Source organism: Vigna angularis, chromosome 1 (assembly GCF_016808095.1).
Source record: "Vigna angularis cultivar LongXiaoDou No.4 chromosome 1, ASM1680809v1, whole genome shotgun sequence".
In the NCBI taxonomy this organism is placed as follows: Eukaryota; Viridiplantae; Streptophyta; class Magnoliopsida; order Fabales; family Fabaceae; genus Vigna; species Vigna angularis.
The window spans coordinates 46000254-46072342 of record NC_068970.1 but is presented as its reverse complement, the minus strand read 5'-3'; the positions used below and the strand labels follow the sequence as shown (position 1 = coordinate 46072342).

At 33.3% G+C, this 72089-nt stretch overlaps 5 protein-coding genes and 1 pseudogene across 6 annotated transcripts in view; 3 read left to right on the top strand and 3 right to left on the bottom strand.

Moving 5' to 3' along the window:
• Positions 1-8214: 8214 nt before the first annotated feature.
• On the bottom strand, positions 8215-11138 carry LOC108319351 (probable methyltransferase At1g29790). The gene is made up of 2 exons (XM_017550460.2): positions 9590-11138; positions 8215-8493 (listed from the first exon to the last, which is right to left on the bottom strand). Exon 1 carries the CDS (start codon positions 10737-10739, stop codon positions 9612-9614), a length of 1128 nt encoding a protein of 375 aa, XP_017405949.1. The 5' UTR covers positions 10740-11138; the 3' UTR covers positions 8215-8493; positions 9590-9611.
• Positions 11139-15570: 4432 nt separating this feature from the next.
• LOC108319418 (26S proteasome non-ATPase regulatory subunit 8 homolog A) lies at positions 15571-19379 on the bottom strand. Its single transcript, XM_017550551.2, has 6 exons — positions 19162-19379; positions 18466-18544; positions 17598-17700; positions 17097-17360; positions 16632-16743; positions 15571-15875 (listed from the first exon to the last, which is right to left on the bottom strand). Exons 1-6 carry the CDS (start codon positions 19264-19266, stop codon positions 15735-15737), a joined length of 804 nt encoding a protein of 267 aa, XP_017406040.1. The 5' UTR covers positions 19267-19379; the 3' UTR covers positions 15571-15734.
• A 4985-nt stretch (positions 19380-24364) lies between these two features.
• On the bottom strand, positions 24365-25070 carry LOC108319361 (ethylene-responsive transcription factor 5-like; annotated as a pseudogene).
• A 2952-nt stretch (positions 25071-28022) lies between these two features.
• On the top strand, positions 28023-30643 carry LOC108319379 (uncharacterized). Its single transcript, XM_017550491.2, has 7 exons — positions 28023-28177; positions 28366-28431; positions 28525-28574; positions 28721-28785; positions 29480-29571; positions 30212-30283; positions 30365-30643. The coding sequence occupies exons 1-7, from the start codon at positions 28175-28177 to the stop codon at positions 30401-30403; spliced, it is 387 nt and encodes a 128-aa protein (XP_017405980.1). The 5' UTR covers positions 28023-28174; the 3' UTR covers positions 30404-30643.
• A 24781-nt stretch (positions 30644-55424) lies between these two features.
• LOC108319363 (uncharacterized) lies at positions 55425-57064 on the top strand. Its single transcript, XM_017550470.2, has 4 exons — positions 55425-55550; positions 55595-56276; positions 56493-56683; positions 56798-57064. Exons 1-4 carry the CDS (start codon positions 55425-55427, stop codon positions 57062-57064), a joined length of 1266 nt encoding a protein of 421 aa, XP_017405959.2.
• A 6662-nt stretch (positions 57065-63726) lies between these two features.
• The window catches only part of LOC108319349 (two-pore potassium channel 3), a 13054-nt gene continuing 4691 nt past the window's right edge, over positions 63727-72089 (top strand). Inside the window, exons 1-2 of one of the 2 annotated variants that reach the window (XM_052867465.1) lie at positions 63727-65216; positions 66136-66246. In XM_052867465.1, coding sequence (XP_052723425.1) covers positions 64087-65216; positions 66136-66246 — 1241 coding nt within the window. In that variant the 5' untranslated portion in view covers positions 63727-64086. The remainder of the gene's footprint in view (positions 65217-66135; positions 66247-72089) is intronic. The other variant, XM_017550458.2, reaches the window with a different exon arrangement.

Below are 72089 nucleotides of genomic sequence, written 5' to 3'. Positions count from 1 at the left end.
ACCTGTTAACGAGTCATAGTAATTAGAAATAGAAGAGGAAGACATAGGGACATACCTAGAACAAGGAAGAAAACAAGCTTTGAAGCTTGGACGAGGAAGAGTGTGAAAGAAACTAGGGTAATAACTTAGAGTAGGAAAGAAATATAAGAGGAGATGAAGGGATTGAACGTTTGAAATGGGGTTTGTGAGAAAGCAAAACACTCTACACAATGGTGGCAAAGTAATTCCAAACGATTATTTTTGTAATTAAAATTAAAATTTCAAATCAGAAGACGCCACGTGCCAATAAAGGTATCGAAAAGGATGCTTGCCAAAAGTTCTAAGGCAATAATCACAACTATAACACCCGTTAACGAGTCATAGTAATTAAATCTACAAAAAAGTTTGATCTTGTGCCTAATTAAATAATTGTCATAGTTAACAACATGCTAAAAAGGGGTCGATCTTATGTCCAATAAATTGTTAGACCAACTATGAACTTGGTCAAGAACTAAGCATACCGTATAAACTTGTTTGTTAAATAACATCGTTCATTATGAGTTCATGACTCCTCATGAGAGCATAAATGACCTTTCTAGGAGGATTACCAGAAGCATGACAGGAAGGGAGACCTCTAATCCCTTTTTTTTACTTTATTTACCATTAGTTTATGTTGACTTTGTTTGTGTTAACCATTACTTATATGTTTGTTTTGTAGGCTTTGCTAGTAGCACCTTGGAGGAGAGTGGCACACATTTGGAGAGGAGAAGAGGCTTGGGCTTTACTAGTACATATCCTTTTTATACCAATTAAAAAAGGTTTTCTATATCGAGCTGGTATAGAAACAAGGAGTATAGAAAGCATCGAACTTCCTACATCGATTCTGGAACCGATATAGAAAGTTCTTCTTTTTATATCGGTTAAGGACAAAACCAGTATAAAAAAAACTACAATCTTATAAAATTAATTGTAGTGTGCCGATCAAGCCCATGTTTATAAAGTTAATTTTTAAGAAAATAAAACTCAAGAATTTGCCTCGCAGACGCTATGTAAAGGGTAATAAAAAGAATTGAAAGTGCTTATGCAACATGTATATTGCATCTAGCACTGAAGTGAAATCATCAATATTTAGATTTACAAATCTAATTGAAGTTATAAACTTGATTATAATAAAATTAAATTCAAACTCAATTTAAGTAGAAACTCAATTTCAATGGAACGGCAAGTGATGCAATTTGATTCTAAATCCAAATAAAATTAAAATTGTAAATCCAAGATGATTCCAAATTTCAAATTTAAGTCTCAGGTTCAATTACAAATCTAATTTCAACCTGTAATTTGAAATTCAATGTGTATATAGCTTATTAAGCCTAATTACAAAGTAAACATTCAAAAATCAGGGTAATCAAACAATATATCAGTGCACAAAGTAATCAAACAACATATTACTCCAATGTACCAGACCATGCATAAAAAGTTCACAAAGTATAATAGTGTAAGAAAAATGAGTCAATATTTTATTATCAAGGCATAATAATATGACAAAAAATACATGTTAAACCACACTAACTATGACTCCATAAACTTTTGAAATGTTTAACACCTTGACATAATAATATAATTGTCTTAAGACTTCTCTTCAAATATTTTAAGTTGAAAAATAAATCATACTGACGAAAAAACAATTATCCCAAAGAAAGGCGTATATGCAGGTGATCCATTTAAGCAATTATTAATGGATCATACTGAAGTTTGGTGATCCTAGGCTCTAAGTTCTAGGAATGAACCTAGAGTTGCATTTAATAAAACTCATAGGACTTGATCATTTACAGCTTCATATTTAATAGAGATCCATTACAAGAGAGGAACAAAGTGGTGAAGTCGAACTTCAACATGTGTTTAATCATTTGAAAGTCACTTCTTTTAATCCAAACAACTTTTATCATGCTTTTTACTCTATTTTTATGAATCAAATATGTTTTGAACACGTTACAATCATTTCACGATGTTATCAACAATCAAATTAGTTAAAATATTGTGTTTTCTGCCAAATCCCTGTGGATAAGACAATTGTTATACTACAAACTACCCAGTATACTTGTTAGTATGTTTCGTTATTACTTGGCTATCAACAATTAGCTACTTGGGGCTTTGATAGAAAAGTTGTGTGGCCGCTAGCGAAACATTCGGTGGTGACCAGTGTCATAGTGGTGACCCTGGCTGAGTGGGTTACACGTAGTGGAGTTGGGTGTTCCTCCCTTTGTGTCTCTCACGAGGAAAGAGAATTGAAGAGTTTACCTTTGTGAAGGAAGAACATCATTTGCGAGTTTGGATTTATTTTTTTTGAAGAATAGGGACTTATGGTTTGGGTCTGACTCATTCCTACTATCGCATCACTTTTTATACCGATTTTATTGACTAACCAATATAGAAAATCTTTTCCAATTTTACAAAAAGTTCTACCGCATCCTTTTCTATACTGGTTTAAAATCTAACTAGTATAGAAATGTACTTTTCTATACTAGTTCTAGCTCCAAACGGTTAGAAAATGTTGCATTATTTATAAAATTATCACCACATCTTTTTTTTTATACCTAGTAGATTATAATTGATATAACACTAAGCTATAAAATGTGTTTTTTGCACTAGTGTTTGGCCCACATGGATGAGGCATCTCCTCTGAAGCTTGGAGAGTAAAGGTTTACCTTTCTAGAAGGTAAAGGGCGCTTCAGAGCCTTGGGGAGCAAGGATGATCATGCCTTCCATACCTAGGTGTCTTCTTTAGATGACTTAGTTTCTAAAAGCCTTCTTATTGTTTTTGTCTTTTGTTTTTGCTAAAAGGTCCATTCCATCACCTATAAAAGACGACATCTTTCTCATGTAAAAGAGTTGAATATTTTGAGTTTATACACTTATATTTGACCACCCTATGTGAGTTGGGCTCTTTTTGTAGTGTCTCTTTCTCTTAGTCTTGTTTTGAGCTTGGTCTCAAGTGGCAGCATCCCCACCTCTTTTGGGTTGGTGAGACTTTGTTTCCCAAGTGGAATGATTCCACCTCTACCACCTTCCCCTTTTAGTCTTTCATCTTTTGTTTAATTTTCTTTCATGTTCATGTTTATTTGTGCATCTTTATGGTTCGACTATTATCATTTCTACATGCTTATATTTTCATTTTTGTTTAATTGAACCTTTTTCTTTTCTTGTGAATTCTTGGAAGTGAACCTTCACATCTAGATAGCCATTTGGTTATTTTAATATCCAATGGAGATCTTCTTTAGGTTTTCTTCACCTTAAACAATGTAATTCTTAGAAATAAAATGGGTCTTCATAATAATTTACAATTAGTTATTAAACTTCCAACTCATGAAACTTATGCACCTACTTAATCTATTATTATAATTAATTATGTATGTTAGTATAGTCAAATAAGCCTAATAGCTAAGGATCCAAATATGTGATCCAATTGATATATTAACCATCATGAAATAAGGGAAAGATATAATGTTTATGTGATATATGATTATGATAGAAACAAAACTCGTTGAAAATATTTATCTATTTGATATTCATAGGTCTTAAAAGGCTATGAAGATGCAACTACTTAATAGAAATACAATTCATTTTATTATCATTTTTATTCAAAAATATTTATTAAAATTCTCTTATTAACTTAAATGTGGATGATTTTTTATAGGTGCAACTTTTTGTCTTTGTAATTGACGATCACATGTCAACAATTCGATCAGTCCAGCTCAAAAACTACTCAACCAAATTTGATAAAAATATATATATTTCAATAAATCTTACTAGATCTTCGTAACTAGTATTTTGTTTATATTATATATTCGGAATAAGAAAATTCTTTTCTAACTCTATCATTTTCTTCTGCATTCTCGTAAATACTAAAGTCTCCACTTGACCTTTGAGTTTAATTTTTTTTTTTTAAATATTGCAATTCATAAAATCTTTCAAATTATGTCATACAGGACACATAGAAAAATTTATACCAGACTAACCCTATCTAGTTTAGAAGTCAATTTTGACTTTTATATTATATAATTTATAAGTTAATTTTGTATTTTAAATTTCAGAATTTAAAAATTATTTTTTAGTGAAAAAATTTATAAATTACATAGTTCAAAAGTCGTCTTTTACAAATAACTTCTAGATTTTGAATTGCTCAATTTAAAAATATTTTTTCCATAAAAAACTTCCAAATTATATAATTTATAAGATATTTTTGAATTACACAATTTAAAAACCATTTTTTACATTAAAAAATAACACTTTTAAACTATGCAATCCAAAAATATTTTTTGAATTCTAGGAAAAGGTAAAACGAAAGTTTTTAAACTCTGTTTTAAATACTTATATAATTAAATATGTTTTAAATATTTATTTATAAATATATATGTAAAAAGAAAGAAATTAAAAGAAGTGGCAGATTCTATGGTGAGATGAATTACAATTTTTAGTTCGCTTTTTGTAACATAACCTGTCTCGTTTTTAATAAATTAAAACTACATTGAACTAAAGGATGTCAGCTTGACTTGTTTCTCTTCCTAATTGTAAAATAAAATTTGGATATTCTTCCATGAGTCTACAACATAACATATGAAGAGAGTGACAATAACAGCAAGATAGTTTCTTCATGCATTTCCATAAATTTCTTCTTGTACTCTATTATAAGGAAGAAATCCCATATTTCCCTTGTAATTTGAAAATAAAAAATAATTTGAAATTATACATTCCAGAAACTTTTTAGATTGTATATTTGAAAAAGTAAAAGATAACTTATAAACTATACATCTTAAAATTTATTTTGTATCTTCTAAATGCACATTGGAAGTCAAGATGGTAAACCCAGAGAAAATAACAAAAAACAAAACGAATTGTTCAGTTTAAAAATGGCAAAATAGAAAAAGATTTGAGGGTGCGGGGAAAACTTACGGAGGTGCAGGAAGAAATTTCCTAACAGCAAAGGGATGGCATGCAAGAAGGAGGGGTTTTGCTCCCTCCACCACCACACCTTTCTCCCTCCACCTCTCTTTTACTATTTTATCCCTCAGTAAAATTTTATTTTTAAGGTTATTATTTTTTAATTTTACCCATTCACAACCTATTTCATTAATAACCTATTCTAGTCTCGTACATGAGTAAAATACTTTTCTTTCGTCGTTGTGAGATACTACAAGTTGCAAAGGTTGGTGGTGGTGAAAAGAATTACCAAGCAGTCTCCCTCTCGTGGTGCAATGCGTGGAGTGGTGCAGTGTGTGGAGTGTTTCCTCGTATTCGAATAAACCTTGAAATAAAACCCTAAAAAAAAAAACGTAACCTTTAAAGGGAGGTCAACATCCTTCAACGGATGTCAACATCCTTCAACGGATGTCAACATCCTTCAACGGATGTCAACATCCTTCAACGGATGTCAACATCCTTCAACGGATGTCAACATCCTTCAACGGATGTTGACATCCATTGAAGATGTCACCTCCCGTTTAAAGGTTACGTTTTTTATTTTAGAGTTTGTTTTATTAGGGGACATCTCCGTTGATGTATACTTCCTCACGTTGGTTGATGCTCTAGACATTCCTCGATGTTCCTCCACACCACGGCGGCGACACTCCTTCACACCACGACGGCAATGGAAGCTTTCAAACCAAAAAAAAAAAACTGGGAAGAAAAAGGAATTGAAGTGCGGGAGGTGGGGAGGTGAAACGAAAATGGAGAAAGGGGAAGAGAGTTCCGTGGGTGGGTGCTGGGAAAGTAAAATTAGGGTTTCAAATTATTTAAAATAGGGTAAAAGTAAAAATCTTTTTAACTAAGGATATAATTGTATTTAAAATAGTGTGAGGAGGTGGAAGAAGTATAGGGTGGTGGTGGAGGGAGCAACACCCAAGAAGGAGTGACACTTAGGATGAGAAAAAGTTGAACTGGATAAAGATTCTCTTTGGAGTGTTACTCCCTCCCCACCACACATTGTTCCCTATATCCCTTATTCCCCTTTTTCCCCTTTAAATGATGGTGGTTAAAAAATTTACTTTTCACCAATTTCATTTAATTAATTATGAAGTGAATTAATTATAATTACGTAAATAATTATAAAACAATTAATTTAAAAACTATCTAAAAATTAATTTACAAAACAATAAATTAATAAAGTAAAAAGTAAAAAATAAAAAAAATCATTGAATGGCTTCAACGGATATGGAAAATCCATTTAGACTTCAAAATATATACCCAGCACAACACATGTTCACATAATACATATCAGCGCAACGAAGACAATATACATTCAAATCAATTTATATATCATGCTATCTATTATGCAACAGAACTACCAACCTGGCACAAGAAAGAAAACATCAAACTCTACGGATGGAGAACAAATAGTAACACAAACCAAGCACCACATGAACTCAATAAGAAAATGAAGAACAAACAACAATAAGATGGAGCAAAACAGAAATGGGGAATGAGGGATGGAGCTTGACGGGAATGGGGAATGGGAGAACGAGGAAGAGAAAAATAAGAGAAGAAGAGAGAAAGTAAGAGTGTGGGGTGGGGGTAAGATGTGGGAGAACGAGGAAGAGAAAAATAAGAGAGATAGAGAGAAAGTAAGAGTATGAGGGTGAGGTTGGGGGTGGGGTGTGGGAGAAAGAGGAAGAGAAGAATAAAAGAGAAAGAGAGAAAGTAAGAGTGTAAGGGTGGGGTTGGGTTGTGCGGCTGAATGAAGTTTGAGAGGTAAAAAATTGAGATTTTAAGAAAAAGTTAATGGTAAAAGTAATAAAGAGTATTTTTGAAATTAAAAAAGAAACAAAGAGGTGTAGGAAAATAAGGATCTTAAGAAAAAGTTAAAAAAGATTAATGATACAAGTAATAAAGGGTATTTTTAAAATTAAAAAATAGACAAATGTAAAGAGTGTGTGTGGTGATAAAGGGAGTAACACTCTTATGTTCATTGCTTATAAAAAAAAGTCCAATTTATTATCTATTAGATATATGTATAAAAAACACCTATAAATTTTTAAAATTTATTAATATTAATCAATACCTAAAGATATTTAAAAAGAGAATTTTATAAATTTTTAAAATAAAATATAAACAAAATCTAAATAAAATTATAAAAATATAAAATATAATATAAATTAAAATTTGATTTTAATTAAATTTAACTTAATAAAATATAAATTTATTTTGATTTTAAATAAAATACTGGTTGTGGATATGAGTAATATAATACTGACACCAAACTTATTTATAAAAAAATATTATTATATGTAGATAATAGATATTTATAAATACTAACTATTCGGTACATATATCCATGGATAGGAAAATGTTTGCCATCTCTTAATAGGGCAGTTTGATCTTATACACACCCACAGGGAGCTTGTGAAAAAGAGGGTGGTGCAAAATGAAATAGTTTTCTCTTAAATAACCATATGATAATTTTATAACCTCTCGTAGTGGTCTTTTTTCTATGCTAGACGTTTAGAAGGGCAGCTTCTTCCTGCACCACTATATATTTTTTCCTGCATTCCTATATAAAAGAAATTTCTCTTTTTGTTCTTTTACATTGTACAATTTAGAAGCCAAAAAATAATTTATAAAAGCCATTTCTTTACTTTAAAAAAGACTTCAGATTACATGTTTGCTTCCAGATTTCATAATTTGAAAACTTCCAAATTGAACAAATTAAAAGCAAATGACTTCATAAGTATACAATCTGTAAACTCTTTTTTACTTACCCTTTCCAACAACTTCTGGAAGTCATTTTTGGTTTCAAATTGTGTAATTCAAAGAAAAAATATAATTCAAAAATAAAAAATAACTTCTATAGTGTATAATTCAGAAAACTTTCGGATCATATGATTCAAAAGTCATTTTTAATTTCCAATCAATATAATCTGGAAAACACAAAAATGAGAAAATTTGTTTATAAATACGGAAGTACATGAAGAAATATATAGAGATATATGAAGCAACTGCCGTTTAGGTGAATTAAATATTGAAAGCTGACTAAATATTGAAAGCTGACTTGAAGGTCTAGCCTGGCCAAGCTGAGTAAAATAAGATTAGGGGCTTCATATTAATAAGTTACAGAAGTGGAAATGACATGAAACTTATTTATTTTTCATGTTGAATTCATATTCACACAAGTTTTCCAACAATGATAAATGAATTATCAAATGAATGCGGACGATCGATAATGATAAATGGCAAGCCAAGAAGAAAGAAAATGGCGTTTCTTATATTTATTTCAAAACAATTAATTAGGCATAATAATTTAATAAAATATAAGTAAAAAAACGATCACAAAAACTATTTCCTCAACCAGGTTCCCCAAGTCCCCACGGATATACACCTGTCATCGACTTCTTCTATCTTTGTTTCAACGGGTTATGATCCATCACTGGGCATGAAAATTGCTTCATTACGTGCCCCGTAAACACCTATCAGCAAGGAAATCCGGATAAACCGACCTGTTTATCATCCTTACAGCATATCAAACTGCAATGTGCAAAACAGAGCCAGAATAATCAGATCAGAGACAGAAATATGAAGTTGCAGAGTAATTATATATCGTCAAAGTAACATATTAACCAAGAGAATTGAGAAGCATTTATAAAAGAAAAAGAGATAAATGGTGTCCTAAATTTACAGGATTCATTTAGATCAAGCACTGGCACACCCTACTAACTAACATTTAAATCACGTTATGTTTGTTTTACAGAACACTATCCGGCAATGTTTCAGGCAATCGTTAAGATGTCCAAGAACAACCAGAAATGTAGCCGAAGTACTCTTTGTAATTTATAAACTTGAGCAATCATCTTCTCTTGAGCAAGCTTTTAAGGTCTAATTCTAATCCACAAACAATAGTTGGCATCGAAAGCGGCCCCCCTCTTTTTGACAACCAGTACATCAAATTTAAACTGACATTAATAATCACACAATGAACTTCAGATTAAATTAGGAGCCAAAATACACTCTTACGTTATTTAAACAGAGACTTAACCAATAGAAAAATGCACTCATCTAGGTGTAAACTGAAACATCAAACCTTTTTTTTAAGGAATAACTCCAAAACACCGCCATTATTTTATTGGTTAATTCATTGATTTAATTTTCATAGGTCAATTTAAAGAAGTTTACATTATCAATCAACAACAACCGATCCTATACATAACTTCTGAAGTAATTACTATAAAAATCAATAATTGCACTATATATGGAAACTTATACATGACATTAAAAAAACATCATATTTACATTATTATAAATAAATACAAGAGAATTTACACAGTTATACCATAAAAAAATATTGCAATGTGTGATTACATACTTACCATAACTTTTTATTGGTTATTGACTTTTAAAATTAATGTCTTCAAATAAAAGCTGGCTTCATAATTAAATTACTACGAAGCAACTTGTAAAATTGGCTTCTACCTAGAGGTAAGGGCAAGTTTCAATAAAATAGATAGAGCAAGAACAACAATGATATTAACTTGTACAGTATCTATCTTGGGTTTATGATCAATTAGCACCGTTCTAGTTAGATTCTTAACTAAATGATTATAGAGTTAATTTGCAAATTCTCTACCTTTATTTGGGTCTAACGAGCGTCATCTGGACACAGGCTTCTGCAGCAATGCTGTCAAGAAAACTTCACCATTCTTGACGCCACTAGCATCGGTCTTATTCCCCGTCGCCCACTTCACCTTCTTGTAGCCCAATTTCCCAATCAATGGCGCATACAACTTCTCAAGATCCACCCGTTTGCTGAAAAAGTGATCCACCCAAAGGTATCCTCCACCCCTCAGCACTCTATCAGCATCAAACAGCAGAAACTCCAACACCGTCACCGGGATCCACCGGTTCACGGCGCGCCCGCACCGCACCAGATCCACCACTCCATCGAACAGCGGCAGCCGCTGCTGAAGCGGCACGTGCAGCGGCACCAGTCCCCGCAGCGCCACGGCCTCGCTGTTCGGGGCCGCCACGTTCATCGTCGTGGTCACCACCGTCACGTTTCGCAGTTTCATTGCGGCGGCAAATGATCCGGTGCCGCCGCCGACATCGAGGCCGAGCCGGAGAAACGACTTCGCCGCCTTGGCGATCTGGAACAGTTGGTTAATCGGGAGATCCAAGTCGCTCTTGTAAGAATTGAACTTGGAAACGTCGCGTGAGGGTTCGAAGCCGAGGTTAGGGTTTTGCCTGTTGAGGCAATCAAAGGATTTGCAGGTGTAGTGATCCCAAACGACAGCGTTGTCGGGGAGGGAGGAGGGGAAGGGATTTTGCGGGAGGGAATTGGGGGGAATGGGTTTCTGTGGCGTTTGGGAGAAGCAACGGCGGCGGGGGAGTGGGTGGCATCCGCGGAGGATTAGGGATTCGGCGAGGTCGGAATCGGAAGGGCAGAGAGAGAAGGGAGTGTAAGTCATGTATTTATGGAGGAGTTCAGGGTGGTTGTGGCATGATGAAGCAATTGGGGAGAGGTGTGAGTAGAGGAGTAGATCTGAGGGGATGGTTGATTTTTTGGAGGGGTTAGAATTCTGGAGGCGCGTGAGGTGGTTGATGGTGGCGCGTATAGTGTGGAGCTGGTGAAGGAGTTGGTCTGGGACAGGTGGTGGTGGTTTGGGGGATTTGGGGGATTGGAGGGTGGAGGAGAGGTGGTAGAGGGAGATAATGTTGGTGGCCACCATGGCTATAAGGAGGAGCAAGTTCAGGGTCATGGTGGTGAAGGTGAACCCCATTTTCCTCACTCACACTCACTTTCTCACTCTCACTCTCACTCTCACTCTCACTCACAGTGTTTGTGATTATCTCTCTCTTTGCCTTTTTGTTTTGGTTTGGAGTAAATTAGTGTTGGAGAGCTATAACTGCTGTTTCTGAGATTCAACAGTGGGGTTTGGAGGTTGACTATTTTGGACTTGATTTACCTAGGAGTGTGGGAAGTGGAATAAGACTAACATAGTGTATAGGAGAATTGATGCATACCAAATTCAAACCTTTGGGTAGGATGGTAGGGCACTGATTGGGATCTGTATTCTTTGTAGGACCAGGAATCTATATTTACTGTTTATGTAAATCTAGGATGCAGAATCTATTATATTTCTGCTTCTGTTATGCAAAATGAACCAAAATTTGGTTTATGCTAAGTAAGTGGTTTTCTCTTATTTCAATATTGGTAGAGTTAAATGTGAAGTGGATGTGATGTTAAGTTTATGCGAGGGGTTTCAATGACTTGAATAGAAAGGACTTTGGATGTGGATCTGATCTAATGTGTGGTCTTGTCATATTTCAAGAATTGCTTATCTGCTAACAATTTCAGCACATTTATGCATAACATGTGTTACCCACATTTTTTAATTGTTTCTGTTAGGGTTGAGAAAAAGACCGACCCGTCCCAAACCATTGCACCGTCTGGGTTCGGTATACAAATTCAAGTTATTTGAATAAAAATATTTGGATTAAAGCGGGCTTTAACAGTTTAATACAAAGTTTAAATTATAGACCCGTAGATATCTCACCTGTGATTTCAGTATAAAATTATAAGTTTTATTGACAATTCTAATTCTGAAATATTCAAGAAAAACACTGGGTGAACGGTGTTTTTTAAAATTTTTTCGCAACAGTAGCTTCTAATGATTTGTAAAGATATTATATATGAACTGTAAAATGTTTTAGGCTAGTTTTTAACGAGATAAGTGAATAAAAGCGTTATTAGATAGGAAAATAATAAATCACATTTATTAGTTCATTCAATTTGAGTTAGTCCAGTTTTATTTTAAAAATTCTTAAAAAGTTTTACTAATTTTTTTTTAAGATTACATAAGTTTTATCTCTGTAAGATCTCACCGAGTATTCTCACAACTATTGGTTACAACGAGTATTAGCATCATTCATGCTTTCTAGTTAATATGACTTGACCGAGTTTAGTCACTCCTGGATCTAACCCTAGACAACTGTCTAGACGTTCAATTCAACCTAAGCTGAACAACCAAGTATTTGAGTTCTTTTCAGAACTTATAGAAAACCACAAATGAATTTTCTACCAGGTACAAAAATGATTAACTCTCAACAAGAGGTTGTGTATTCTAATACAATATAATTTGTGACACTTGAAAGTGTTTCTCTTTTTCACTTGGATTTTCCTCTTAAAGAATATTGAGCTTCAGGCGATGAATGAGCACTACAAGCTTTTCTTTTTATTTTCTTCACTTTGTTATTCTTATGTTCTTTTTCTTGCATTTACAACAATATTCTATTTAACCTTTCTTCTACATATAGATAACCATTAGACAAAAAATTGACTTCTAAAGAGCTGGTAGCCTTTAGATGTGAAGTTTAACTTTAGTCTACTTTGTAGGGTCCAAAGTCTTTTCTTATAAGCTTAAGCAAAACTTGAGCTTGTACGATGTGACAGAGCAAATGGCTTCAAGAAAACACTCCCAAAATGTTCTTATTTTCTCACAATATCTTTTTCTTGGGTGTCGTGACCTTGTTCATGTCTTTTTTCTTTGTTGATCTATATGAATACCAAGAACAAAGTATACAAGCATCAAAGTACTTTTTTGTACATACATTAAATATTTTGAACAATGATAAGTGTTAAACAGTGTAGTGTGTTCAAGACATTTTATCATTTGTCATTTTATTCATACATGCATTGTTTGGTAAGCCAAATGTATATTAATCAGATAGTATAAACTTAAGATGTTTCCTCAAAGGCTATAACATTTAGCGGTCACTTATCAGATGATGTTTCCTCTAGAAAAATTTTCTTGATATAAGATTGTATTTACATGAAAATTTCTTTTAACCTAGTGTTATATAAGAGATAGACTTTTGTTTTCATAATAAGCTAGTTTGTTTTACTATATAGTCTATGAAATGATTCAATAAGAGATATTATCTTTTAGACATTATTTGTGATTTTTTGAATCATTTAATCAATTTTGTCTAAAAAACATTATTTTGGGTGTACCTCCACCTAAGGCCTCATCGACAATCAATAGTTATTGGTGCAACCATTAGGAAGCTTATGAAATGTTTTTATGGTCCCTTCCAAGTTACCAGGAAGATTGGTGAAGCTACATATGAAGTAGACCTGCCACCTTCTACCAAAAGTCACAATGCCTTCCATGTGAGTCTCCTCTGTTCTCACAAGGGGTCATTAACATCATCTCCTTTGTCCCTCTCACCTAATATATAGGATCACCAACCAATTTTGGAACCAACTGCAATTGTGGATTAGGAGAAAGATATTGATTTTCCTACATCCAAAATTCAAGTACTGATCCAATGAAAGGGCTTGTCACTGGAAGCAGCAAGTTGGAATCTTTGTCTTAGGTTCAACAACAATTTCACCTTGAGAATAAGGTGCTTCTTGATCAGGGAGGGGATGTAAGAACTGCAAGACCCATATTACTTGATTCACCTATAGGCCCAATGACCACTTCACCCACTACAGGTCAAAACCAAGCAATTGCATCAGATAAATACTATGAAGAGAACACCAAAAGGATTACATGCCAACCACGTTTACCTTGAGAACTTTGTAGTCACGTCTTTCCATAAAAAAGGAAAAATTATTAGGAAGAAATGATTGATAAATGCAAGGTTGTTACCAAGTGCATGTATAACATTGTATTATAGTGAAGAAGAGAGATACAATAAAAAAAAGTATTTTCTCTCTGAACTCATTCTTTTTGTTTTGATGTTCTTCTTTTGTTCTATCATTATTGTTACGATCAGTTTCTTTCATTATCCATTCACATATATCCGTATTTGATATTATTCAAAACTGAATAACTCGGTGCTTGAAATAATCAGTTATAAATTAAAAATAATAAATTCAGATTGTGCTGAATTAATTGTGTTGAACCCAAATTCAATCTAAATCAATTGTTGCTCAGGCTAATTTCTATAGATAGTTTGTATCTTTCTCCTTGTTACTAATAACTAAAAAAAGTGTTAATTTGAATTTGGTGACCGAGTTGTGGGGCTCACATATGAGACACATTTGTTAACTTGTCACGTTTTGGGGAGTGGGAATTGGAGTATATAACACGCTCTATTTAGGTCGGTATTATCCGCTTTCAATAAATTTTATTTCCTTTTCATATCTTTTTATAAAGCTAACTTTTGACGAAAAAGGAAGAAACTAATCTTCATACATGAAAACGAGTGAATGTTTCTTTTTGTCAAGGGTAAATAGTTGTGGAGCTATCAAAAAAGTCATCACATACTTATTTCAACAACCATGCTGCTTTTAACACTATTTTTCAATCAAAATTAAACAGTTATCTTCCTATTGTACACGTTAAACGTTAACACCAATTATTGAGATGAATGATTTTAATTAAAATATAATACCTTTAAAATGTTTTTGGCAGAACAAAAGCAAAAAACTTATAACACTTAAATTCTATGCATATTTTAGGGGAAAAAACAAACGTTGGCTCGATTTGCTAAAAACTTATAACACTTTAATTCAAACTTTACACTTCAGAGTTATAAAACACAGGGTATGAACCCAAATAGAAAATTGATTCCATAAGTAAAAAGACATGAAACTTTGGTACCAGTTTTCAGAGTGTAAGAATATGGTGAGAAACACTTATGAAAAAAAGTTCTTCGATAATTGAAAGTAGGATCAGGATTTATTTATGATTGACTAGAAAAGAAAATGGTAGTAGTTGAAATTAGACGTAAAAGTTGTGATATAAAATTATAAAATAATATATAGCAACAAAATAGACAGCAAAGAAAATAACAATTACGTCATAATCCAGGTTCATAAAAAAATAAAATAATAATTACTCAGTTAAAAAATATAAAATTTGTTAATACTCAATAAACTACAAAAATTTTATAAGAAATTTTAAATTTGTCAAAACATCAAAATTTAACTTTAATCTTAATGTAAAACAATTTAATCTGTATTTATGATGAAATATTACTTTATAATGACAATATGTAAGAAAATGTTTAAAACAAATATAAAGAAAACACATCCCAGTTTTGAAGACTTCTAGAAAAAATTACACACTTTCAAATACTAAAAACTTTCATTCGTACATAAATTAAAAAATATACAATCTCTTAAAGAATAAATAAACCATTCAGAAAAAGATTAAAAAACATACACTTTCAAAGAAAAAAAAACTATTTTGGCACAAATCAAACTTGAATAATGTAATGCAAAAGTACCTGTTGAAAGCAAATATTTTTATCGTCGTGACTGTACACAAAAACAACACTCCATAAGGGTTCACAAATTACGATAGAAATAAATAAGTCAGATCTCAATATTTTCTCCTAACTACTATCACATACAATTTGCTGATTTGATTTGTTTAGAAAAAGAAAACCCAACAGCCGAGCACATCATTCTAAAAAGGAAACCCAACACCCAAGTCACCAAATGCATGACTTGGAAATTTTATATCCCCATATTCTGGGTATGAACCTTTCTATGGCTTTAAAATTTAGACTACAGAATCATGAATCATATAATCATCAAAATAAAAAAATAAAAAGTACGTATGAAACATTTTTTTCTGTTTCCAGAGCACGATGTAAAAAAATAAAAGTAACCATAAATGATCAAAATACAGTGGTGAACAATTTTTTAGTTCCGCATTGAATGAGAATTAAACAATTTCAGATGACAATATTAGCAGGCAGCTATTATCCAGGCACCTAGAAATTTTGAAACACAAAAGCCGCCTTCGCATATCTTTTCAGACAATCCTCTCCAACTCCCTAGCATAACTAAGTGTCTGGTTGATGAGCTGCAGAGAGGGAATTTCTTTGCACGGAGCAGATTCTTTTGCCTTTTGGAAAAAGACACTACCATTCTTTATATCCCACTCAGGATGTTCCTTCAATAAATAGATAATAACTTCAGAACATGAGAGAAAACAAATGTAATTATTGAAAGAGATATCAATATTTTCCATGTCCGTTTGAAACATGAAAATAGAATTTATAATTATAATTCCAATTCCTATTCTAACAACTGGAATACTTGAGATCATGATTTATAGATTTGGTCTGTACAAATAATTAGAGTGTAGAATTATAAGTTTTAACTTCAATTTCCTTTTGTTAGAGGGTGAGTTATGTCATGTTTGAATAAAAAATATTAATTTGAAAGTGAAAATGGAGAAAATAGTCACCGGTCATGGTAACAGAGGGACAATAAGTGGTGGCACTGGTCACAGTGGTGGGGAAAGGGTGATGACAACAATAGTGATGGTGGTCTTGGTGATGACAAAAATAATGGTGGTGGTCTTGGTGGTTGAATATAGGTGGTGACAATAGGAACACTGACAGTGGATAGTAGTAATCGTGGAAGCTAAAGCGGAAATAAATAACAGGTATGTTAAAGGGGAGTGAAGTGTGGAAATTGTGATTCAGAGGTAGAGGTTAGGAATTGTTAAAGTGTGATTATTATTAATATTACAATTCCATGGAATTGTCTTTTCAATTCTGAAAGGACTTCGAAACATAACCATCATTAAAAATCAAAGGTTGAATTCCGAATGTCAAGTCCAATCTCATGCCCAATTCCAATATCAACACCTCCCTCCCCCGGCAAAGAAACACAAAAATTAAGGGGACATAAGATGGTTCACCTCTTTTATATATTCCAGGAGTTCCTGATCTAATGAGAACAATAACATTTGCTTTGCATCCTTAATTGAAAGATAGTCATATGCCTTCTCGCTACAGCCTGCTATTTCATCTCTGAATGTTTGAAGATAGGTAAAAACTAATTAGAAAATCAATATAGATGCACCATCAGAAAAGAATAGAACCACTAGAGAGGCAGGTGTTTGAGCTTTAAGTTTACAGTAAAGGTCGTGCTTCCATCAAATTGCCATTGCAGGAAGCAAATAAAATATTATATAGAATTACAAGAATAAAAATTACTCAAGTTAATGATAATTCTAGAGATCAGTTTGGAAGAGAAAATTCCAAAACAGTGTAAACTATAAGCCCAAAATAAATCAAGTAGGGGTTCCAGTTTCCTCTTGTTTATCACTTGAGTTCAACCATCCCCTATGCAATCAAAATAAAACAATAATAGCAAATATTACCTGACAGTCTTTGCCAAGAGATCCATGAAATAAACGTATGTATCATGCGGTACAGTCTGTCTAGCACTCAAGACACGATTATATGCTCCTTCCATAAAAGATTGTTCCAACTCCACGGCATGCTTAATGCAAGGATTCTCTAGTGCAGCAGAAGAAAGTAATTCCAACTCAGTATGGAATTCAGCAATCCTATTCTGCACAAGTAGTCTCAACAGGTTGAGACCGAGTATTGGGTACTCCTGAGGTGATGGTGGAAGCCGATTGCTGCCACACAAGAAAAGCCCCCATGAAATACAAGAATCCAACAAGGAAGAGTGAAAGAAGAATTGCAAATAACATCATATTTTAATATTGATACTACTTTAATACTTCTTGGCATACACTATACAAGTTTATAAGTGAACAATCAGAAGATGTCCATTCTTTGCTTTCGTTGCAGATTTATCTGTTCCAGAGTAGAAATGGATATTTTGTGTAAAGAGAGGGACAAGCAGAAGTTACCAGGCATCTGTATAATAAGGTTTCAACTGGAAGAAATCCCTCTCAAAGGCATCTTGATCCTCAGTTTTCACACTAAGGACAACAGCATGCTCGTATATATCCCCTAGAAGTTCAAAAAACCAACAGAAAAAGGAAATCTTAGATATAGAACTTTTAACTTTTTTCCTTTTCATTTTTGAAATATTTATTGTCTTATTCATGTTGATATGATTCAGTCATTGAGATATTGTTTATTAATTTCCTTGATTATCAATATGGTTCTAGAAGTGCAAAAACCAACAGAAAAAAGAAATATTAAATATAGAACTTCTAACATTTTTTTCTTTTACATTTTTGAAATATTTATTATCTTAACCATGCTGATATGATTCAGTCATTCAGCTATTGTTTTAGTAATTTGTTTCATTCAATCAATAAGGCTCTAGCTCATTATTCTGCTGCCTCCAAGCATCTAACATTTTCTAAATTTAGATGAAGAAAAAATTATTATACTCTTTTCATTCTCTTCTAGTGCAGAGTAAACCACATTAACCATTCCTCATATGGTAAAACAAAGGTTAACTTCTCTCAACAACCAGATAGCAATATTATCTTCTAACAACAAACACTATTTTTAAGTTTCAGCTTTACTTACTGCCTACAAGATAGAGGGTATAGAAGAGAAATTCCATTTTCAATCACAAATAGCTTACAGGAAAGCCAGTGCATATTGATATCCTTTATGAATCAGCAAATTTAAGATTTGCGAACAGGTTTCGCTTTACTACTTAAATAATTAGTCTAAGCCTAAGCAATGGCTATAGGCCTATGAACACAAAAAAGATGGGGGTAGGGGAACGCTGTAATAGATTGGAGCGAAGAGTGTTACTTGCTATTGTTAACTCATGAACAGCATTAGGTGTATCTGCAAACAATGGTGGAAGGCTTCTGAACCCTGTCAGTAACACCTACAAATAAACAGCGAGGCAACAATTAAATAAATAACAACAGCTGCAAATAAGCACCAAAAAGAAGGAAGCTAAGACCTTTCAAACCTCCATCTTATATAGATTATAAATAGACATGAGCTATGAATTCAAGCTGTTTGTAGCATTAATCATAAAAGTCTTTGCCCGATAAATACTAAGAGATCATATTTCCAAGCAAAACCACCCCTTTGAGCTTGAGTGGGGAACTAGTAAATCAATCAACACATTTTATCCTCCACAGTACACTCCCTCTCTCTGATGAGTCAAATCCAAAGGTGAAAACCCAATTTATCTGCCCGGTGCATATTGTTTCCAAGAGATAACTAAGAAAACTTCTTAAATCTACAATAGCGTTGGTTTCGGTGTAATCTATCTTACCCAGAATACTTATTGCTATAATGATCTCAACAGAAGCAACATACCCCATCCGACAACTTTCTCACTTCCACAAGGCCAAGTTCAAAATAAAAATAAATTGAAGAAAAGCAAACAATGCAACAGAATCGATCTTCAAAGAGAAGAAAGAAAGTAAATGATGAGCAAATTTTGGAACTCAGAGCAATAATTAAACTAGGGTTAGGTTGGGTGGGAAATACCTTTAGTTGAGAAAGGAGATTGGAACAGTTGTCGTAGTCGTTCCTGAGAAACGAAGCCTTAAAGCGATCGAAGAGCTGAGAAACCTCGGTTAGCTTGGGATCCATGTCTTCTCAATTTGGATGTGCAGTGCTTTTCACAACTTCGAAAAAGAATACCTTGAGTGCTCCCAACGAAAACCTTAGTAGACAAGAATCACAGGGATACTGAACGCTTCGCGACTTTCATATTTCTATGAAATTGGCCTCGGGCTTTAAAATATAGGCCCAACCCATGTTTTATCAGTGTTGACTCCCTTTATTCATCGGGTGTTGCTCCCTCCACCCCCACATATCTCTTCCTCCACCTCCCCAATTTTCTAAAATGCCAATTATATCCTTCTAAAATGACAATTATATCCTTTTAATATTTTAATTTATTTAAAATTTCTGATTTATTTCCCTCTGCACCTCTTCCTCTCTTCCATTTCCGTTTACCTTTCTCTCTTTCGTCAAGCTTCTTCTCCACCGTTTATCATTTTCTCTTCCGTCAAGCCTCATCAACGTTTAAAACTAATCATATATAACATTTAAAATTATAAATTTAAATATAAATTACTGTGAATAAAATAAACAAATAAAATAAAAACGAAACGTAAAACGAACGCTGCCTCTGGACGGATGACATCCTTCAACGGATGTCAACATCCGTTTAAGGCAAAACGGATGTCGACATCCGTTTAAGGTAAAACGGATGTTGAGATCCGTTTTTCCTTTAAATGAATGTGTGTTGATTTTTCTTAAACGGAGTTCAACTTCCGTGGAAGAAACAGATGTTACAAAGAGGGTCACGGATGTTAACATATGTCCAACTAGTACTCAATTGTTTTGTTTGCTAACGAAGAAACGAAATAGAAAATTAGAGTTATTCAAACTCAAACCCTAACATTACAAAAAAGAAGCAATGTATCGACTTTTCTCTTGCATTCGCCATGACCAAGGATCTTCCTTTGAATCTCTCCTTGCATCAAAACCTGCATATCCATTCTATGAAAGTAGCTTAAGGTAGCATAAGATGATGGAAAAGTAGGGAACAGTGTGGGTGTATAACCTAGTTAGTGCAGACTGGGTAGAAGAATATGGAATCAAGGAAGTCAATGCTTTTATGGAAGCTTTTTGAATTAATTGAACTTCAATAGTTGGTCTGATGTTGTAAACGGAAAAGAAAAAAAAAGAGTTCGGAAGAAAATAGAAGTAGTGGTGGTGCATTAGAAGGCGTTGATGACTTGTTCGAAAGATCAAACAGTTGGCATGCATGATGAGAGGCATGGACTTGGGTGTGCTCATCAAGCCACAAAGCCACTGCCAACATCAACAACATTATTTAATAGGAAAGTGGCAGTGTTAAGCCAGTGTCAAGGGTTGCCATTTTAACACCCCTACCAGTCATTCTTTCTATACTATTATACTATTATTTCCTCAATCTTAATTAATTTTTTAATTAATCTTTTATTTAATCTTCCTTCTCTATCATTAAAGGTGGCGGTGGAGGAAGGATGGAGTTGGATGAGACATGCACGGTCGTGATGGTAGACGTTCATTGGCTGTGAGAGCTTAGGTGGAACGGAACTCCTTTCTAGCGTGGAGGTGCAGATGTTTAGGAAGATTTAGGATTTTAAAAAAGATAAATAAAATTAAATGATAAAAGTTAAATTAAGGTTGGTATTTTTGGAATAAAAATAATAATGAAAAGATGTAGGGAGTATTTGGGATGGTGGAGGAAACAATTTTAAAAATAAAATTTTAATGAGGGGCAAAATAGTAAAGGAAAGGTGGAGGAAGGGGCAAAATGGTAAAGGGGAGGTGGAGGAAGAGATGTGTGGGGGTGGAGGGAGCAACACCCTTATTCATCATGTGAAAAAAAGGGGCCAAAAAATACATAAAACATCCACGGGTGTTACTCCCTCCACCACCACATTTTCTCCTTCCACCTCTCCAATTCTATTATATATTTTCTGAATTACAAAACTAACCTTTTATAATTACAGAAATAACCTTTATACTTTTTAATTTTAATTATTTACTTTAACCCTAAAATCTATATTTTTACCCCTTCTCACCCACCTCCCAACCTTCTCAGATTCTCACCCAAACACCATCATTCTCATCTTCCATTTCTTCTCCATACAAGTTTTCTTCCTAGCGGTGGGCGGTGTGCGATGGTGCGGCGGTGCGGTGGCACCTTTCCTCCCCTCTCTTTTCCGAACGCGTAGAGACTCCTCTCCTCTATATTTTGAAATCACGGATCCAGCCACCGCTCCGTCTATTCATTCACCGCCGGCAACCACCATTGCAATACCCTCTACCGAAGACGCGTCGCCAAAACCGACGCTGACAGAGCCCACCATCTTTTACCCAAGACATCCAAAACGGAGCCAACACTGATTCCCCTCCTCCGGCGAGCCACCGCGAGACATTGCCCCCTCTCGTTACTTGTTTTTTTATTAATTGATTACCCTGTACTGTTGGAATATTTGAGATAGGAGCGGAAGAGCAGAGGATTTAGGATGGAGTTGAATGGTAGAATGGAAGAACGTGGACCTGGGTTGTGATCCGTGTGATGAATATGGAAGATGGAAGCTGTTGGAAATTGGGTGAAAATGTTGATGTATTGTGTTTATTGTGTTGGAATTGCAGGTGATGAAAGGATGTCGTTGGGTGATGAAAATGGAAGAAGAAGGTCACGCGTGATTGGGTTTCTCTGTTTGAGGGTTGAGCGGGTGTCGTGTGATTGTCCCTGTTCCTGGGTAAAATGCTTATGGAGTGATAATGGAGGGTGAAGCACAAAGGTGAAGTAGTGCCCCTGTGTGTATGTGATTTGATGGAGTCACTAAGTGTATTTGAAAGTACCATGGGCGTGGGGAGGAAGAATTTTGGAGAAGAAGACGATAGTGATAATGGAATAGTGATGGAGCTCCAGTGACGCTTGAATGTGAAGATTCGACGATGAAACCATTTGAGTGCTAGAGACAAGAAACAAAGTTTGTTAGGGGAGAGAAAATCACACGTGGTATTTTGTAAGTGGAGAGGAAAAACGGTAGGTATGAAAAGTAACGTAGAGGAGGTCAAAAAATGAAAACGGATGTCCACATCCGTTTTCCCTTAAACAGATGTTGATATCCGTTGACGGATGCTTACATCCGTTTAAAGATTATACGGTTTATATTTTACAGTTTTTTTAATATTAATTTTGAAGATATTTAAATAATATAATTTATATTTTTTGATATATTATTTTTGAATAATAGATATGGAGGAAAGATGAAAGATGAGAAATGGATGTCATGGAGTTTGGGTGAGAATCTGAGAGGGTTGGGAGGTGGGTGAGAAGGGGTAGAAAGATAGATTTTAGGGTTAAAATAAATAATTAGGATTAAAAAGTAAAAAGGTTATTTTTGTAATTATAAAAGGTTAGTTTTGTAATTTAAAAAATATGTAATAAAATTGGGGAGGTGGAGGGAGAAAATGTGGTGGTGGAGGGAGTAACACCCAACATCCACAGCATGCAATCAGATCGGCTACTGCTTCCTATATGCCCAAAATTACTAATTGCACCCCCTTTCACAGTATTAAGAAAACCCTCCAATAACTTTCACCATTGTATCACAATTACTACCATGAGGGATGATAAACAAATCTGCGGATGGTTATTCACGGATAAAATCCGTGACAGATATTATTATCTGTAAATATTTATTACTCGTAGACAACAAGTAACAGGTATTTTAATATTCTTCTAAACGGGTCGAGTATGGATAATATATTATCCGATCTGCGGATATTTATTGTTAGCAAAAAGTAATAATAATAAATTAATTTATATATATTTTAATTAAATTTAATTAAAAATAAAATAAAATTATATTTTATTATATTAAATTTAATTAAAGTTAAATTATAATTTATATTTAATTTATATTATATTATATATTTTTATTTAAATTTTATTTTTAAAGGTATAAAATATTTCTTTTGATATATGCAGATACTCAGATTTAAAATACTCACAGATATTTTCTAAGCGGGTATCCGCACAGATAGCGAACGAGTTGCGGATCGAATTTTTTTTGCAGATCAGATTGTGGGTAGACGTATCCGACGTGTTGTCATCTTTAATTACCACTCTCACACTTTTAGTACTTTCACAAAAAGAAAACAAGAAGAAGAAAGTTGTAGAAAAAAAGAGAAAAGAAAAAGGTTGAATGAGAAAGTTTTTTTTTTTAAATGTAATTTATATATTCCTCTTTCCAAAAGTATTCTATGTAAGAATATTTCAGAAAATTCATTTTGGAAGATATTTTATGAGTTTCGAAAAGTTTTTATTCCAAAAATCTCCTTCTGAAAAATTTATTCTGAAATTCATTTCACACATTCTAAAAATGCTGTTCTGATTCTGAAAATTTTAGTCCTCTAATTTCATTTCAAAAATGAAATTTTTGTTTGAAAAATTAAAAAAAAACTTACTCGAAAAGTTTTCAATATATGTAATCTGGAAGTCATTTTTCTTGAAGATAAAATGTTCATATCGATGTTGGGAGTGTGCGAAGAAATTCGGAAAGAACAGGAAGTAAAAGTAGATTCACTTCGATCATAAGAACATATTAAATTTTATTTTTAATTAATTGTATTTATAATATAGTTCTTCAAGAAATATAAAATTTGGAATTTTTTGTTATGTATAAATGTTGAATATATTTCGTGAAGATTTTTTCCAACTTTTCATGTATGATCCAAGTTACAACTTCATACCTTCACAACTCCACACTAATATGTTTCAAGTATTCGTTTCTCCCGAGACCAAAAAATGTTGGGTTGGTTAAAGACACTGTGACGTAAGTTAGTCGTACATCATATAATAAATGTGTAATAATGACGAATTAATTAATTATCTTATAAATAATATTATTTATAATAAATAGGTTAAAAGGTATTTTTTATTTAGATTTCCGTTTTTTTAAATTTCAAATTGAGTCTTAAATACTGCTAATTTGAATCAATTGGGCCCCTACCGTTAAATTAGTTTAACGGGATTAAGTTTTTGCTGAGGTAGGAGGTTAGACGTGTCAATTTGTTAAACGTGACATTCTTTACGTTGTGTACATGGAATATATAATTAAAAGAAATTTCTAAAAAGTGAAACCCAAATTATGGTTCATCATCTTCAACCTTACCTTTGATCATCTTCAACCTTAGGCATTAACGACATCTCCCGAAAACAGTTCACCTCCTGTTCTGTTGTTTTCTCCTTCTTCACCACTGGCTTTACTTCCTCTACCCCCTCCTCCTGGCGTTGCCGCTTCCTTTCGCCTTCGGCCTTGACGGTGGCGTCCATCGCGCCTACTTCTAGCGGGAAGTTGAGGATGGCCTTTGAGCCACAGAGCCTGAAGGCAGCACGGTCGTTGGCCTTGGCGGCCTCGATGGCAGTGTCGAAGGTTCCAAGCCACACTCTCGACCAGCGCTTGTTCGAGTCGCGGATCTCAGCGGCGAACTTTCCCCAAGGCCGCTGGCAGACTCCTGTGTAGTGCTTCTTCTCCAACTGGTTCTCCGATTTCCCAAATTGATCCACTCGGCCTTCTTGGGGAGAGAGATTTGTAGAGAAAGTTTCCAATTTAATTGAGGTTTCTTGTGAAGCGATGTGAGGCTCTAGGAGCATACCTAAAAAACTGGTTGCCAGAAATCCACTGTTTGACAAAAAAGGCACTCTAACTCAGGGGAAATCCACTGTTACTGCTGCGAGGGTATTCACAGGAATGGACCGCGGAGAATGTCTTACATTAGTGGCTTCTGGTGAGGTGACTTTCAATTTTTGGATGATGGTTATTACTACGACTATTGATTGTTTTTCTATATGTTTCTGCTAAGTTAACTTCCATGGACGGTATTTGGAGGGTTCAAGTTTTATTATTAACTGGACATTATTGTTGTGTAATGTGCAGGAATTACAGATGCTGGAATGGAAGCTATTGTTGAATTTAGGGTCTGGGTGATGGACAGGGAAAAGGAATTCTGGGTGGTGCTTGATTGTAATGGAAGATGACTTTTTTTTTTTTTTAAATTTTAATTAAAATGTTAAAATGTTTTTAAATTCCACGTATAGCTCTATGAATGCCAATTTAAAAAAATTGACACGTCAACCTTCTACCTCAGCAAAAACTTAACCCCCGTTAAGCCAATTTAACGACAGAGAGTCAATTAATTCAAATTATCACTATTTAAGACTCAATTGAAGATTTTAAAAAAACGGAGATCAAACTGAAAAAAATCTAATAAATAAGGACAACTAAAAGGGTTTAACCTAATAAATATTAAGCTTATAAGCCTTTACTTAATTGGGTATGATATGTAAAGATAAATTATAAAGAATAATTTGTCTAATGTTTGTAAAATGATTTAACTTTTAATATTATCCATACTTGAAAGATAACAAGATTAACATAATCTCAATTGTAACTAAATCGATATGATATCGACTACAATGAGGTTGACACGATATTATTCCTTACCTTGTATAGTGTGATGATTAAGAATACATTCCACCTCTTATGCTTATTAATCCCAAAACACTTGGCTATCATGGCCTAATATATCACTAGATGATTATACTGTTATTATGTGAATTTCGATATGATATAAATGTATATAATAGAAATGTTATTCAAGTAAAACTGTTGATTCAATTATTAAGAAAAACATATTCATAATAACTATTTTTTATAATAACTTATTTTAAAAAGATTGCCTTACATTATATATTAAAAATTTGTTTTTTGATATTTTAATAGTATCCCTCGTATCTTATAACATGATTGATAACTTAATTTTTTTTAAGAAATTTAAGGAATGTGTTTTTCATTTTCAATTAATTCACGTGTGTAACATTATTAATTTATTTATTATTTTATTTTTTATGAATTACTTAAAATTAATTACTTATAATATATAATATTTATTATTGTTTCAGTTGTAGAGGCGAGGTTAACAATCTTCCAAATTTCGTCTGTCTAACTTCTTGCACTAGGTACCATTCGTTCTACGCTCCATTTGATCGTATTGGGAGTTTACTTGCAAAAGGCATTCTGATGTCGAAGTCAACAAAGATTCAGTAATCTTAGCAATAAATTCGTATTCAATGTAACTAACATACCGCAATACTTGAAACTTATATTTATAGATTTCGAAATGAGTTTTGGATAGCACCGGCCTAATTACGACCCAACGTGCTTTGGCTTAAATTAACCATCATCAATCCTAATAATTGTTTAATGTTGACCACTCGTTCATGTTGCCTGACCGACTGGTTCACTAGATGTTCATGACTGATTGGATCGTCCGATCCTAAGCTAACCGGATGGTCATATAGTACAATTACTATTTAGTAGAGAATCATATTATGATAAATAAAATAGAATAAACTTGAATTTATTTTGCAATGGATGTATTTTATCAAAATTTAGAACCAAAAATGATGACGAGGGAGTTTAGATAAAGCCTAGCACAGGACCTTAGATAAACCTTTTGTGAAACTTATCACAAAATCAACTTAGATGGACCTAAGTAATTTTAAACACACCAAAACATAGTAATACTTATAACTTTGAGTTTCAATTGATTAAATCGTGGTTTTAATTGATTAAGGTGTGTTTCCTTACAAGCCCAACAAATCTAAAAACATGCTAACACGTTTTAATCCATTGAAAGACAACCCAAAAGTACACATAGCTCCAAACTATATTAAATGGTTTTCTAACTTGTCTAGTGATTAAATTGAGGTAAAGAACTTTCAAGAAGATGGAAAATAGCCTAAAAGCCATCCAATAAACAGGATAAACACTTACTTGAAATAAAGTCTCCATGATCTTTTAATCTTCAAGTAACTTTGACTCAAATAAGGTGTTTGTATTGTATGATTGTCCGACCAACCCTGATCAGACGATCCATACAGTCAGATGTTAACTTGGTGATCGAATGGCTATACCATATGGACCGAATGGTCACCCTTAGACAACAATTAGGCTTGATAAAGATTAGTTTACTATAAAACATGATTAACATCAATTGGGCCACAATTAGGTTGTTAGTAATCCAAAACCCACTTCGAAATCTATAAATACATATTTAAGCTATAAAGGTAGACAACTGTTAATTTTCTTTGAATGCTTAGGTTTCTACAATTTTTTTCAAACTCCTTGGAAGTAAACTCTCTTGCTGTATTTATGTGTAAGAAAAGAATGTTTTCTCCAACTCCCTTTTGTTTACATGAGTTTTGAAACTTTTAAATAAGGAAAAAGTTTCCGAGTTCTCACTTAAAAGAGTATAGCTAAGTCTTATGGGATAGATTATCAATAAAACTTAGGATATACCTCTTATTACTGCTTGAAGTTGGTTGAATAAGCCCATATATATCAAACTATTTTAAACTACTATTTTTTTTCTTTTATCATAATAATTAATTTAATTTCTATAATTATCATTTTATGATATCTATAATATTATTATATAAAGAATTTTTTCCACATTTTTAATGTTATTCTCTAAATATTCATTTTTCTTAACTTTAATAATCTTTCTATTTAACTCTTTTTTAAATTTAATTATTTTTTAAAATTAAATAAATAAAATCATCTACAAAATAAATAAAAACTATCTATTATTAAATTATAAAAATTATTTATATTTATTTTTATTATTATAATAATATTATTATTGTCTGTTATTATAAAAATAGTGAATATACTGAGCATGTGTTCCCACTAACGTCTTTAAATCAAATTTTTATTATTTACAAATAACTATAAATAAAATTATATTAGAATTTAAATGTTTTATTTGTGAAAGTTTATAGCGTAGAGCTTTGTTGGAATAAGAGAACAAACTGATTTGATCGGCCACACACAACCGCTTATTGCTAACGCGACCTCCTCTTCCTCCTACTGCATCATCAGAGACTCACTAGGGTTTCTTCTGCACACCCAACCAAATGGTACTCCCAATTCTCATTCCATTGTTAACCTCTTATCTACTTTCTTATGCCTCTGCGCTTATATGTTCTTCCAACGAAAACACTCAATGGAATCGCTCCTAAAACTGCCTGTTACCAACACTTTTCGGTTCGGCAAATTTTAATTATTATTACTTACTAGTTAATTAATTAATTGTTTTCTGCTTCAGGCTGATCCTGAGTTGGAGGCAATCAGACAGAGAAGGATGCAGGAGCTTATGGGTCGCCGAGGCGTGGTTAGAGATAATTGCTTTTTACTCTATTATTTATTTTTTCATCCTAAAGGTTGATAATTTTCTTGCAATTATTTTATTTTTGCTGATTTGTAGGGAAATCAACAGAACCCTGAACAGGAGAAGGCTCAGGATGATGCAAAGAGGTGTTAGTTTATGAATGTAGATTTTTTGTGTTGTAATAAGCTGATTATTTTGCCTCACAAACTTGGTCATCTTTTATTTATGTTTATTATTCTTGCCCTTGGAGTAAAATCACTTATTGATATGTATGGATAAACAATTAATTTAGGGAGGCTGAGGAACGAAGACAGATGATGCTTAGTCAGTTATTGTCTGCTGAAGCGCGAGAAAGGCGTAAGCAATTTTTTCTGTCTTAGTGAACATATGCATACGAATGATTCTCTTTATTTCCTTTACTACTTTGTTGAATGGTTGTGTTAAAAAAAAATACATGGATGTGTTTTGTGCTGTACTGTTGGTAGAAAATAAAAGTGAATATTTTGTGGTTTGTGATGGTATATGTCAAAATTTAAATTCTTCTATTAGTCGTGCATGCATCTATGAATGTAGAGACCCATTTTGGGGAGGTTTTATTGATGTTATATATTGTAGTTGTGTTGCTTTCCTAAATTCTACCTGCAAATTATTTATCAAAACGCTCACTTTTGAAAGAAGATATTAGTATATTTGGGTAACTCGTAGATTTTTGTGCCTAAATAAGTTTCAATCCGAGATACGTACGAAGTGTTGGAAATCTTATGAAGTATTTCAATACTGACTTTTGGAATGTGCCGTATCATTTTGTGGATATTGAAGTTTAGTAGGTACTTTTGCTTTGTAAAATAAATAGTGAATAATGTAGTCTGGAATTGGAGAAATTGTGTTGTATAGGTGTAATAGGAATTATTTGTTTAATTGGCCTTTTGATTTTTGTTTGGACTTCATTAGTCATCATCTTGGTATTAGATTAAGGTTTTTAGTCAATTAATTGGGCAGACATGATTAGATTTCATGCATTATTTCAAATTTCTTCTGTCTTTGTATGCAGTCGCTCGAATTGCTTTGGTGAAACCTGAGAAAGCAAGGGGTGTCGAAGATGTTATACTTAGAGCTGCTCAAATGGGTCAGATAACTGAAAAAGTATGTTGGATCTTGTTTTCTGCTAAGTCTTTTGCTTATCACCAATTGTAGGCCATATTCTTATTTTAAACTTTATGTACTTTATGGTATGATATATTTTTGTTTGATCAGTGAAGTTGTAGTTGCATCATTTATTTCTTTGGCCAACTGATAATAGGTCCTCAGTCTATAATTGCATTTTATGCAATTAAGTGACAACTGCTAATTATGTTTAGCGTTCTTATCTTCCATGTGTTACTTAGATGGAATATTAGTGTTGCTTCTTGGGGTAATCACTTCTCTAGGTATAAGTGTATAAAGAGATTCCCGATGCATGAGGCTCCCATTTAGTGGCTTTTGGTGAGGATGGATGCGTGCCCCTGCACATGAAAAAGTTGTTTCCAAGATTTGAACACCGTGACCTCCAGGTCACTAGGCAACAACTTTATCGTTGTGCCAAGGCTTATATTAAGAAGTGGATTTAAGCCTAGACTCTATAAAACCGGTTTGTGATGTGAGGTTTGCACTCACTTATATATTATAATTTAGTCTTATCTCTAGTCTATATGAGACTTTCAACTGCTTACTTGTCAGATATAACATAACTTTATCAAGTATCTGTTTATCTACCATGCCTCTAACACACTCATGGCATATTTAGGTCTCTGAGGAAAGGCTCATATCACTGCTGGAGCAAATAAACACTCAAACTGCAAGGCAGACTAAAGTTACAGTAAGTTTTGTAGAATATTTGTTACATTTTCTATTATCATTTTCTGAAGTATATACCATGCTAATTTTTTTGTCATTTCAGATACAGAGGCGTCGAAGTGTTCTCGAGGATGATGATTAACTGTCACTGTTTGTTCGAACGGTGTGGCTCGAGTATCGATTTCATGATTTATTATGTATTTTAGCCACAATGTATTGTAAAAGAGGATTGCTAAATTTATCCGTTTCAGTTTGAAATTTTGGTTGCCTTATCAGGCCTCCTAATTAAACTATTAATACTTTGGCTCATTCATTTGTAAAACAATTTCTGGCATGTGGATGGCATCTCACAAATTACATGTTGTTCCACGGTTTTTTTTTCTGTTTAGTTTTTATTTTCCTTTCACAAATGGCAGAGGATCATTGTGATTGTTTTAAGGCTCTAACTGCGTTAAACTGGTCTTTATAATTCCAGCTTTGGTGATTCGGTAGTTTTTATATAGCTAGTTTAAAGATTTGTAAGATTTGACTCTAATGAAGTGAGGGAAGTGCTAAGGTAATAATAATCATGGATTAGAAAATTAACAATTAAGATTGTAATTAACTATAGAAGTTATCATGTGGTTTTATCATAATCTCAATTTTGACATTTTAGTTTATAACTACTAGTGTATTGCACTTAGTTAAACATTTTTCTGACTTTAGGAACAGCCAATATGATCCCAAAACATGATAGTTTATGCATGAAATGGAGAGTATAAATTTACCTGTATACTCCTAGGACTTATGGCGGGAACAGTGTGTTCGAGCTTCTATTACTAATGTCACCCAAGCAATAGCTTAATATAATTACGAACTTTTATTAGATAACTAAATGACTTCAATGTTACTTTCGTCTTTTATTTTCTTTCAATTTTTTCAATATTCTCTTTTTCTTTACGCTTTGAATCAAGTTTTAATGGTCTTTTTTACTAATATTGTTAAAATTATGAACAATATAGTAAACAGGGTGACTCGTTAATCTTCTTTTTCTTCAGAGTTTTCCTTCCTTCACCAAATGTCACCGTTCTCCTCCCTCTACCACCTCTCACTTCTTATAATCCACCCACCACCTTCATTTCCAAACATGCCCAATTCACTCAACCCACTGCATCGCCATGAACTCAGAAGCCTTTCTGCATCACCAAGAGTTACCCACACATGAATTAATATTGGCACAAATGTCCAGATTAATGGTACAAATGTCCATATCCCTTGATGCAGTTGTTGAGTAAATAAGTTTGATCTGTGAGTTACTAATGGGTGAATGAAGGAGGAAGGTAGAAAGGTGGAGTTCAGGATGATTCTCGGTCACCAAGGCTCTCAATCGATGAAGCTATACACTATCATAGGCATCTTTCTTGGCATGGCGGCGCTGCCACGACTCTTTGATGCCTTTTACCTATTTTTTTCCCTCAACCCAACCTCCCTCTAAATACCAAAAACGCACAAAATATACTCATCTCCATTTCAACTAATGAAAATTTTCAAACGTAATAATTTCATTAAAGTAATCATAATTCTGTTTTAATTTTTAAAATAATAAGTGGGAGGAACATCACACATTAGATCATGGGGGTTTTGTCATTAAGAAAAGGGGAAGGTAGCCTATTTATTAGATATACAATATGATTGACAATATAAGATCAATCAACATTAGGAACATTTGATTGAAAAGAAGGCTACGTGTGTTATGTTAAGTATATGATGATGTTTGTGCTCCACAACAAAATTATGTTGAGGAGTTTCAACATAACTCTTTTGATGATCAATGTTATGAGAATCATACAGATTAGGACAATTAAATTTAGGTCCATTATCATATCTAATAGTTTTAACAATCTTATTAAACTAATTTTTAATCCTGACAATAAAATTATGCAGCAAATCCCTAATTTGGCTTTTATAGTACATTAAAAAGGCCTAGGTATGTCTACTGTAATAATGAACTAGAGTAAGGAAGTATTTATGACGATGAACAGAAGGAGTGGAAATATGACCCCATATATCACAATGAATTATTTCAAAACATTCAGTGAACATAGAAGTACTTATAGGAAATGACAATTTATGTTGTTTAGCATAGTGGCATGTATCACAAACAGTATCAGAAGTCATTTGTACATAAGGAAAATTTTTACATATTTGTTCTATAGTTTTGTGTCTTGGATGGCCTAATTTATAGTGCCACAAATTTACATCAACACGTTCATAAGAAAATATAGACTTATGAATGAAATCTTGATAAAAAATGAGAAAAATCTGTAAGTAATAGAGACACTTACAGACACTTGCAAACACTAACACACCCAATTGTCTTCAATGTAGAGTTCTCCCTTATCAAACACATCTTAGAAGAAAATGTTAGAATGCAGTTTAAGTCTTTAGCCAGACTTTGGACACACATTAGGTTAAAGGAAAAATCAAGAATATATAAGACATTAAAGATAATGAATTCCTTAGAAAATTGAATAGTTCCTACATGTTCAGCAATGATAGTAGAATTATTTGGAAATTTGACAGATATGGGTTTGATTTTATAAAAAGTGGCAAAGTGCTTTTTCACCCGCTACTCGCACAGATACCCGTTTAAAAAATACTCGCGGGTACTCATACTGCCATTCCTTTTGTACTATGGTGGATAACCATGCTTAGAATAACATTCATCCACAGTGTGATTCATTTTGTGGTAGTAGGAGCATTGTTTTCCATAGTTGGGATTTCTCTTCCTTGCCCAAGTGACCTAGCACCACGTCCCTAGTTCCTCCAGGTCTGGTCTGGTTTTCGGTGGTTGTTCTTATCAACATTATTCACCAGAATTTTGGTTTCAGCACTCTAGTTGGTGGTCTCATTGTCTTGTCTTGTCTTTCGTGTCTCTCTTGTTGCATGTTGAGGGAGAAGACATAATTGATGTTGGAAGGGGCTCCATTAAGAGGATTTGTGTTTCACAAGTTTGTAGGTATCATTCAGCCCCTTTAGAAAACAAATAACATGCTCCATCTCTCTGTATTTGAAAAAGGTCTTTGACAGATCACAATTACAAGGGATGTTACAAGTACAACATGGTATAGGTCTAAGAGATTCTAATTCTTCCTAAACAATCTTCAAATATATAAAGAACTTATTTACATTTCTTTCTCCTTGTTTGATTGAGTGAATATCTTGAAGTAAGTCAGAAATCTTGAAATAATCACCTTTTGAGAATCTTTCCTTCAATTCATCCTATAATTCTTTGACATCTTCAACATATATTATACTTTGTGAAGAAAATGTCTTTATAATCCAATAAAGGAACATCATATTGCATCTTTCCCAAGCATTAAATAGAGCATCACCGCTTTGAGGTTTCTTGATTGATCCATCAATAAACTTGATTTTGTTTTTGGAAAGGATGACTCTTCTCATGTTTGTGCTCTAAGAAAATTAATTTGTCTCATTTAGGACTTGAGAGATAAGGGTGAGGCCTGGATTTTTCCCAGGATGTAGATAAAAATGGCTGGCAGGATTGGTTGACTGATCCATGTGATCCATCATACCAAGAATGAAACAAGAATTATGATTGAAGGAACTTTGGCACAATGGAAGAAAGCATAGCAGACATTAACCCTGCTCGGATACCATTTTAGAAATGGTGTGCAAAGAAAAGAGAAAGGCTCGAGTGTCGCAGAAGAAGAGAGCTTAACCATGGAGAAATCAAGCATCAAGAAGAAGCTACCAAAACCGGGTAAGAAGAACTTAGAAATCTACTATATTGTGTATTAATTCTCCATATTGGAGAACAAAAAACCCTATATATATATATATAAAAGGTTCTTGAGAGAAAAAACTGAAAATTGAGAACTCTAACTAACCCTAACTAACAAGATTAGTTAATTGATTATTGTATTTAAACATTAATCTAATCAATTCTAACATTTGCAATATATGTTAAAAGGAAAAAAATTATCATTAGTCAATTACATGTTTTTTCCCCTCGAGTGCTATTATAATTTGTTACAATTAAATTATTGTTTTTTCATGAATCACATAAATTATATTATTCTTTTCATGTTGACATTACCTCGGATGTAAAATAAGTAACGAAAAGCTTCTATAAGAAATTGATGATATATATATATATATATATATATATATATATATATATATATATATATATATATATATATATATATATATATATATATATATATAGTTTTTTAATAACTATGAAAATCATTAATTCAATCTGTTAAGTCTTCTAGATATTTTATTATACTGAAAAGTGTTTATTTGAATAACTATTTGTAAGATTGATTTTGAACGTAATCTATATATATTTTTATTTTGAGTATTTTTTTTTAAATCAATGCAAAACTAATTTTTATAACTTTTAATGCAACAAAAACATTGTGATAAAATTAATTTTAACTAACTATAGCTAAACATCTATATTTTACAAAGTCACCTTAGAGTTATTAAAATGAATTATTAGATTTAATTATTTGATCAATCCTATATTGATGAGTTTAACGGATATGGCTATTATTTTTTTAAAATTGTAGTGTTTTAATTTTATTTTTCTTCCATCTGTTTTTCTTTTAACACGAAAACTAAGCCCTGTTTGTTTATAGATGTTTACTGTAACAGGAGATGGAAATGCGAGTAAGTTTTACGTTTGTATGAAACGATTTGCGAGAAATTGAGACGAGGGATTTACATGGTGACTGATGGTAGTGGTTTTGTGGTTCGTTGTCATCGTATCGATGTTGTCGTTCTTGGTGTAGTGTGTTTTTGGCGAGTTGTGATGGTTCTCCTTGCGTTATGCTCATGAGTTCAATATTTGCTATAGGATATTATGTAATTTCTTAAGCAAATCAATAATATGTTTTAATATTTTGAATACATAAACATTCTCACATTAAACCAACTTAATTTCATTTCATGCAATAATTTTATCATTATCTACTTTATATTTATTGTAATATTTTTTATTTATTTTGAGCATCACATAAAAAAATGTTATCAATTTTCATGGTACATGTTCATTTAAATTATTTTCATCAATACATTTGTTTAATAAATTACTCCTATTTATTGTATATTCACTTTAAACAACCATATTCCAATTTAAAATAATTTCATCAGATCAAACTATTACTTGATTTGATTTAAACTAATCACCAATATTTTATATAATCTTAATTTCTAAAAATCATACTTTAATTTAATATATTTTTATTAATATTAGTTTTTCTCATTTAAAATAATCACTCACATTTCATTGTATTATATTTTACACTAATTACAATTTAATTTAAATACTTTTATATACAAAAGTAAAATGATAACCTGCTCTTTCTATCAATTAAAACATTTTTTAATTTATCAAATTCATTCTATCACTCACTATCTTTCATAAATTTTTCTATTATTTTATTTCATTTCTCGATTTTTTTAAATTTAAACAACCTAATTTTCTCCTTTGTTTTTCTTAAATTTATTAAAATCCACTACCCCAAGTATAACCATAAAAAGAAATTATCATATGAGTATGAATATAACGATTGGGATATATGTTAATATATATAAAATATAACTATAAATGACAATTCTAAATATCATATTAAAAATAAACACTAAATAATAATTTTAAATACATCTAAATAAAATATAAATAATGTTAATAGTCTATCCAATTAATTCCTTTTAAAACTTAAATTTAAAATAGACAAATTTAATTTAAAATACAATAATTAAAATTAAAGTTTTGAATGAAAAATCTAAACATATTTATCTATATCCGAGTATCTTCTTTATTTTCATTTATAATAAAAAAAGGTTAACTACTATTGGGAATCCAAGTATGAGTTTCACATTGAATAGAAATGAGAATAGAAATGAGAAGGTAGAACACCTTATAAAGATGAAAGACTCATTAACTCATTGTTTTAAGATTTTTGGTAAAAAATGGTGTCAATCGCTTATATGGTTTGACTCATCTTATTTGGTATTGTGTCTCCCAGGTCAACCTCCTCCTCGATAGACCCAACAACTACGTTATTTGTTAACTAATAAATAATTAAATTAATTTTATATAGTAATACTAATGCCATTTGTTAGTTCAAAATCATACCATTAATTTTGAATTGAGTTAAAATGAGTGCTTTAAATTTCTTGAAAAGAGTAACAATATTTGATTAACATAATAAAACTAAGATTATATTGATATAGGCAAAATCAATTTTCATGATTCTCAATTACCATATACATATTCTAGAATTATTTAAATTATTTTTACCCAACAAGTATGGTCAATAATTGACCTAAATAGGTGTTAATTTTTATTTAATTTTTTAAGCATAGTTTTTTTTGTGTGTTGAGGTTGAGCTCTCTGCAAACTGATTTTTCGTACTCAATATTTAAATGAGATGTATACGTATAACAAACAGTTAGCGTCATATCATAACAGACAACTTCACTTGCATCATTAAATTATGTATATGTTTTGTAGTTTCACAACTTTTCTATAATACAAAAAATATTCTTTATTATTTTAGTATCCCAATCATGCATTAATTATATTCTATAATTTATTAGCTTTGTATTACAATGTTTTCCGTGTAGGGTCAAATAACTTTAAATACTTTTATAATATATTTTTCAAAGTGAGTTTGGGTAATTGTATCTTCGTTCTGTTTTCATTTTCACTCCAATTGGCCGAGTAACTGTCAAATGTATTTCGATATTTAAGTCAGTAAATAGTCTGTACGGATCAGAATAATAATTTTAAATACACAGTAAATGCGATCACCTACCTCTTACCTTTGATATTTATTTATAGTTTTTGAGATGAGCTTGAGATTAGTGCAACCTTAATTTCGACCTAACCTCAGCCCATTACACCTAATCAATACTTACCTTTAACTTTGCTCTAAGAAGAACTGGTTACCAAGTTAGACCGTCCGACCTTGCTCACGTCCGTTCGGGCTAGTCTATCGAGATTTTGTTATGCTCCTAGTGTCTTATGTCTTTAGGCCGTTCAACCACTCCCTATCTTCCAGGACCGTCAGGACATACGATACACACGCCCCCAAGCCCTAGAAACTGTAGTTGGCGTTGGGATTTGTCATGAGTGCCTCCAATAGTGTCGTCCGATGTAATCTGGCAGGGCCGTCCTGCGCGTTTTGAATGGGGAATTTGGCGGGAGGTGGTAAGTCGCGTAATCAAGACTGTTGATCGTGGCTAACTTCAACGGCTGCAATGGGTTGGCAGGTTTTCAAAATTTTCTATAAATAGGATGGTGGGTGCCCATTCATTTTCACTATTCTCCTTCTTCTTGCTCTACCTGCTGTCCAACTTTTTTTTCGCATTCTTTTTTCTAAGGTAATAATAATGAGCATTGTGCATCTTTTTTTGTCTGAGGAGTCATCGAGTAGAGGCGGCGGGGACTCGGCGGGTAGGGGCGGTCGGCCTTCATCTCCAACCTCAGTGTCATCTTCTTACCTCGAGACAACTGAGCGGGAGAGTAGCTTAGAGCCTCAGTCCCCCCTAATTTATGGCGAGAGGGCTATCAATGGGATAGCCATCGACCTTCATGTTGAGGGGGGGGGGGGTTGATATTGATGACGATGGGGGAGATTGTTGTTGGTGGTTATCCAACCATTGGTGGCTATGGATGGGCTGCTCACAAGGTCGGCCTTCATACATCATGTTTTATCCTAAACAAGGATATGGAATGGTGGGTCGACCGGTCGTGCGTTGTGTAGTGTGTTGAGGATGCACGTTTGATTAGGCTTACCATGTGTAAAAAGAATGAACGAGTCTACCATGGGAAGAGATCAAGTACCGAAGATTTCTTCTTCGTATGTACTTACCTTTATTCCCAAATGTTTGTTTGAGTACCTTACATCGCTTTCCAATCAGTCGTCCTACGCGAACTCAACATCGGCCCCACCCAGCTTCACCCGAACGGGTGGGCTTGCATGCAGGCCCCACCCAGCTTCACCCGAAGATTTCTTCTTTTCAGGAATTATGTTCGTCCCTCTTGGGAAGACCAAATTCTTCGCCTCAAAGAAGAAGACTATAGGTGCCACTTCCTTCAAAGGTCGTGACCCCCGGTCGGCCTCTTCCATCCAGACGACCCAAACCCTGAAGAGTCGTCCGAACATTCTCCAAGTAACGCCACAGGTTGAAGCTCCACAACTTACTCCGGTGGTGAACCTTGAGCAGTCTGTTGAGGCGGTCACTACCGTGGATGTTCGTCCTTCGGAGAAGAAGAAGATGTCCCACAAGGAAGGGAAGGGATCTTCTTCCAAAAGGAGCAGGCGCGAAGGGAGCGCCCCTCGACCTTTGTCAGGAGGCATATTCGGGCCTGAGTTTCATGTTAGCCATAAGACTAATTTTCACATGAACTCGGCTGAGCGTTCGATTCGTCCAAAAAGGAATTACGAACACTGCTTTAGAGCTGTCGTCTGGGGCGGCTATGCTCAACTGGTAGTTGCGCGAGTTTCCCGATAGGAGGAGCACGAAGGAGGTGCAGGCGGAGCTAACTGAGGAGAGGAAGTTTTTTGCGGAGCTCTGCGTTCAGCTGGAACCGTTGACTGCCACCCACAAAGGGTGTGAAAAATAACAGTTTGACCTTCAACAAAGGTTGGACGAGGCGAGGTGGGAGTGTAAGGAGGCCTTAGAGAAGGCCCGACTTACCCAAATAAAGGGTGACCGGGCGGTTGAAGAGTACAAGAAGTTGAAGGGCAGGATGGATGAGCAAGCTGAGAAGGAACATGAGTTGCTCACCTAACGAGCCGAACTGGCCATTTAGAACAAGGCCCTCATCGCCAAGTTGTTGAAGGCGGGCGAGGAAATCAAGGCTTTGAATGCCTCCTTCGTGACCGAGCACGAGAAGGGTTTCAACAAGGCTCTCTGCTAGGCGATATTCCTTCTGGGAGTTGACCCATTGGCGGAGGGCTTTGACATTATGAAAGAAGTCCATGAGGGGAATTTGATTCCCCTCAGCAAAATGCCTAACAATTTTGGGTTGGACGAGCTAGACGGTGAGGGAGCAGATGCTCCGAAGGAAGTGTCTGTAAGATCCTTGAAAATATTTGTTAGTTACTAAAAAAAAAAAAAAAAAAAAATTAGTGAATAGTAAATTGTGAATAGTAAAAAGTGAATAGTAAAAAAAAAAAAATTTATTTTTGGAAAGGATAAGTGTTACACGTAGCTTTGAGATCAGAATTCACCAATTTGCAAATAAAAAATTATTTTTGCAATAGTAAAATGAATAAAAAAATGAATAGTAAAAATGAATAGTAAAAATGAATAGTAAATTTTTTTACTATAAATAGTCAAGGGGGGGAGGCTGGAAATTTACACCAAAATTCTAGAGAAATTGTGAGAGAAGAGAGTTGGAGTAAATTCTAGTTGAAGAGGGGAAATTCTGGAAGTTTCTGGAGAACGGTTTGAGAAGAGGAAACTAAGTCTGGAATAGAGGTAAAGGGAGCTAACTTTGAGTATTTCCCTTTGTATTATCTTGAGTCTTGAATATGCTATATTTTGCTTTTGTCTGATCTTAAATCTTGAATATGGAGTATTTTGTTTCTGTATGATCTTGAATTTAAATGAGAGTATGCTTTTGTGTTGATATCCAAGTGTGATAGTTGTAAAATGTGATGTTGATTATGTTATGCCATTTGTATGTTATTAGTTGTTTATTTTTGTATTTTGGAAGGATTAGAAATTGTCTAACCGGCTCTGCCAGATTCAATTTCTTGTTTCCCCAAACATGTTAATGTTCGTGTTATTTAATTATATTGTATTTTTGGATGGATTAGAAGTTGTCTAACCGGCTCTGCCAGATTCAACTTCTTGTTTCCCCAGACATGTTAATGTTCGTGTTATTTAATTATATTGTATTTTTGGATGGATTAGAAGTTGTCTAACCGGCTCTGCCAGATTCAACTTCTTGTTTCCCCAGACATGTTAATGTTAGTGTTATTTAATTATATTGTATTTTTGGATGGATTAGAAGTTGTCTAACCGGCTCTGCCAGATTCAACTTCTTGTTTCCCCAGAAATTTTATTGTCTTATCTATTTTTTTATTGCATCTTTGTGGAAGGATGAGAAGTTGTCTAACCGGCTCTGCCAGATTCAACTTCTTGTTTCCCCTGAATTTTTATATTAATATTATTTTGATGGTAAGGGCAACTAATTATTTTTGTATGAATTTATAAATATACGAATGTTGAACTGATGTTCTCTTGCGAAACTGTTTTATGACTTTTATTATATTGGGTGTTATAACTGAAACTGTTAAATTGTACATGTTGAGATGCGATGAATTTATTGAATGAGTTTGTTGGCTGAAATTGATCTTGTTGGAAGGTCTGGAGTAAGGGTTCTGTAATTGCTTATATATGAGTATTAAATAGATATACAGATACTGTTTGAGGTTGTTGTGAGAGGAAGTAAAAATATTAAAATTAGGCATTTTAGATTTAGAGCATAAAACAACAAGGTAGATAAATTAAATAAATAAATTGATTAATTATTGAGGGCCTCCGTTTGTTGGTAGGATAAAGGAACCTTAAAAACCTGAGTTGGCACATCCCTGATCATAGAGCAGCCCTGGCCTGGTCCAGTCAGTTGTGACTAGTCATATGTGCTGGCGTCGAAGGTGAGTTTGATGCGTTCAGACATCTGTGTCCTCTCCGGTGACCAATTGGAGTAAAGAAAAATTTCTACTAGGATGAAAATAAAATAAAACAAGTTGATTGTAGATGCATAATATTATCATGGTAAAAATTTCATATATATTTTATTTATTATTACATTGAGCCCAGACTTTAATATGTAGTTCCTACGATATGTTGATATATTTTGGTTGATCCATGATCTTTGTTTGGCGAAAATATGTTGAGTCATACTCGTTATGGGCAAAATGAGTTTATAATATGAAGCATAATATATGGTAATATGTTTAATTTATTGATACCAAAACGGGTTATTATGAATTCTTGATTAAAGAATGAACATGATTGAGTTAGGTGGATAAGAGGGTATGAATTGTTGGTTTTATGAAATGTTGGAGTGGATATGAGAAATCATTACTTATGAAATGATGTTTACTACCGGGAGTAGTATGTTCGAGTTATACCATGAGAGTTTGGTATGAGCAAAGTAACACCTGAGGTTTATGAAAGCAGGCAGAAAGTAGTCTGACCATAAGGCTTTGACATAAACATATGATTCGTAAGTTATATAGAAGCAGGCAGAGAGGGGTCTGACCATAAGGCTTCAGAAAGTAAGACATAGTATATAAGTGAGGCTTAAGGAAGCAGGCAGAGAGCGGTCTGACCATAAGGCTTCATGAGTAAGCATGGTACACTTGTAAGATTTATGGAAATGGGAAAGATGACTTTGATAATGACGAATTAATGACATCAGAATAATGATATTTTATCAATTGCAGAAATACGTGATTAAAATATTTTTATTACAAGTTTAATGATTTTATGATAAGGTTGGCTTACCCTTATTTGTTTGTACTATGATCATATAACTCATGTTATATGTGATTAGATAATGTTGCAGATGCGGTTGAACAAGCTTAGAGATGAGAGAGATGCGGGGAAAAAAAACTTTCAGGGATTTTTGTAAAAAGAATAAATTTGTATTGGGAAGATTATGTTGTGTAAAACTTATAAGTTGAAATTTCAATGGTGAAGACTATATTGTTTAAAGTTTGTAAGTTTGGCATTGTACTTTGGATTAAATGAAATAAAGTTTGATTGTTTATAAGAGATATCAAATTAATTTAGTCTCTACTATCAGTAATACCCCTTAAAATAGTAGGGTGTTACAGTGTCGGTAGATGTTGAAGGCGACCAAGGGGCCGAGCAGCAAACATTGGTTTTGTAAAGTGTTTGCTTCACCGGCCCGTCAACACCATTGATGTATACCCCGAGCTCACATTAATACAACAATTTTCTTTCATTTTTCCCAAATTTGCTTTCGCTGTGTTTTATATTTTGCCAAGTTACAAGCGAGCGTTTCGATCATCCGACACTTTATCGTTTAAAAGTAATTTTTCGTAAGCTCTTTTCGAATTTATTAGCCGGCGGCACATCGTTCGCCACCTTTCTTCTCCCCTAACCTTCACTTCAGCTCTGCCATGATTTTCTTATTCACGACCTCCGCGTGACCGTTTGTTTGGGGGTGTTTCACCGAGCTAGTGACATGCTTGATTCCAAGGCTCTTGTAGAACTCAACTAGCTTCTTATCGATGAACTGTCTTCTGTTATCAGTGATGACCGTCTGGGGAAGTCCGAAACGACATATTAGCTTCCACATAAACTTTTGTACCTGTTGAGCCATGATCGTTGCTAGGGCTTCAACTTCTACCCATTTTGTTAAGTAATCTATGACGACTAACAAGAACCTCTTCTATGTCCGCCTATCGGGAAAGGTCCGACAATATCCATCCTCCACTGGACGAATGGCCAAGGTGACACTATACTGTGCAAGACGGCTAGTGGAGCCACTTGTGCAAGTTTTTAACCCTCCATACTTTATAACATACTTTATAATATCATGTGGTAACTGATCCCTCAAACATGTGCAAGTTTATATTATTTCAAACTCATACTTGAACATTTAAAAGCACTCATACGTAGGGTTGGCAAAAAACCTTTGCCCGCGGGTATTTGCGAGTAAAATACGCTGCGGGTAGTTGATACCCGCGGATAGTGGATAACGGGTAATTTAATATCCGCTTATTAATGAGTCAGGTTCGGGTATCATAATATCCATACTCGTGGGTACCCGTTACCCGTAAATAAATTAAAATTACCGTATTATCCTTAGGTTTATTATTAGGTTTATTATTAGGTTTAAGTTTGTGAACTTTATATTTTATCTTCTTGTGCGGGTGCGTGAACCAGAGGAACGCAGATCTACGAAATCCCACACGTACACGGTAATCTAACTTATTTTCTAACTATCTCTTTTCTAATTCCATAATTTCTTTTTGTTCTCTAGTTTCCCTGTATAGTGTTTGAGTGGATAGATGTGATTATTTCACGAGTAGTGTTTGAATCCAAGAAGTGATTAAACCCTTTTCTCTGTTTTTTTCATCTTCTAGATTATACTTTCATGGGTGATGGCATCCGATAGCAGGAATTGAAGAACCCAAGGCAAGAATTAAAGAACACCTTATAAAGGATTATTTGGAAAGAATTAAGAAGGATGAGTGAGATAACCTCATTTAACCACAAAACATTTACACGCCTCTTACAGCAATAATTTTTTTTTGTTTTTGCCTACCTTCAGTATTCATTAATTACTAGTTTCCCTACATAAAATATATTATGCATATTTGTTAAAACCAGTAAAGCAAAAAACATGAATTTTTTGCATTTGCTATACATTTTACATCAAAATTGGGGAATATTCTGTCTTTTAAAACATAAGTTCTTGCTGCAATAGTTTTATTTTATCATAGATCATTTTCTTAAAAGTTTGATAAAAAAAATAACTCACAAAAGAGAAGAAAACAAACAATTCAGGCAATAATTATATGCAATAAATATTTTACTACATATCATTCTCTATTAATTTTCTTTGATTCCACAACAACTGAAAGCTGTTAGCACTGCCTCACATGATCTCAATTAACTTTCTTTGATTCCAAGATGGTTCACGAACCTATATATGGTTTATGCACATGTGGGAGGGGTTTAAATTGATGGGTGAGAATTTTTTCAAGTTTAACTTGAATTTTTTCTGTTTTATTATTAGGATGTCTAACATTTTATTTGTTTCAAAGAATTAAAGTGTTCAACACGGAGATATTGGAAAGAAAACATAGATATTAGAGTGTTATTTTTATACAATTTTGTTTTTAAATTAATTGTACTTGGATATATATTTTAGATACTATTAATTTGAGTTTATATTTAAAATTTTATTTATTTATTTATCCATTAAATTCTACTTGGATGTCTGTTTTAAAAATTATTTATTTTTTTACAATTTTATTTTTAATTCTTATTTAAAAACTTATGAAATGTATTTTTAAATTATTTGTGATTGAAAACAGGTATCCAACAGGTACTTGCAGGTTGAAAAAATCTGCGAATTTTTTTGTGTGGGTATCCAACGGGTGTGGAATGGGTAACGAGTACAGTTTTATCCGACGGGTCGGGTTGCAGGTAAGCACTATTCGTGCCGGACCCGACCCATTGTTATCCCTACCCATACCCATATCACACAACTTACATGATATAATTAAGAGCCACTTGAAACATGATCAGTGGTTTTCTTGTATTCTAAAAAGAATTATCAATAATAGAGTTGGATTACAATGGAGCGGGTATACTTCTTAGAAGTGATTTCTGTAACACCCTAATATTTTAAAGGGTATTACTGATAGTAGAGACTAAATTAATTTGATATCTCATATAAACAATCAAACTTTATTTCAATTACTCCAAAGTACAATACCAAACTTACACACTTTAACAATATAGTCTTCACCATTGAAATTTCAACTTATAAGTTTTACACAACATAATCTTCCCAATACAAATTTATTCTTTTTACAAAAATCCCTGAAAGTTTTTTCCCCACATCTCTCTCATCTCTAAGCTTTTTCAACCGCATCTGCAACATTATCTAATCACATATAACATGAGTTATATGATCATAGTACAAACAAATAAGGGTAAGCCAACCATATCATAAAATCATTAAACTTGTAATAAAAATATTATAATCATGTATTTCTGCAATTGATAAAATATCATTATTCCGATGTCATTAATTCATCATTATCAAAATCATCTTTTCCATTTCCATAAATCTTACAAGTGTACCATGCTTACTCATGAAGCCTTATGGTCAGACCGCTCTCTGCCTGCTTCCTTAAGCCTCACTTATATAATATGTCTTACTTTCTGAAGCCTTATGGTCAGACCCCTCTCTGCCTGCTTCTATATAACTTACGAATCATATGTTTATGTCAAAGCCTTATGGTCAGACCACTTTCTGCCTGCTTTCATAAACCTCAGGTGTTACGTTGCTCATACCAAACTCTCATGGTATAACTCGAACATACTACTCCCGGTAGTAAACATCATTTCATAAGTAATGATTTCTCATATCCACTCCAACATTTCATAAAACCAACAATTCATACCCTCTTATCCACCTGACTCAATCATGTTCATTCTTTAATCATGAATTCATAATAACCCGTTTTGGTATCAATAAATTAAACATATTGCCATATATCATGCTTCATATTATAAACTCATTTTGCCCATAACGAGTATAACTCAACATATTTTCACCAAACAAAGATCATGGATCAACCAAAATATATCAACATATCGTAGGAACTACATATTAAAGTCTGGGCTCAATGTAATGATAAATAAAATATATATGAAATTTTTACCATGATAATATTATGCATCTACAATCAACTTGTTTTATTTTATTTTCATCCTAGTAGAGATTTTTCTTTACCCCAATTGGTCACCGGAGAGGACCCAGATGTCTGAACGCATCAAACTCACCTTCGACGCCAGCACATATGACTAGTCACAACTGACTGGACCAGGCCAGGGCTGCTCTATGATCAGGGATGTGCCAACTCAGGTTTTTAAGGTTCCTCTATCCTACCAACAAAGGGAGGCCCTCAATAATTAATCAATTTATTTATTTAATTTATCTACCTTGTTGTCTTATGCTCTAAATCTAAAATGCCTAATTTTAATATTTTTACTTCCTCTCACAACAACCTCAAACAGTATCTGTATATCTATTTAATACTCATATATAAGCTATTACAGAACCCTTACTCCAGACCTTCCAACAAGATCAATTTCAGCCAACAAACTCATTCAATAAATTCATCACATCACAACATGTACAATTTAACAGTTTCAGTTATAACACCCAATATAATAAAAGTCATAAAACAGTTTCGCAAGAGAACACCAGTTCAACATTCGTATATTTATAAATTCATACAAAAATAATTAGTTGCCCTTACCATCAAAATAATATTAATATAAAAATTCAGGGGAAACAAGAAGTTGAATCTGGCAGAGCCGGTTAGACAACTTCTCATCCTTCCACAAAGATGCAATAAAAAGAATAGATAAAACAATAAAATTTCTGGGGAAACAAGAAGTTGAATCTGGCAGAGCCGGTTAGACAACTTCACATCCTTCCAAAAATACAATATAAAGATATAAAAAAACAACAACAAAAGCTTTGGGGAAACAAGAAGTTGAATCTGGCAGAGCCGGTTAGATAACTTCTCGTCCTTCCAAAAATACAATATAAAGATATAAGAAACAACCGAAGTTTTGGGGAAACAAGAAGTTGAATCTGGCAGAGCCGGTTAGACAACTTCTCGTCCTTCCAAAAATACCATATAAAGATATAAGAAACAACCAAAGCTTTGGGGAAACAAGAAGTTGAATCTGGCAGAGCCTGTTAGACAACTTCTCGTCCTTCCAAAAATACAAAAGAAACAAATAAATGTTCTCATTCAAAATTCAAGACCATACAGCAACAAAATACTACATATTCAAGATTTAGGATTAGAGAAAAGCAAAGTATAAGAGTGGCTTCCCTTACCTCTATTACAGACTTAATCTCCTCGCTCTCTGAAAACTTCCAGAATATCCCCTTTGCAATTAGAAATTCTTCCAACTCTCTTCTCTCAACATTTTTCTAAGTTCTTTGGTGTAAATTTTCAGCCTTCCCCCTTGGCTATTTATAGTAAAAAAATTTACTATTCATTTTTACTATTCATTTGTACTATTCATTTTTTTATTCATTTTACTATTACAAAAATAATTTTTTATTTGCAAATTGGTGAATTCTGATCTCAAAGCTACGTGTAACACTTATCCTTTCCAAAAATAATTTTTTTTTTACTATTCACTTTTTACTATTCACAATTTACTATTCACTATTTCTTTTTTTATTAATAATTTTTTTTTTAATTTTTTTTATCTAGTATCTAACTTACAAATATTTTCAAGGATCTTACAATTTCCAATTTACTAAATTTTTTAGAGCCAAAAATCAATATTTCAAAATGAAAGTAAACTTTAATATTTTCCAAAACTACTTAAAAATTGACTTGGAAAATATTTGTCATGATTAATTTCACAAACGGCATTTAAACATACTAATGACAGAAGGACTACTTAAGCTAGGAAAAAGGAAGTATGTCCATGATTAACAACCTAAAACAACAATGAGTATAATAGAACCAATTAATGGAGAATTTTTGGCTACTCCTACCTAACTAAATTTGATCTCAATAAAACTTTCCAAAGGGAAAGGGCATAATACTAATCGATAATAGAAGCATATCTCGACTTTTGTTGTTTACACAACCAAACAATTAGAAGAACTTGAAGAGAAAAAGATTGAGTTTGGCTTCAACTTACGAAGACCCAATTTTACCTTTTATCATCTCGGACCAACTCCATTTCTTCAAGACGTCGACTTTGGTTGAAAGGAGAGCAAGTAGTTAATTCACTTCCTCGATAGTGGGTTTCATGTTGGAGCACATAACCGAAGGCTGAAAGGAGAGCAAGTAGTTAATTCCGGTGTGCGTTACTCCGGTGTCGAGCAACTTTTAACGTTGTCACGCCAATTGGGTTGATATTGTCACATAATGAATAAGTGTAAATCTCATTCATTTTTTGCCAAGAGGACAATTATGTCGTTAGCGTTTTTAACGCCATAAGTAAAAAGGACTAATGTGAACCGTTTTTGCAAAATATAGGAAGTTTGTGAACTTTTGGAAAAAAATGAGGACAACTTTGAACACATCCTACAAACCAAGGGACCAAAATAGGTATTAAACCTTGAAATATCTTAAATTTCAATTTCTTTCTTTGGATAAAGTAATTCAATTTTTCTTTTGAAGACAAAATTCTATTTAATTTTTTTATAACTCATCTCTACCCTTTAATCTGAGTTGACATAGTTTGACCTTTAGTCTGAATCAACAGGGTTCGACCTTTGACTTATGTTGATTCATCTTAACCATCAATTCGACTGACTCGTCATGACCTTCAACCCGGTTCCACTCATTTCGACCTCGCCTGAACTCACTTGGCTCGACCTTTGACATGGGTCCACTCGGCTCGACTTGACCACTAGACATGACCTTTAGCCTGGGTCGAGTCGACATGATCTTTATCTTGACCTTCCACACAACTTTCAACACGAGCTAACTCGGCTCGATATTTAGTTTACATTTGACTCAGCTCGATCTTTGGTCTAAAAAAAACTTAGCACGACCTTCAACTTAGGCCGACTTGCCACAAACAAACTCAACACGAGCTAACTCGACACATCCTTTGGCTCAAACTGACTTAACTTAAACTGAAGGTTGATATAAGCCAGCTTTTTTTTTTATTTATGGACCTTTTTCATCTTGACCAATGAGAAAACGTGTGAAGTTTCAATTTCTTTCTTTTTTTAGTGAATTTCAAATACTATTATTTTAGTTGTTTGATATATCTTCTTACAATTCCTCAAGTTCATTTTTCTTTTTAATTTTTTCGTCTAAACAAATTATTTTACTTTAAAAACTTTTAAATTCTTCAAATAAATAAATTACTCTCTTAAATTACCTGTTTCAAACACTAACATATATATATATATATATATATATATATATATATATATATATATATATATATATATATATATATATATATATATATATATATATATATATATATATATATATATATATATATATATATATATATATAATATTTAAAAGTATATAGTTTTCTAATTTGAGATGGGGTATTATAAGACACAAGCAGATAACATGTAAGCACGATGAAGGTGCATCAAACCCAATTTTGAAGAAAAAAAAGCTAGACCAAATCTATACCAACATCCCTAGGAGTTGACGGACAATACCTCAATCTAAGTCTTCTTTATCCAATGCAACTCATAAATGTGAAATGCAAAGGTGATTTTTTTTTTCTGCATGAAATTGTTTTCTTAACTGTATTTTGATTGTGTAAAAACATGGTTTTACAAGTTTTAGACAAGAAGGTTTTAAAATTAGTGAACGTGTTTTAATTTAAATTTTAGGTTTATAATAGAGACAAACAATTTCATTCTTCGTTTCTATAACACTAAATTTCTCTGACTTTTCTTTACCTTTTTAGTAGGAGTTTTCCTTTTCTTTTCGAACTCTGCAAGATAAAAGCTAGCTTTGATTGATCAAACAAACTTCAATTGGGTAAGTTTTATTTTACTTTGTTTTTCTCTTTTCTCTCCTCTTTTTGAGTTGCACGTGAAGTTGAGGAGTAGATATTCAAACTCCTTACTTGCATGTGGGGTATGAGTTGATAATATGTGTTTCTGTGAGTCTGAGGTTATTTGTTTGTTATATTCATGTGAATTGTAGTTGGCTATTTGGCTTTGATTGAATGGTAGATGTCTAAAGTTGAAAAAAATGTTATATTTTAATGTCTATCCATTTTAAAATGTTATATTTGAGTGAAATTTTGAACTTGTTTTATAAAGTCTTAATAATATTGGAGTTAAATTTCCATTTTCTATACAATGTTTAAAGCTGGAAACAAATGGGTGAAAACCTATTCGATTTTAAATAAAATGGATAAGAAAATGGGTTGAAATGTGAGACATTGAATTTTGGAACATTTGAATTGTTTTTAGTGTATTGATATATGTATATATCACTCAAACTATACTAAATTGGTGAAAATTTTAATTTTGTATCAAAGTGTATTTGCTCAAGCATCCAAATATTATTCAATCAATGATATTTAAATAAAGTGACATTTGGTAATTTGAGCGAGGAAGATACATAATTAATTATCTCTTTTATGGGAATATAATAATTCGAGCAATGAAATCACTATATTAAGTTTTTCTTCTTGGAGTATAATGCTTAAGCCTTGGAGATAATTGCTTAAGCAATTTCTCTTCATTTGAATGAGGAAGAGACAGTGTAAATTTTCTCTTAAAAAATATAACTCTAGTAAATTATGATTGAGATGAAATTAATTGATATGGTTGTGTGAAGGTAATTGACATAGGTAGTAATTTAGCCTCGTTTGAGTATGGTGTTATTAAGATATGGAAGCATTACGAGAATGAAATACTAAGGATTAACTATTACTTTTTTAGTGTTTTTCTTCTTGTGATCCTTTAAAACACACTCATGTTAGTATATTAATAAAGCTTTTAATATGTTTTAAAAACATAAAAGTTTTTTAAAACATTACCGAACTCACAGAAAATTCAAATTCTTATGTACATATATTTATATTTAATTAATAGTTTATATATGCTGGTGTATTGGTGATTTACTTACTAAATTTATTTCAATTGTAAGTTAATTTATAGTTGTATTTTTAAAATTTATTTTGATTGTAATTTGAATTATGATGTCATATTTCAATAGAAAATGCGAACAAAATTTGGCGTTAAATACATTTTATAATAATTCAAATTTTATTATAATCGAAACTTTAAACGTATGATTTTTAATTTATGCTCCAATTTTAAACTGATATACTTTATCAAAGCTTTTACATTAAACATAAATGAATCTACTTGGTTAAAATCACACATCTATTACATATTAAGTAATGGACTTTACAAAATTAACACTAAGAGGCTTTGTCAACAACAATGCAATATACAAATTTAGACAATAATTATTTTTAAGCTTAAATATTATTTTTGTTCTAATTTTTGTTGATTTTTGTTTAATGTAAAATTAATGTTTTTACATGTTCAATGTAGTTTTTGTTTTGATAAATTTTGTTCAGTTTAATAAATTTTTGTAACATAGTCTAATTTGTTTACAAAATATAAACAATGTGTTATGTGTCCGTTCACGTATTTTTAATTTATTTTAAATTTCTATAATTTAAAAAATTATATATATGTCAAATCAATATTGTGTTACGTAACAACATTACTGTACGTGACATAAAGATAACATGATAAAAGTAATTTGGACGTCGAAAAATAATAAAGACAAAAAAGAACTAGAATCAAGAAAAACTTAAACAAGACAGGTCGAAAGAACTAAGAAAAAGAAAGATCTTAATTTCAGTACTTTTTAACTATAACACTAGTATTTTTTATAATCAAATATCAAGATTTAACTTTTCTAATAAAACATCCATAAAATATTGTAATAAAAGTAAATGTATTAAAAATTTTATAACTACAGTTAAAAATGACATGCTTAAGCAAATTTGAGGCATTCATTCATGACTCCTAAATCAGGTCCAGTTTTAATGCGGATAATCGCGTTAGAAAAAAGAATAGAAGATAAACTCTTAATAACAGCTGTCAAAGAAGTGTTTAAAAATAAAAAATAATCTAAAGCCGCGTTTAAGTACGTTGACAATGTCGCATTCGTTCACTTTGTGTTGTTAATCATACATGAAAGCATGGCCATTGGGCCCTCGGAAGCTAATAGATTAAGTGTAATCCAAAATGAAGATAAGAAAATGATTCAAAAGTAGCTTTTTTTTCACGTGAATCCAAACACGCAATCACTCTTTTCCGCTTTTGTTGTAATCAGACAGAAATGTTTCCATTTCATTTTCACACCACTTCGTTCAATTCAATTCCCAACGACACCTTTTAACATCGTAATAGCTGACTTTATCAGATAAACAGCTATTTACCTCTCAGTCCTATATTATAATTTCCTTATACTAAAAATAATAATTATTAAATAACAACCAATTTTAAAAATAAAAAATAAATAATTATTATAATAAATTTATAAATTAAAAATTATTAGTATCTAAAATAGTCTTTCCATAATTTAATTTGAAACTATTTTCTTTGTAACTAAATTCTTAGGAGTTAATGCTATAAATCAATTTATACTTTATTTCAAAAATCAATTATAATTTTTTATTTATAATAAAAATTGTTTTATACATCAATAATTTTTAGTTTATAAATTAATATTTAAATTAGTCACTAATGATTCATTATTTTTAATATCTAAAATTTATTGTTATTTAATGATTTTTTTATAATATTTATATATTTCTATGCACACTTTTTATATTCATAGATAAATATCTATTTATTTATAAAGTTAGATTAAATACTTGTAAATGATCTCTTTTATAAATGAGATTTGCTAACTTGCGTACGTTCTTTTTTTTAGTTGGTATATTTTAGCAATGTGTATCGATTTTAATAGACAAAAATACCCTTGTATATTATGGATTCTAAGTTTTAAAGTCAAGGGTATTTGAATAATTTTCATCCTCAAAACTAAAAAAAAAAAACAAGAAACCCCCAAACTCTTACTCACCTCCCTTATTCCTCTCAACCCTTTATCTTTCATCTCTCTCACTTCAACATTTTCTTTATCATCCTTACGATAGCCCCAACTGAGAAAAATCAGAAACACTTGCTGTTAAACAATTTCTTACAAAAAATGATTTTATAATATGTTTTCATTTTATAATTTTTGTCTTATCTAATTTTCACAAGCATAATGACATTCAAATGAATTGGTAATTGGCCTGAAAAAAAATCAGAAACACTCATTGTTAAACAATTTCTTACAAAAAATGATTCTGTAATGAGTTTTCATTTTATAACTTTTGTCTTATCTAATTTTATCTAACTTTCACAAGCATAATGACATTCGAAGAATTGATAATTGGCTTGGAGGGTTTTTGTAGAGATGATGATTCAACATTTGTAGATGATGAAATTAGAGAGGTTAGTGAAGATGATGAAATTGAAGAGATCTTGAATGAATCTTTGCTTGAAGGCGAATATGCCAATGACTCAACTTTCTACAAAGGCAAATTGTTTAGCAACGAGTGTTTTTGATTTTTTCAGTTAGGGTTACAGTAGGGATGACAGAGAAAATGTTAGAGGGAAAGAGATGAAAGAGAAATGGTTGAGAGGAAAGAGGGAGGTCAGTAAGGGTTTGAGGGTTTCTTGTTTTTTTTTTTAGTTTTGAGACTAAAAATTATTCAAATACCCTTGACCTTAAAACTTAGAATCCATAATATATGAGGATATTTTTGTCTACTAAAACCTCATACACATTGCTAAAATGTACCAACTGAAAAAAGAGCGTACGCAAGTTAGCAAACCTCTTTATAAATAATTCAATAAAGATTGATAAAATAACATAATCATTTTATTAAATCTCATTAAAATATAATAAGAAAATTTAATATTTATCTGAACGTATATAAAATTCATACAATTTATTTGTTTTAACTTTGAAATTTATTTGTTTTAAATTTGAATTTTGGATATTATTATTTTACAACCAATTTGTTAAAATTATAATCCAAATAACATTATAGTTTTTATAAAGATGGATTAAATTTATGTGGATACAATACTTTGTATTATAATTGAACTAGTGTATTTTGCTAGTGTGATTGCTCTATTTAGAGATGATGGGATAATGGGATCCTACACAGTTGGGCACCTCAAATGAAGAAGAATAGCATAAACCATGACAAGGCAAGAGTTTGAGTTGATTCTTTTATCTTGAAAGAAGGAGTTCAAGTGGCGACTCTACACTTATCTTATAAGAGTCCAAGTGGCATGGATCAAATGCACTTCTTGTACTTTGGTGAAGAAAATTCAAGTTTTCCTTTTGAGTTCTTTTAAGAGACTTCAACCACAAAAGTGTCTTTTACCTTTAATTGTAGTCACAGATCATTTCCACCAATTATAATCGTACATATCACTAGTACAAAAACAGTGTATAACGTCACGCGTTTAACGTCTAATCACTGAATAGCCAATGTTAAAAGTGATTGGTGGCATTTCTGTAAATAAATGCAATTATTAAACGTCGTTTAGAATTTTAATTCGACGTAAAAAGGATATAAAACGTTGAATGCCCCAGTGTTAGACGCCAAAAGGTTAGTGAATTCAATAAAAATTTGAGTGGGAGATTGAAAATTCATTCACTTTATCTTAGCGCGCGATACCCCCTTCTCTTCTCAAACTTTTCTCGAACGAAGTTTGATGACCATCACATGTAATCTTTCTTTCATTTGATACAAATGCATTTTATTTATGATTTTCGTTTGTTTTAATCGATTATTTTGGTGCTTTTGTTCTTCATAGGCACATTCTGCTTTCTCTATCATCGGTGACGACACTTTATTCCAACAAACCCACATTTTGAAGGTTAGTTTTCGTTTTCGTTTTGAAGAACTTATTTGTTGAACTTGTTTGTTGTTGGTTATTGTTGTTTGTTGTTGATACTACATTCATAGTTCTTGCTTTATAAAATACTAAAAACTGAAATTTGTTGTTTTTCTGCTTTTCAGGTTGTAAAAAAGGATCACAATTAATTAAAAAAAAGAAAAAAAAATTGATTAACGTCGTATATTAATAAAATTCGACGTTAAGTTAACGTTGTATATTTACAAAATTCGACGTCAATTTAACGTCTCCTAATATGAGGTCGTTCGCGAATTAGCCATTAAAAGCCCAAAATATTCGATGTTGTACGCGATTTTTGTACTAGTGTATGTCTATTACTTGTTATATCAACTTGTATCAAGAGATCATCATCAACCCTTAGATAATCCAATTCATCACCCCTATCTCTTAGATTTTCAAAGATCATCTCTACACTTTATACCTGAATCTATCTCTGGTTCTACTTCACATTTTTAAGTAAACAATTTGACTACTTTAAATTCTCACAATAAAAAATATTGTGTATAATCCAAAAACTCTGTTAAGTTAGTTGTTTCTGTTATACTTTTGTACAAGCCTATATAAGGCAACACTGCTTCTAATGAGAATTACTCAGTTCTCTTATTTTACACTCTCACTGCTATTCTTAATTCTGCATATCTCATTCCCTTTCTACCACTCTAAAACTCTCACATCATCATCCTGCTGTTTGTCATCCTTTCTCACGCTATCAGTGATATCAGAGCAAGGTTCGATCACCTAGTGTAGCATTGAAAAATCAAGAACTCATTAACTAAAGATGGGTTCATGTTGAGAAGTGATGGCGGGGATAATCTAGAGCAGCTTGCTGGTGTTCGATGGTAAGAATTATGATGATTGGTGTGTGAAGATGGATGCCATCCTGGGATTCCAAGAAGTTGATGAAGTTGTAAAGAAAGGTTTTAAAGAACCCGCGAAGGAGGACTCGGAAGAAGCGAAGAAAACCTATAAAGAAAAACTGAAACTGGATTGCAAGGCATGCATGCTACTGCACCAGTGTGTTTTTCGACAATTTTTCAGAAAGTGTCAAAAGCAGTAACAACCAAGGAAGCTTGGGACATATTACAAGATGGATATGGGAATTCAGGAAAGGTGAAGAAGGTTAGACTACAATCGCTGCAGAGGCAATACGAGCTCTTGAGAATGGGAGAGCAAGAAACCATTGAAGAATATGTTGGCAGAATTCAAGTCGTTGTTAATGCAATGCGGGCGTGTGATAAGGTGGTAAAAGATAAGAAGATCGTTGAGAAAATCTTGAGAATGCTGACACCCAAGTACAATCACATTGTTGTGGCGATAGAAGAAAGCAAAGATTTGGAAATGATGAGAGTGGAAGAGTTACAAAACTCTCTTGAAGCACATGAACAGCGCCTGATCGAGAGAAGGACAGCAGAAAAGAGTGCAATACAAAGTACGAATCAAGCACTACAAGCTAAGAGCAGTCAAAATTTCAAGAATCATGGTATTGAGAGAGGTAGAGGAAGATCACGTGGTGGTAGAACTGGAGGTAGAATGATTAATTCTACTCAGCAACTCAAAGACGAAAGTGGCAACGAACAAAGAGAAGGAAATATTAGAGGTGGAAGAAAGTCCAGAGGAAGAGGTAGAAAGAATTACGATGAGAGAAATATACAGTTATTTACATGCAATAAATACGGACACTACTCATCTGAATGTTGGCATAATGAGACTGCTAAGAAAGGTAAGAATGATGAGGCAAATCTAGCGAAGGAAGATTGCAAATCGGATTCAGACCATGTGTTACTGATGAGCGTTGTAAGGCATGATAAAAACAGAGAAAGCTAGAGACCTCTACAGGCGGTATGTGTTCAAAAGACAAAAGAGGTGACAGACAGATTTCAGATAAAGACAAGGTAGGCAGATTACGTGTCGCTTACTGGAAAAACATGCCATGCAGATGATGAAATCTCGTGGTACCTGGACACGGGCTGCTCCAACCACATGACAAGCAAAAGGGATTGGTTACTCGACTTGGATATGAGCATAAAAAACACAGTACGTTTCGCGGATAACAGCATTATAAAGGCTGAAGGTTCTGGGAAGGTGGTGATTATGCGTAAGGATGGAAGAGTTGCGTACATGCACAATGTGTTGTACGTCCCAACTATGAAAAGAAACCTCTTGAGTCTTGGACAACTTCTGGAGAAGGGGTACACTATGATGATGTAGCAAAAACATATTGAAGTGTTTGATGAAAAACAGCGGCTGGTGCTCAAGGCCCCCCTTTCTCGAAACCGAACTTTCAAGGTAAATTTAAATGCAACAGAGGTTCAGTGTTTGGCTGCAACAGGTGCTGGAGAAGAAGAGTGGCTATGGCATTATCGCCATGGGCATTTAAATTTCAGTTGTTTAAGTCAATTGAAGGATAAAGATTTGGTGAAAGGCGTTCCCACGATTGTTACACCGAACAAGATCTGCAAAGCATGTGCTGTAGGGAAACAACCCAAAAAGAATTCAGGAAAGCTGTGAATAAAAGGGCTAAGCAGCCTCTATAAGTGGTCTGTTCTGATGTGTGTGGACCGATTGATGTGCAAACACTTGGAGGTAACAAATATTTCCTTCTCTTTGTCAATGAATACACTAGAAAAATGTGGGTTTACTTGCTTAAAGAAAAGAAGGAAGTTTACTCATATTTCCTTAAATTTTGTGCCATGGTGGAGAGACAAATGGCACTAAAGATCAAGACATTCAAAACAGACGGCGGTGGAGAATTCCACTCGAGGGAGATGAATGAATTCTGTCAGGACAAGGGAATTGTTCACGAAGTGATAACTCCATATACACCTCAGCACAATGGTCTCGTTGAGAGGAGAAACAGAACTTTGTTGGATATGACGAGATGCATGATCAAAGGGAAGAATCTGCCACGTTTCCTATGGGGAGAAGCTGTCTCCACTGCAACTTATCTACTCAACAGGAGTCCAACAAGAGCTTTGGAAGGCACAACACCAAAAGAAGCTTGGACAGGATTCAAACCATCGGCAAGTCACCTGAGGGTCTTCGGATCAGTTTGCTACAAGCACGTGCCAAATGAAAAGAGGAAGAAATTGGATGATAAAAGTGAAGTTTTGATTCTGGTTGGCTACCATTCAACTGGTGGGTACAAATTGTATGATCTTGAGAAGAATCACATAGTTATTAGCAGAGATGTGATGGTTGATGAAACTGCCATGTTCGACTGGAATAAAACAGAAGTTGTGGTGAAGCCAAGTTTTGTGATGTCTAGCTATGTGGATGAGAAGAAGTTTGATGAAGTCGAACAAGTTGATGCAAGTTCAGAGAACAACAGAAGAAGATCACAACGAGTAAAGTTTCCCTCCTCAAGGCTTGTAGATCATGAGATCTTCGCTGACAGTGAAGTTGCAGACTCAGGTGACCTTATTCACTTCGCCTATCTTGCTGATGCTGAGTCTCTCTCTTGGGAACAAGTTGTTAACGTGAAAGAGTGGAAGGAGGCCATGATGGAGGAATTGAAAGCTATAGAAAGAAACCGGACTTGGGAAATGGTAGAAGTTCCACAGAATAAACGGGCCATTGAAGTCAAGTGGGTGTTCAAGACTAAGTATAAACTCGATGGAAACATTGCAAAGGTGAAGGCTAGGTTGGTGGCAAAGGGTTTCTTGCAGAAACCAGGAATAGACTTTATTGATGTCTTTGCACCGATTGCTCGACTGTAAACTCTAAGACTGGTTGATGCAGTGGCAAACTTGAGAAGATGGAAGATCCACCAAATGGATGTCAAGTCAGCTTTCTTGAATGGACCATTGGAGGAAGAAGTTTTTGTCAGACAGCCACCTGGTTTTGTGAAGAAAGGTGAAGAACAGAAGGTGTATAGGCTATACAAGGCCTTGTATGGACTCAGGCAGGCACCCCAGGCATGGAACAATCACATAAATGCATTGCTTCTCAGAATGGGATTTTGGAAGTGTCCAGTAGAATTTGGGGTATATGTAAAATCACCCAAACAACAAGGCACCTTACTGATATGCTTATATGTTGACGACCTCCTTGTAACTGGAGATTTTGAGGAGGAAATCGCAAAATTCAAGAAATGAATGAAAGAGGAATACGAAATGATAGATCTTGGCTATTTGACTTATTTCCTCGGTCTGGAATTTGTTCAAAATGAAGTCGGAATCCTGATTCATCAAAAGAGATATATTAATGAGATTTTGAAGAGAGTTAACATGCTAAACTGCAACAGAACCTCAGTTCCTATTATGGCAAACTTGAAGCTGTCCAAGTTGGAAGAAGAAGAGAAGGTAGACGCAATTCTATGCAAACAAATTGTAGGATCACTTAGATTCTTATGTAATAGCAGACCAGACATAAACTTTGCAGTTGGATTGGTGAATAAATTCATGAGTGATCCTAGACACACACACCTCACCACTGCCAAGCACATCTTGCGATACTTGAAAACAACAACAGATTTTGGATTATTTTTCCTAAAGGATCCGATAGCATGGAGAAAGTCTTGGAGGCCTTGAGTGACTCGAACTAGTGTGGTGATCAAGTGGAGAGAAAAAACACACATGACTATCTAATTAAGTATGGAGGAGCATCAATATCCTGGTGTTCAAGAAAGCAGAGTGTTGTAGTCCTCTCCTCGTGTGAAGCGGAGTATGTTGCCTCGGCTGAAACTGCGTGCTAGAGTGCTTGGCTGGAGGCTATCCTTGATGAGTTGCAGATTGAATACAAGAAACCAATACAGCTTCTTGTGGACAACAAGTCGGCTATCAATCTCTCAAAGAATCCAGTCTCTCATGGCAAAAGCAAGCACATAGAGACCAAATTTCATTACTTAAGAGATCGTGTTAGCAAAGGTAAATTGGAATTGAAGTATTACCCCACTGAAGAGCAAATTACAGATATCTTCACCAAGGCTTTGAGACAAAGTAGATTTGAAAGTTTGAGAAGCCTTGTTGGTGTTAGAAGTTTGAAAAGTTTGGATTAAGGAGGAGTATTGTGTATAATCCAAAAACTCTGTTATGTTAGTTGTTTCTGTTATACTTCTGTACAAGCCTATATAAGGCAACACTGCTTCTAATGAGAATTGCTCAGTTCTCTTATTTTGCACTCTCACTGCTATTCTTAATTCTGCATATCTCATTCCCTTTCTGTCACTCTAAAACTCTCACATCACCATCCTATTGTTTGTCATTCTTTCTCACGCTATAAAAAACTAACTATTTCTAAGTAGCTCACTTTTTTATAAAAGGAACTTTATTTCACTACTTTAATGTCATTAAAATAATTCTCACCACAAACTTCTTCTACAAACGAGCTTATGTAATCACATATATCAAGTTATGCATATAAACCAAATGTAAACAAATAAAGTTACGTAGCTCAAAAAATTTGACAACATAACAACTATAACACAAGCATCCTAAAAATTGAAACAAAATAAAATTAACAATTATAACATCCATACCACCAATTAAAATCAAATCAAATTCAATACAAACAATTGTTGGGAGTCAAGCTCTCCAAACTTAGCTAAAGTTGTATTCCAATGATAAATAAGTTAATAATCATTAGTCTTTTATATAAAGTTTATCATACAACCAATTTCCATAAATATTACCATAACCTAAATTGCAATTGAAGTTGTAATGTATAACAATATGAAGCAAAATAAGCACAACTCCAAAAATGAATGACTCTTAATCTTTCAATAAAACTATAATCAAATACAAAAGTTTGTTTATTTCATAAATATAACTCTATTTTAGGTTAATTTTTAATCTAATTTTATGTTTTCGTATTTAAGTAATCCATTTTTATCCTCTAAACTATCTAAGTATAATTCTACGTTATTGTAAAAGTATAAGAAAATTTCAACACTCATGATGGCATAGGTTCTAAGTAATAAGTTTAAACGGTAAAAATAAGCCCCCTTATCTCAAAGAGGTTTTAAATAAAGCATACAAAACGATCACAAAGCAATCAGAAAGGGTGTATATTTCGTTCTTCTTTTTTTTATTAATGACATTTTCCTTGAACTAACAAGACCAACAACACTTAACTCATCTAAAACATTTTATGACTCATTTTACTTATAATTAAATTAGTGAGAACTTCCCTGAGACTTATATTTTTATTTTCACTTCTTAATTCAATTATGCTTTAATATTTATTGGACTATACTTTTCATATTTAAATTAATATGTTTCATTTAATTTTATCTTACTATTTAAAGAGTCTTAAATTACACTAAAAGAGAAACTTAGAAATTTCAATAGGTACATACACACAAACACACTACATTCTTAAAACAAGGTGTTACCTATATTTACTTTTCTTGACTTTGGTTGACCTTTATACATTCATACCTAAAGTGTTTAAACTTCTTAAACTCGTGGCAAACGACTTATGCTTTCTTATCTTTGATCTCTTATTTTTGTTGAACCTTTCTTCCTCTAAAATCTCCTTCTTCTTTTTTCATATGTGGTGGATTTTGCATGAGATGAAGGAAATTTCATCATTTACTTCAAAATTAACATCATTTGAAGATTTTTCTTTAGGTTCTTCTACTTTGAGTTCGTAAGTTGAGGTGAACATGGAATGATAGGCTCTAACAACAATAATCTTTTAATTCTTGATCACACTATCTTATTCTAGCTCTAGTTTACACACCTTTAAGATCCCAATGAGCTTTCCGTGAAACATGTTTTTGGGCTTTGGATTGTTCTAATGGTTATGACCCGTGGTCTCCATAAGAACTTACCCTAAGAGATATGTTGTGATACCAATACTAGTATAGATGAGGCTTTTAACAATGGTTAAAAAGGACTTTCAAGGACAGTTATAAAACTATCGTTAATCCAACTCTCATCATCAGTCTTCCTTTTTAACGATAGTTAAATGACAATCATCGTCATTTGGTATCAAACTAGCAATATTGGCGACTAATGATGACGTTGTTTAATAATTCTTTTAAACGTTGATGGTTTAGTGAGCAACTAATAGAGCGGTGTTGACAAATGGCGGTGACTTTGAATGGGTCAACAACTACAAGCTTCTATAGTGATGACACAAAGAATGGTGAAGGAAGAAACCATTCCATGCAAATGCAGGGCGAGCCCATATAGAAAAACAACAACCTTGGTGGCAAGATGGTTTAAGAGCCTTAGTGATACGAAGACTGACAAGCTTGAAGGTGCCACGTGTTACGAGCTTGAAGGGCAATAAACATACAAATACTATATAAAAGTTATATAAATGATAATCAACAAACAGGTGAGATAAACATACAACTATTATATTACAATCATCCATAAAGCATGTAATGAGTATAGAAAGTTATATATACACACAAACAAAAGCTAGAATTTTTCAAAAGATAAAGGATTATACAAAACAAAAACTAATGCTACTGCATCTCCCTTACCCTACACCAAATCAACTTCAAACATCTTCATCTGCTCACACCATTAAGGTGATCATTACAAACAAGAAGGACAAATAGACAAACAAACAAAAAAGAAATGGTAAGCCAATGTACCAAAAAGAGAAATCATGCAACATTAATAAAGATATTAACACACGTAGACATTCATATCAACAAATCCCAAAACATGCAAGCTTTCATTCTAGAGTTCACCATCCGAATACATATATTGATATCAAACTCTGATGAGTTATGCACTTATGGTCGCCTCTACTTCTTTGAAGAGTCATTGCCAATGAGTTTTACCCTACCACACATAAGATTAGTTCGTTAACGTCTTTGGCCAAGGTAAAACCCCTAGATTAGGACATCTTACTTCTCTCACCACGTACCCCATCCTTCTCATATTATAAACCAACCATTAGTACCAACATTCATATATCATATTATAAACCAATCACTGCTATAACATTTACATAATCACACATATTAAACACATCATAAGAGATATATGCAAATTTAGTTAAAATTCTAGTATTTTCGCTCAACCACAACATCTACTTGCTCAACAAGTAGTGCTTGACAATACACTCGCTCAACCACCAGATTTGTTCACTTAGTGAGTAGTGCTTGACAATACACTTGCTTTGCCACCAAATCTGTTCACTTAGTGAGTAGTGCCTAACAACATACTCGCCCAATAATCAAATAGTTAGCTCAGGGAGAATACCATTGGAACTTACAAATTTAAATTCTCTCAAAAGTCGTCCAATGCGTATATTCTCGCCCAACAAATTTCAAGTCAGTGACCTCTCTAACTTTTGTCTCGCCTAGTGAGATTTTTCTCATCCAACGACTACCAACTCAATAGCTCTCTAACTTTGTCTTCACCCAATAAATATGCCTCCTAATGAGTTTGCATAATTCTGCAAAACATAATTCTACAGATTTATGCCATCCTAGCCCTGTAAAATCATTCTAACACTTATCACATATGCCAAAACAACTAATTATCAGATTATCCACAATTTAATGACTAAATTCATCTTAAATGCAATCTCAACCATACAACATATCAAAATTTCAACATAGAATCGCCAAAGACGACTCAAAATTTAAACCTTCATCACTTCTAAAATGTCATTTTTTTAGACTTTTACAAATTATCTAATAAATGACAAATTACTATTCAGACTAGAAACAATTTTTTTTTTCATTTGATAAACTTATTATGATATTATTAATAAAGCTTAGAATTGTTTTCTAACAAATGTGTAAATTTATATCTAATTGTCTTTGATAAAGTGTTTACATAATTATTAAGTTTTTGATAAAGTATATTTTGAATAAATTTTGAATTTATAATAAATATATATTTTCACATAAACTATTTTAATAACAATTTTATACTTTATGTATTATGTCTATTAATATATATATATATATATATATATATATTCTTACCTAAAATTTTAATAGAAAAATTAGAGATTTATTTATTTTTTTTAAAAAGCGCTATAGATTTAAAATATTTCTTAGTTAATAAAAACTCAATGTATTAATGAGGTCAAATGTGTGTTTTTTATTAGTAAAATATTAAAATTATGAAACGTCAGTCTAAGAAATAAGTTATGAATAAGGTAATAATTTGAGGTATTTATTAATTCTAAGATAATCTTGTGAAAAGAAAGAAAAAATAAAGATTTGGGCAACTTGCCACCAAGAAGCGCGTGAGTGTAGCATCTACCAGGGGGAACGAGTGGTACTCAAATCAATGCATCACAGAAAACATGTTTTGTCACCTCCCACGTTAACACCGTCCTTTTTCTTGTACCCATGTTATGTTATGTTATGTTATGCACTGCAAATGCAAAGCAAACCTCGTTCTTCTTTCTATCTGTTATAACTTTCATCCCCACTTTGTTCATCAAAAACTCTGAACACAACAAAGAGTCTCTATTGCATTTCCACAAGCAATTTACCTCCATTCCCAAACACACCCTTCTCCGCAAAACTCTCCCTTTCTCCAAAGCCACCGTCTTTCCCTGCGTTCAATCGTTTATCTTTCTCTGAACTCTGAAAATTTTATACCCTTATGGAAAAGGAACCTCTGCTTCCATATTTCAGCCCCAGAAAGAAGCCCCTGGCATTGTCACCGCTATGTCCCTTGCCAGAGCACGAGGACATGGTTCTTCCAATGACCCCGATGGAATTCAAGGACCGCCTCATCTTTGGTCCTGCTTGTGCTACCCCAAGGGACCCTACACCTTTGGCCGATGCCTTAATACTTCCCCTCAATTCCCCAAAATGTTCCTCTTCTACGTCGCAGGACTGTGCATCGCCATCACGGTTTGATTCCCAGTCGCAACAACCATCCTCTTGGCTCCTTGACCCCAATTACTCCTGGCGGAAAACAAACCTTCATCGCTCCAAAACCGCGCCTGCCATGGCGGTGATCAGCGATTTCAACCCCCAATCCTCTGTGCCAAGGCCGCAATTTGGCAGCCAGAGTATTGTGCGCCAGGGTGTGATTCTTCTTGTTCTTTATTTGGCATTAGGGGTTGTCATTTATTGGTTCAATCGTCATAATTTTTCAGCTTCCGAGACTCATCCTGTAGTTGATGCATTGTATTTTTGTATAGTCACAATGTGCACAATAGGATATGGTGACATCACTCCGAATAGCACAGCCACTAAACTTTTCTCTATATTGTTTGTGTTGGTGGGGTTTGGATTTATAGACATATTGCTGAGTGGGATGGTTAGCTATGTGCTTGATTTGCAGGAGAATCATATGTTGACGGCAGTGAAGGGGAGGAGGGGTGAGAAGGATGGAAAGTCTTATATAATTGATGTGAAGAAAGGGAGGATGAGGATTCGATTGAAGGTGGCGCTGGCGTTGGGAGTTGTGGTGATTTGTATTGGGGTAGGTGTGGCGGTTATGCATTTTGTGGAGAAGCTTGGTTGGTTGGACTCTTTTTATCTTTCAGTTATGTCGGTTACTACGGTTGGGTATGGAGACCATGCTTTCAAGACCATGCATGGCAGGATCTTTGCTGCAATTTGGTTGCTCGTGTCTACTCTTGCCGTGGCTCGAGCGTTCCTCTATTTGGCTGAGGCAAGAGTGGATAAGCGGCACAGGATGATGGCGAAGTGGATTCTTGGTCAGGATATGACTGTTTCTGAGTTTCTTGCAGCAGACATAGACAACAATGGCTTTGTGAGGTATGGACTGTTTCATTTCGATCTCATAAAAAGTCAGTGATTTTTGGCATTAATCGATGTTCTTGTTCATGAAAGTCGAGCACAGAAATGTATTTACCACCTAGTTGTACAAGGCCCCCACCCCATGCATCATGAACCACTTTTTGAAGTAGGAATTTAGAAATTGAATGCCTACTGATATCACTCGACTAATTTTCAATTTTTTCACTTACTTTGCTTCTATTTTCTCACTGATTTGTTACAGTGATTGTAGTAGAATTGAGCCTCAATAATCGAATGATTAATTGGTTCTTTTTTTGATTTCTTTTTATTGGCATCATTATAAGCATTTGTATCCAAAACCCATCAGTTGACCTAAAGCTGTATATGGTTCCTTGGTAAATTGGACAGCTTGCATACCGTCAGAAACTTTGTTTGAAAAAGTGAAACTTGAAAAGGTAAATGGTGGATTAAACCGTAAGAATGACAAAAGGGAAAATAGAAAATAGGATGTTGATGGAATTGATCAAACATATCCTTTGCCTAGACTTGCTACCAAATATTCAATAATTCTTAGTGTTAGATAATTCTCTAGAAGTAGTCCCCCTATCATATTCCTTTTAATCGTGATTTATTTTCATAATTATCTAGGATTATGATTATAGAAATCAGAGGTATGCTATAGGTTTCATGAACATATTAAATACATCAAATACATTGTAACACATCATTATTTGGTTTCATCATGAGATTAGAGTGGCACCATTCTTCATGATCCGTCCTGTCACTACTTTGCTACTGAGCACTCTAAAATTTGGAGTTATATTTTAATTTCATGATTATCCTTGCAAATTAATTGTCTTTTGTGTTATATTAACCCTTTTACGTCTTTTTTCGTTCTAACACCCTTGCACTATGTTATTCCTTCCTGCTGGTCCAGGCTTCTTCTGTTTGTGTTTTTCATTCCGGTGGTCTCCTTCTCCATCCTAGCTTTCAGCATGCATTTTATCAGCGTGTTTCAGGAATTTTTGACTACTGTGTGCTCCTTCTGGTAGTTCTTGACAATCTATTTTATTGGTTTCTTCCATCACTGTGACATCATGGGCATGCTAACACCCATGTTTCTCTTCAGACTTTTATCTCATCCTCCACTCATTTTTTCAGAGTTTTTTGTCTTTATTCTGTTAATCTCTTTTATTGATTTCTACTACTGTGATATCTCCAGGATGATATCCCCGTTTGTCTTTGGTTCTTGTCTCTCCTCACATGAACTTCTGATGTTTTTCAATTAATTTCAAGTCGTCTTTGCCAATCCTGCACAGTCATGTCTGATTCACCCAAGTTCAAACCTCAATCTTTTCAGTAATTTTTTTCATTGTTTGGTTCAACTTCAAATGCATCAAGTACCACCTTTTGAAGTATGAATTATTAATTCCTAGAGATATTAACTAAGTTTTTGGCATTTACTCCAGTAATATAAAATATGATGTAATTGTTGGGAATGCATTGTAAATTGTTGAGTATGCTCACATCTAGTGGTTCGTAGTATTCATTCATTATTTAGTGCCAGTTCAATTTCTTGGTACATGATTTTACTTCTTAGGCTTCTTCTTGTTGCAAACATCAAATCAGAAAACTAGACAATAAAATTCTTAACCAAGAAGTGTGTTTTTTATTGGACTGTTACAATAATTGGCATGCTTTACCTGCTCAACAAGGTGATCTACATCAGTGTTTCCATTTGTGTCTATGTGATGTTTTCCTCATTATGTTAGATTGTACTGAGTTTAAGCTTAGAACCAGATGGCTATAATGTCCATTATTCAATGCCAGTTCCTGTGTTCTTTTGGAATGGAAGTAGAGCATTATGTTGTACTCTATCACCTTGCCTCATAATATTGTTATTGCATCATTCTGGCTCCAGTTGTATCTTGAATCTGGATCAAACTAATTCAAACAAAACTGACATCTTTAGTTGTAGTAGATAAGGAGGACGCCTGTGGGGGAAAAATCCAAAGATTTCTACTGTATTTTAAACTTTTTTTGGGTGTGAAAGAAGGGGTAGTTTCCACTTGGGGATTGGTGGCTAGGCTTTTACCATAAGGTGCTTATGGTGGATTTTGAAACCCTGCACTGCAGTAATGTCCATCCACATGGAGTTAAGGGTCCATTTGGTTCAAGAAAACTAATTTTGTTTTCATTTATACTTTCCCTATATTTCTTGTTTCAAAAGTTGGAATATGAAAATGTAAAACAAATAACGAAAACAAGAAAGAATAGAAAGTTATTTTTACTCTCCTATGTGAACTTTTGAAAATAGAAAACACAATAAAACCAGGTGACATTTTTCTAATTAAATGTGATAACATAATACATTTTCTCAAACCAAATGTTCCCTAGTTTTCAAACTGAGCCACACCTTGGGGTTTGATATATTTGAAACATGTCCATTCTATACATCTATCTCAATCATTGATACCTGCATGTTACTTATTAAAACCTGAAAGATTTCATGTTAATAATGAGGAATTAACTTATAGTAGTTAAAGCACAAAGGATGTGATGATAACATAAAAAATACGGGCAGAAACTGTGTTCATTCACCTTCTTGTTCTCTGTTGAACTTTGAAGTAGTACTCAATAACTATGACAAAACTTCTGACAGTAATAGCAAGAAGGGTCAATCTTTACTGAATAACAGGGAAGATCTCCCTATGTGAATGATACACGGTCCAGATATGTTGAGAGGTGTCCTTTTGTGAATGATATACACTCCAGATATTTTGATAGGTCTTTGGACCATTCTTCACAATTTATAATTCTGAAAAAGTTCCCTCACATCATTCCATCCCAAAGCTTTTCACCTTGTGCTTACGGGGAAATTAGAGGAGTTGTTCTGAGAGGAAGAATCTGTGGTACTTTTTTTATAGAAGAAAATTAGTAACATAGACTAAGAAGTTACTATTTCTATTAAAATGTTCTATATAAAAAGCATAAATCATATCAGATTACAATCCATTAAGCATAACAACATTAATTGAAATTAAAAACAAAACCACGACAGTCTAACATAAACAATGTAAAAAAATTCTTACTAAATGTGGAACAAATTATGTTTGTCAAACAACTTTTATAGGCACGAATTCAGCAAATGTTCTCCTTGCCTAAATGGAAGATTCGGTTATGCAATAACTTAGCTTGACTTCTCCTTCTCTTTGCATGTCTCTTAAGAAAATCAACTTAATCTTAAAATGCTTAGTCGTTCCATGAAAAATTGGATTTTAAGAAAGTTGAATTTAAGCCTAATTCAATCTCGCTAACCCAGCTTGTAAGATGAAATTTGCACCCACTTATATACTATAATTTGGCCTTATTTGTAGTGAGATCTCAAACACACTTCCTCACGCCGAGAAACAATCATCTTGAGCATGGGAATAGATATTTGTGGGTGTTGTGAGACCAACTAACTTGATAAGGATCTATGAATGACTCTGATACCATCTTAAGAGAATATAATTTAAACTGGTTTTGTGAGGTTGAGTTATACTTTGTTGGAGATCTCACATTGACTGGAGATAAAACGGATTTACAGTATATAAGTGGATTCAAGCCTCACCTTAAAAGCTGATTTTGTAGGGTTAAGTTAGGTTTAAAGTTCATTTTTTAAGATGGTATTAGAAACATCTGAAGCCTATCCTAGCGAAGTTTGTTGGCCTATCGTGCCACCCTTTATTGGGCTGTTATCAGACTACTCATTAATGTCTAATTCCAAGCTTGAGATGTCTATGCCTTGGTGTGAGGGGTGTGTGTTGGAGATCCCACACCAACTAGAGATAAGGCGAATTTCTAGTATATAAGTGGGTGCAAACCTCACCTTACAAGCTAGTTTTGTAGGGTTGAGTTAGGCTTAGAGTCTACATCTTAAGAGACTTAAATTATACTTTCTTAAGAGTTTGAAATTTTCATCCTTCATTACTTCGTTGAATTCTCAATTCTTGGATAGTGATATTGCACCTTTGATAATTCTCATGCCTATAATTGGAATGTCATTTACATCATCATTATCAAGGAAATTTGGGATTTTTGGTAGATGCTTTCTTATTAATTCTTCCCATCTCCATTATTGATCTTTTTGTGAATTTGGCATTTCTACTCACAAGATTTTTTTCATTTTTTGGTTAGAAATATTATGTAAACTTTGGAAATGGTATTGTATAGAATGAAAACTCTAGGTTCGTCTTTCTTGTGAAGTTTGTTCTTTTTAACCTATGGAACATAAGAGAAACAAACACATCCAAAGATTCCCAAATTTTATAAGTTTGGTTTGTATTTACCAATTTTCAAATGGAGACCTTTAAGTCAAAACTCTAGTTGGCAGCCCATTTAGCATAGTAGTGTATGCAGCCTATGCCGACAACTTCTGTGAAAAATCCTACTCAAGTTGCATACAAATTTCCATTTCCATGATGTTTCTATATTTTTTTTCACTCACTTACACCTTTTGGTTGTGGGGTATAAGGTATAATGAGTTGATGCTCAATGCCAACTTCACAAAATTTATCGAAGGTTTCATTTGCATATTCTTTCCTATTATGTGATTTTATTGTACACAACCTACATCTACTTTGATCCTCCACCAATGCTTTATGTTTGCAAAATAAATGAGCAGTCTCGGTTTTGGATTTAAAGAGAAAAAATTCAACAAAATTTGGTATAATCATTAATAAGTGTAATATAATATTTATTACCATTTAGAGATGATAGTCTCTAAGATCCTCCAATGTCTGAGTGTACTAGTTGCTACTTGTATCTTGCACTTGCAATGTTTGTGTAAATGATCTTCTAACTAGCTTGCATATTAACAAGCCACATAAGCAACCCTCTTGTCTTCAAGTATTATCACACCTTTCACCAAGGCATGATTTTGCATGTATAAAACAATCCATCAAGATGAAAACGCTTGAGTCTTTAGTGTCATAATTCAACATTGTTGGTTGTGCTTGAAAAAGCAATCTACTCCTCCATCTGATTTTGAGCACAACTTTTAGATCTCATTGTGACCCTAAATACATTTTATTTTTGCCTTTGATCAAGCACTGATTATTTTGAAATGACTTTAGAGCCCCTTTTCAAAAGTTATGCAACACTTAAAAAATTTTGGTCAATGTCAGACGTATATAAAATAGAAAACATCATAGATATATTTCAAACCTGTCAAGCTATCAATAGCAATGGTCCTTTTTCCTTGACTAATGAAATCACCAATGCCAATATTTACTTTGAAAATGATTGTTATGTTAAGCTCTTTAAAATGATTCTCGTCATTGTTAACCATGAGTCACTAGGATTGATGGTTGTGGTAAAACATGTTACGACAAAAAGTTACTCATCATTTTGTTCGTCTATAGTCACCTTAGCTCTTCTTTTATAGACTTGTGCATTTGCTCTCAGTGTCTCATATTGCCACCTTTTCTGGTTTTGACATTTGGCCTCCCCCAACACATTTTTTGAGGATGGTTTGTCTTTTTGCAATGTGGACACAAGGAGGAAAAGTCTCTCCTTGTTTCTTGTTGGAGCCTTTTGATTATTTTGTTCTTCCATTTGTTATTTTTTGTCTTTGAAACCTCTTGAGTTTTGTGCTTTTATTTGAAAAACACTTTGTACTTGTTAAGAAGTGAACTTTAAGCCTAATTTAACCCTACAAAACCAGCTTATAAGATAAGGTTTGCACCCATTTATATACTCTAAATTGGTCTTATAACTAGTCGATGTAGGACTTCCAACATACACCCCTCACGCCGAGGTATATATCTCGTATGTGAGACTAGATATTAATGGGTGGTCCGATATTGGATGGAATAATATGCCCAACAAACAACAAATTTTGTTAGAATAGGCTTTAAATCATGACTCTGATACCATGTTAAGAAGTGGATTTTAAACCTAACTCAATCCCACAAAATTAGCTTAAAAGGTGAGGTTTGCACTCACTTATATACTCTAAACTGACCTTATCACTAGTCGATGTGAGACTTTCAATACACTTCTATACTATCTCCTCATGTACCAATAAAACATTTATCAATTCTTCAAGGGCAATGGTTGGCAGATCTTTTGACTCCTCCAAAGTGGATATCTTCAATTCATATTTTTCCGTAAAAGTGTCAAGAATTTTTTGAATAGTTCTTTCATCTGGAAAGTCCTTACCAAGAAGTTGCCCTTTGTTTGCTATGCTTAGGAGTCTGTTAGCATAGCCTTTGACGGTTTCTGTATCTTTCATGCTATGCACCTCCGATTCTTTGATCAAGTTGAGAGCTTCGATGCTTTTGGTTCTTTAACAGCCATGATATTTTGATATGAGGTACTCCCAAATGGCTTTTGGAGATTATATTTTGATATGAGGTACTCCTAAAAATGTAACTTTTAGGTTTAGCCTTTCTTGTCTTCATCTCTGAGTCTTCGTTTGAGGATTGGAATTTTAGGTGCCCCAGAAACGTCATAGTGGTCTTCTACTGCCTTCATAATTTGTACTCATCATCAGAAGTAGGTGCGCTGGTTGTGTGTGCTATATCTCCTTCCATTGTTGCTTTTCATAGATCCTCAAGATAATAATTCTAGATGCCAATTTGTAGTATTTTGTTTATAAAAACAGAGAAAAGATGAGTAACGTAGACTGGGAAGTTACTAATATTTTATTAAAAGACTCTATATAAAGAGCGTAAATTATATCAGATTACAATCCCTTATTTTATGGGCACATCAACTTTAACTGAAATTAAAAACAGAATCATAACAGTCTAACATTTTAAATGTAAACAACTTGAAGAAATTCTTACAAAGTAGGAAACAAACTATATCTGTCAAACAACTTTTACAGGCACGGGTAACAAAATC

Coding starts and splice junctions, on each gene's coding strand:
- LOC108319418 (XM_017550551.2), bottom strand. CDS start 19,266: ATGGATCCCAAGCTAACCGAGGTTTCTCAGCTCTTCGATCGCTTTAAG. Junction 17,701..18,465: donor TCATGAGTTAACAATAGCAA/GTAACACTCTTC, acceptor TTGAACTTCTAG/GGGATATATACGAGCATGCT. Junction 16,744..17,096: donor CTCTTGGCAAAGACTGTCAG/GTAATATTTGCT, acceptor TCAAACATTCAG/AGATGAAATAGCAGGCTGTA.
- LOC108319363 (XM_017550470.2), top strand. CDS start 55,425: ATGGATGCCATCCTGGGATTCCAAGAAGTTGATGAAGTTGTAAAGAAA. Junction 55,551..55,594: donor AACTGAAACTGGATTGCAAG/GCATGCATGCTA, acceptor ACAATTTTTCAG/AAAGTGTCAAAAGCAGTAAC. Junction 56,684..56,797: donor GAGTTGCGTACATGCACAAT/GTGTTGTACGTC, acceptor GATGAAAAACAG/CGGCTGGTGCTCAAGGCCCC.
- LOC108319379 (XM_017550491.2), top strand. Junction 28,575..28,720: donor GCTCAGGATGATGCAAAGAG/GTGTTAGTTTAT, acceptor CAATTAATTTAG/GGAGGCTGAGGAACGAAGAC. Junction 30,284..30,364: donor CAAGGCAGACTAAAGTTACA/GTAAGTTTTGTA, acceptor TTGTCATTTCAG/ATACAGAGGCGTCGAAGTGT.
- LOC108319351 (XM_017550460.2), bottom strand. CDS start 10,739: ATGGGGTTCACCTTCACCACCATGACCCTGAACTTGCTCCTCCTTATA.